A 62,247-nucleotide genomic window follows, 5' to 3' on the forward strand; every position below is an offset into this window, starting at 1 on the left:
TTTTCCTCCTCTATCGAAACCTTTTAAAACAAATGCTGTGGGTGTGGCTATTGTGTACAATACGCCAAAGTTCCTCCTCCATAACAACAATAGGGCCAATTCACTAAAGGTCGATAAAGCTTATCGCATGCTTTTTTGCGTTAAAAAGCATGTGATAATTAAGTCCCGATTCATCAAAGTCATTGTGCATGCGTTAAGACGCATATCGCGTGCGCAAAAAAAAGGCACTATCGCAATGCGTTATTTACCTCGCATTGCAGTAATTCTCGCATAGAAATAATACTAACTCATGATTCACAAACACATATGAAGCGTTAAACGCGCTACATATCGCATTAGTCTGTGCGAATATTAACCCCTACTTGGGGCAGGCGGTAATTATAGAAAAGTACAGGTCGTGAGCTTTTGGCAACACAATATGGACTTTGCAGTGGGATTTATTCAAGTCTGTGTTGGCCCCAGAGTGATGCAGCCGCCAGTTTGCAGGGAAATGGGCATTTTCAGAACAGTAGTTTTCCGAAAGTAATGGTTACGTGCGAAAATTACGCATTAATAACCACACGGGAAATAACGCACGACAGGAAATAACGCAAGAAAAAAATTCATCGCGAGTTAAATAACGCAAAGAACATCTCTTCTTAATTATGACGCCTAAGTCGCAAAAAAGAAGCAATAAAATTTTTAATGCATGCTATAAATAGCGCTCGTTTTATCGACCTTTAGTGAATTAGCCCCAATGTCGGGAAAAAATGTCAATAGGATAATTTGGCTTAAGTCTGTATAATAAGTCTGCACATAATGATCATTTTTTTCTGTGTATACAACACTTTTTAACATTTGGCAGCATTACGATAAATCCATAAAACTAGTGTCTTTGTCTGTATGATTTGCACCCCGGCCTAATGGAATCAAATTTAGTGGTAAACACAACTTTTGCATTTTTGCTATAGTTTATAAAGGAGCAGTCGCCAGCTATGTTCTTCATGTGCTTGAGGGTAATTCTATCACAAATTTCTTGGGGGGCAGTGAGGACCCACCAATTAAATTTTGCACCATTGGTACCTTAAAGAGATACTGACACCAGGAATTAAATCTTTTGTTTACATCTATAATAAGATTCTATTTGCATGCTATTTATAATTTTGCCATAAAAGTATTTGCCCAATGCTTTTACATTCCCTATCTGATCCCCCATGTCCCTCTATGAGGGGGCGGCCATATTGGTGCAGCAGGAGGCCGTTAGCATTAGAAGCTGTAACTGACAGGCTGAGAAGGGACAGTCAGGTTGGCAAACAATCAGGTTTAGGGACTCCAAGTAACAATTACTTACAAAAGCAGCCCTATCAGTGAGAAACCATCAACATGACCTATAGGGAACTTTTAATGTACATTAATATTTTGTAGAGTAGTTTTTTAATGTCAGTATCACTTTAAAGCAGCCTTGGATGGGACTTGCTTGGATGACCAGGTTACAGCCTGTGCTGCTATCTGAATAAATCCGGTATGCAGCGATTTAAATGCAGATTTGAATGAAAACCCTCTTTAGTAAAATGATTTTTCATGTGGGCAGCCAAGCACAGTAAGTATATTGTTATATGAAGCACCCCTAAAGGCCTTTTGGCCCTGGTTTTTGTTGCTAGGCCTAGTGATCCCTTGTGACATCACTAGAAATATGAAATACACAAATGTATCCACTTCAGTCATTTCCATGACCATAGAGCTGGTTGTGAGTTGCAGAAAGTGTCACAGATATATGACATTGCTTATGTCTGTCTGTCTGTCTAACATCCCTTGTTTTCCATATAGTGACGTGTTCACCGTTTGGCTCACATTAACACAATGAACCAGTCTGTAAATATTTTGAGAGAATCAGCCTATAGACACCTCCGACTGAGAACATTTGGATTTGTCTGTTTTATTCCATTTCCTGGAAATGTGTGTCAGGGTTCTGTTTCATCACTGTTTTACTTCATCTGCACTTTGTTCCTGTCCTGAATTTGGAGTACATCCCAGATTTGGCTCCCATTTGGCCTTATTTATTTTACCTTCCACATAAACAATTAAACCTGTTTCCCAGGAGCTTCTACAGGTATGGGGCCAGTTATCCAGAAAGCCTGGGACCTAGAATATTCCAGATAAGGGGTCTTTCCGTAATACTATGTCTTCTAAAGAATCATTTAAATATGAAATAAACCCAATAGGATTGTTTTGCCTCCAATAAGGATTAATTATATCTTAGTTGGGATCAAGTACAGCAGGGGGCTCAAACTCAATTTACCTGGGGGCCGCAGGAGTCAAAGTCAGGATGAGGCTGGGCCGCATAAGGGATTTCACAAAAAATTGGCTTTCAAGGGATAATGCAAGGCATGGCGGGCGGGAGCTGCTGATTGCGGAAATGACGTAATGCCCTCATAACAGTTATTATGGGAAGACGTTCTGTGTGCACAATTAGCTCCTTAGCAGCTAATTGTGCACACAGATAGTCTTCCCATAATAACTGTTATGATGGCATAACGACATTTCCGCAATCAGCAGCTCCCGCCCGCCGTGCCTTGCATTATCCCTTGAATCGCAATAAAAATCGCGATCCATTCATTGCTTTTGAGAAGGCGTTGGTGCGGGCCACAAAATATTGTACCGAGGGCCGCAAATGGCCCGCGGGCCGCGAGTTTGAGACCCCTGAAGTACAGGTACTGTTTTATTATTACAGAGAAAAGGGAATCATTTAACCATTAAATAAACCCAATAGGACTGTTCTGCCCCCAATAAGGGGTAATTATATCTTAGTTGGGATCAAGTACAGGTACTGTTTTATTATTACAGAGAAAAGGGAATCATTTAACCATTAAATAAACCCAATAGGACTGTTCTGCCCCCAATAAGGGGTAATTATATCTTAGTTGGGATCAAGTACAGGTACTGTTTTATTATTACAGAGAAAAGGGAATCATTTAACCATTAAATAAACCCAATAGGGCTGTTCTGCCCCAATAAGGGGTAATTAAATCTTAGTTGGGATCAAGTACAGGTACTGTTTTATTATTACAGAGAAAAGGGAATCATTTAAACATGAAATAAACCCAACAGGGTTGTTCTGCCCCCAATAAGGGGTAATTATATCTTACTTGGGATCAAGTACAGGTACTGTTTTATTATTACAGAGAAAAGGGAATCATTTAAACATGAAATAAACCCAATAGGGCTGTTCTGCCCCCAATAAGGGGTAATTATATCTTAGTTGGGATCAAGTACAGGTACTGTTTTATTATTACAGAGAAAAGGGAATCATTTAACCATGAAATAAACCCAATAGGGCTGTTCTGCCCCAATAAGGGGTAATTATATCTTAGTTGGGATCAAGTACAGGTACTGTTTTATTATTACAGAGAAAAGGGAATCATTTAACCATTAAATAAACCCAATAGGGCTGTTCTGCCCCCAATAAGGGGTAATTATATCTTAGTTGGGATCAAGTACAAGGTACAGTTTTATTATTAAAGAGAAAAAGAAAATAATTTTGAAAAATTTGAATTAGGTGATTAAAATGGAATCTGTGGGAGATGGTCTTGCTGTAATTTGGAGCTTTCTGGATAACAGATCCTAAACCTGTACTTTCCATGAGTGATAGAGAAATTAGAAGACAAGCAAGTCATAACATATATGACTACATTTACTGAGCATTTCAACACCATCTACTGTAGTTTTACTAGACGCTACTGCCCCCCAACCACCATAATAACAATACCATTATTTAAGCCTTCTGCCAACACTGTTGTCTGGGAAAGAACCTGTCCCAAACAACTGACCAGGTTATATGTACTTATGTACTTATGTACTTATGTACGCAGCGCTGTACAGTAGAATACATTAATACAAACAGGGGTATTAAAATAGATAAATACAAAGTATTACATAAGCACAAATAAATACAAGATACAGTTGCAATAAGTTAAGAGTCAAAGACACAAGAGGATGGAGGTCCCTGCCCCATAGAGCTTACAATCTATGGTGAGACTTATCAGCAGGGCTGTTTGGGAGAACTGTTGTAGGCCAGTGAGGCCAGGCTCCACCTTGGATAATTTACATGGAATCCTTTATATGTCCCTAGTAACTGATACAGGTAGAGGAAGATGTATTATGAAATGTAATAATGCACTCTTTATATGGAAGCACCTATATTGCACAAAAAGCTGGTATGTCCAGTGTATGTAAGAACCCCAGAGCAGAATAACCTTCTGCAAACCCCTTCCCCAATAAAATCTATAAAGCCTGGCAATGATTGATTTGCAGAAAGACACATTCTTGTCAACTGCTTAAAAGAGAGAGGGCCCATTTACCTGGTAGGTTACAGTATGAAGAATGCTTTCCCCGGCCGTCTCTCATTAATAAAATAGTCTTAAAAGCATCATAATGTAAATCTCAGTATCTCTTCTTAAAATAAGTATTATGTTTAGCAGCTTTCCCGACATCATAAAGGCAGTTTATCATATTTATTCTGTTCACAACAGGAGAGACATTTACTATTTTCAAGATTATGTTTGTGAATTACTGGCGAAAGAAGTCCCCTGGGTACAAATTATATCTGCTTGCGTTGTTGGCAATTCCTTGAAGACCACTTTCCTTTTTAGTAGAAAATTGGGTCTCTTAAGAAAATATTAGACAAAAAAAAAATATCAAATGAAATCCCTTAGGATAGGCTGGTGAAGGCATTTCAGGCAGTGTAGTATAGGCAGACACATCGCCTGCAATAAAAGGAAAAATACATCCAGTACTTGAGGAATACAGAAAGACCAAAAGTGTTGAAAATACAAGAAAAGACATTTTAAATAACACTAATTAATAAAAGGGAAATAAATCTTCAAATATTTACACAGGTCTCCTGATGAGTCAGTTTGCTAGACTATCGTTGGCCATATTCGGGCACGGTCCTTCAGACCGATTCGACAGCTTCTGTGTATAGGGCTCCCCGATAAAACTAACTGACCGATATCTGACCGAAAATCATCAGGCAGGTTTGGTTTTCACATTGTATTGAGGACCACATTGGCTCATTGATGTGTTACTTGTTTCTATGGCTCGTTTCCTGTCGTTGTAATCCAAGGGCCAAATGATCTGATTATTCCAATATTTTATTTCTGGGATTTAATAAATGAGGTCTATAGAGGCCTATTTTCTATTTGAATGTTGCAGACCTACACTGTCTATAGTATAGAGAGTACTGCTGGGAAGCCTTAGTCTGTTTTCTACCTGCAATGGAAATGTACATTATCCCTTCAAGGAACATGGCTTCTGGGGCCAGAGTACTCTCTGGCATGGATAGTGTTGAGTGTATGGTGGTTGTATGTAGTAGGCACTAGCAGTTGGGTAACTGTACAACAGCAAAGGTTCCATACACACAAGGTGATGCTCTACCATGCCCTGGTTATTGTGCTACCACTCAAGCTCCCTGCAGTGCTGCTAAACCCCCCGCTACCTAGTAGTACATTCTAGTTAACAGAACCTGTAGTTTTTGTTTTGCCAAATGTGTGACCCACTCAGTTGTCTCTATATCTTAATATAAAGGCTCCACTTATTACGCACCATCAGCTTAACTGTGTGACATGGTCGGTGACTGATAGATAGGGTTGCAACCACTTTCTGTGACTAATTCCAGCCTTTGGGTTTGGGGTATGGCATTATTTGGGTTTATGGGCAGGGAATGGGCAGCTGGGCAAGGGAAAGGTGGATGGGGCCTGGAAATGGGCAGGTATAGGCGGAGCAGAGGTGGGCCCCTAGTTATAAAGGGTGATTGGCAGCAGGGAGGGTTAGGAAAGGGAGGGATTTATAGGCCAATCTTGGAAACCCCAACAACCACACCTACAAATTTACCTGCAAGTACAATGCCTCTGAGAGATACCAGCGAAGTATCCCCTTGCTGTACTGTATAACCCAGTTAAAATATTATGTACTACAAACCAAGTGGGAACATAGGCTACATTATTTTTACCTTATGTGCATAACAGTATGTGAACGATTTTCCCAGAACTAAATGGTTTTACAAATGTAACTGCTAACGATTCCCTATGTGAGTGAGCTGCTATTGGATATTTCTAGCACCAGTCGTTTCAGTCTCCGGCTTTAGGATAATTTGAGAGAAACAAATTCATATGAGGTTTAAATATTTACTACTTTTACCCCAGGGACCCCTGTGGCTCTTGCCGCACTACATAAAGACTGCCTCTCGGAAAGGCCCCCACTGCCTTGATTAAAGCCCTGGGATACATCAAACAGTGAGCAGCATGCTTACTAACAAATAATAGGAGCCACAAGCTCTTATAAATAAACCGAATCCTCTGTTGGAGACCAGCAACAAAGGAATATATAAATATTTAATACATTATAAATATTTACATTCTCTTAGATACCAGCCGACGGAATATAGACACAGCACAGAGCGCAGTGATATTACAATTGCTAGTTGAGTTTTACCAAAACTTAAATATTTAATAATAAAAAGCAAATTACAGGAGGGACCGGCGCTGCCCTGAAGATATGGCACATTTATCATGCACTGGTAGATGTTGGTTTCAGGAAAAGTGGTAATAGGAGATGGTTACTATGGCACTGTTGCATAGCAAGGAGAACTCTACTGGGCACTTTGCCACCATAATGGCCGCTTTGCACATTTTTCAGCAGTTTCGTGAATTTTTCACATTCAGACATTACTAGCAAAGATGTTTCTGGAATCCCAGCCTGAGTACAGTATTATCCATTATACATTGTACTGTGGCCCATGTGATCTTGTAGGATGGGCACATGAAGGAGAAGGAAATCACTGGGGGGGGGGGGGGTATGTATAATTCTACATCAGACATAGAAAAAATGCTGCAAAAATATTCTGCATGGTTGAGTTCTCTTTAAATACCTGTCTGGCTAACCAAGAAAGTCATGGAAACATTCTAAAGGCAGCCCTGTATCCTCCAGGAAAGGGATTAAAAGCTCATGTATAAGCAAACATTTAACACCAGGGTTGGACTATTGCAAATAATGGATGGCACCAGCAGGATCTGCCTAATAAGGTAATTCTGTCAGAATTATCTATGCATGTACTGTTCCATCTGAGCTTCTGTGAATAGCCACAAACGATGCTGTGTTGGGGTTTGCTAGGTTGGAAACCACTGCCTTGTAGAGGCGTGTGTGTGTAGATTTTACTGTACAGAAAGTGAATGGCTTTAAAAATCTTAGCTCCAGGCTTAATGTTGCCAAGATGATTGAAATTCAAACATGGTGCTCTCTCTCAGCTTGTGGGCACTGGCACACCAGGGAACCCAACAGAGAACTTGGTGTCCATGGCCCATGTTCACAGCAATTAAGGTTGTAAGCACCAAATGATATACTTGTTATAGAGGTCATTGGAGCAAATAAGAAAGGGCTGATGGAAACTTTCCCCACCTGATAATCGGATACTTTGTCAGTTGGTCCCTGTGCTCTTTGTAGATCATTCTCATTGGCACCAGCTTATCACTCACATCTGCAAAGATTGGCATTTTAAATACACAGAGACCTAAACATTCCCCCACCAGCTCAATAAATAGTGCCAAAACCCTCAGATTGCCAGTCTGGGCCTGGATCCTGGCATTCCAAGTACACAGAGGCCCAAACAGCCCCCCCAGCCCAATGAATAGTGAGTGACTATGGCATCTTACAGCAGCCCCTCTGGCATTTGCCAAAACCCACAGATTGCCAGTCTGGGCCTGGATCCTGGCATTCCAAGTACACAGAGGCCCAAACAGCCCCCCCAGCCCAATAAATAGTGAGTGACTATGGCATCTTACAGCAGCCCCTCTGGCATTTGCCAGAACCCACAGATTGCCTGTCCGGGCCTGTTTCAAATGCCATAGAATTCAGTGGCCGCCTCTCTTCTGGAACCTAAACCAGATGAACCCAGGAACATAAAGAAGGAATGCTGGAAGCCCAAGTTGTGTAGTTAGTCTTGTTTCATATACAAAGGCATGATACGCACAGTGATGGAACACAATAGACAAAAATACTGTATATTACACAATGTAATGTTTCTAAACCTCAACTATTGTTTCAAAGATGGATTATCAGGTACTAGAAAGTATTATGCAATGTAATATTCCTAATATTACCTTTTTTACAACACAATCATCACGAGGTTGTGGGCTGAGTCTCACCGCACCTACGGACTTTCCCTATGTATGTAAATAGGATTCTTTCCATTAGTATGAATGGAAGCAAGAGTTGCTGGCACACAAGGAGGTTAGCCACTTCATGATTAATCTTCTTTAGCGGCTTTAACTAATCTGCTCTGAATGCACTCCAGACTGCAATAATGTACATGCACCACTCATCCAAGTCGCTTGAAGTTTCCTTGCAAAGCAACTTTGGGCGACTACCTTGTGTCTCAGGGCCCTTGTCTCTAGGTGACAAGCCAGGATATAATGCCTTTGCTGCCATTTGCTATGATTTCCTATAATACCAGGGCTGCCTTAAAGCACCAGTGGATCCAGGGCAACGGTCTAATAGGTTCAATAGCTTGAGCCCAACCAACCCCTCATATTGTATGTTGTATCTAATTCAAAACACAACTCAGTAATATCCGGCTAATTTATCTGTTGGTAGGATGGTAGACTACCTTGGTTTGGTGGCCTTGGGCATATACATATACCCTGTACATATATAGGAGCACACTTTAAATAATTTGTGTCACTGTGTGGATATTATCTTACAAACAGATGTGTGTTTGGTGGAGTTTCATGAGCTCCTAGTGTTTGACGCAAAAAACCTGCAGAGACAGAGAGGAGTATTATTACCCATTTATAATGGGGTTTAGAAGGCCCAACAGGATTTGGGGGTATTATGCCTACAGACTGAGGCAGGGAGCAGAAAGCTGTGAATGGCTGTGATAGTATTAGGGCAAAACATTCCACTTTATTTCATTTTGGAAATGGATCTCTTAGGAAAATAGTCCAACAATTTGCTCCTACTGCTTGTGTTCAGTGGATTCTGTACCTCACTAAAGGAAATTCTGATCAGAACATATAGTGAGGGGCATTCACAGAGGTGATTCCTCTGCTCCATGGAATTCAAACACTCAAAGCAGCCCCATGTTTGTATTATTTGGAGATTACCCAGGGCAACACTTATTGCAAGTCATAATTTATTTTCAGTAAGCGGCAGGGGTGGTAAAGTGTTTACGTTCTAGGGGGGCCTATTTAAGAGTTTCTGGTGATATTCCTGCTCAAAAGGTCCCCCACCTTGCTTCAGCCTTGGGCAATAGCTGTGATCCTTATGGTCTCATGGTGGTCAAAACCCATTCTGAGCTGACAATAAAAGTGTAAAGACCATAGGTTATAATAATACAGGAGAACTCTACATCCATGTCCTGTGTGCTTCCCATTCTACTGAAACAGGGGCAGATTAAGGGTAGGCTCCAATCCAATCATTTAAATAACTTCAGACACAGTTATATGGTGGTACAAGGCTGTTTATTATATATTGTTTGCTGTTTCCCTAAAAGAATCAGTGGGTTAATTTTAAATATGCCCCTCTGTCTCCCAGCAATGATGCATATCAGCTGTCTCCTTATAACCCCTGCCCTGAACTGAAGCAGATTTTGACCGTAGAGAGTGAGCTTATTCCATCTAAAATAGATACATGCATAATGTGTATCAAGAGAATGCTAAGAGCAAAAAATAAAAACAATAGGGGGGTTTTGGAGCCAAAGGGGATCCGATCTGAGTGGACACCTTCCAGTAACCCTGTATTCAGGCGAAACGTTATCGCTTTTCCATTGTTTATAAAGCTCTTCAGATCTGATAGAATGCATTGATATAACCTTGGCTCAAGGCATGTTTAAAATAAGTGCGACTGGGTCACGGGGCTTTCCATTTCACAATTCATCACCCTTTAAAATGAGGGTATGGAAACAATAGCTTAGGATTATCTTGTACAAATAAAGGAAGGAAAGTTCAGCAGAAAGGAGTCAGCGCTTGATCAATGGCAAGGAGTGGGGCACAGGCAGGAAAGCCCATTGTAATGGCCGGGAGCCGGCTGACTATTCCGTGCCGGATTCTAAGAGTCAGCAATGCAAACTATTTTGGTCAGATCACAACCCACCACCTCCATATTTTTTTTTACTTGGTTTCGCATGGTTTGTCCTCAGCCATTCACATAAATCTAAAAGGATGAGGAAAGTCTCCATTCCAAGCCCCTGTAATATATAGTTCTGTAAATGGTAGTGGTCTAGAACAAATGGAAGTGCCCAGGACATATCTAAAAATATCCAGCCCTGGTTTATAACTATCCGAGACCACTGTGTTTTTAGTTTATTACTATATTTTCTGCAAGCTGAACAGGTAACAAGCCGTAAACTGGGGAGCTGCTAAAAAAAAGGTAAATAATAATACAAAATGAAAGCCAATTGTAAATTGTCTCAGAATATCCCTCTCTGCATCATGCTAAAAGTTAATTTAAAGGTGTTTAGCCCCCTTAAACTGTATAACCAAAGCCCAGGGATTAGGGACCTCTGCTGGCTTGTTTCTCCGGGCAAGGGGTGGGGCGGTCACGTCACAGAGGGTGGGGGAGTGGCCAGTGATGTCACAGGGGGCGGGGAAGGGACAAGTCAGTGATGTCACCTGGCGATCGGCGATTGCCTCGTTGCCATGTAAACCTCAGTGAGTCCTGTCTAGTTTTTCTGATTTGGAAAACCAAACAGGCAGTTTTGACCCAGACAGCCCTTTGAAAACCAGGCTGTCTGGGTCTAAACCAGACAGGTGTATGTATATATGTATGTATGTATATCTTTATTTATAAAGCGCTACTTATGTACGCAGCGCTGTACAGTAGAATACATTAATACAAACAGGGGGTTATTAAGATAATAATAGATAAATACAAAGTATAACAATAAATACAAATAAATACAGATAAATACAAGATAAATACAGTTGCAATAAGTGTGTCAACCCTACCAGGCACCAGGGCACAGCACTTTCAGTTGCCTGTTGATCACACCTTGCACCCATCTGTCCTCAGTGGTACTTTTAGGAAGGAGTCACAAGGAAGGCAGTTAGACATTAAATACAGGGAACTTGCTACCCCTGGTACTTATTCCTTTGCATACAGGGACAGGGGCAATTTCCATTTTGAATCTTTCCCTCCTGTGAAAAATAATCCCTCAAATCTTTCTCTCATTTTCTACTCATTAGCAATGAACTTGCCATGGTGCTGGGATGACTGACAATGAGGACGGTGGAACACAGGTCAGAATGTGAACATCGGCTCCCAGGCTGTCATTGTTATTGGTGACAGATTCCAGCAGTAAAACACACGCTACTACGGCGAATTCCTGAGTGACAGCGCTGGGAGACGAGCTCTATCGGCACAACTAGGACTGCAAAACTGCGGGTCCCATGGAACTGTGTGTGGGGCAATCAAACTCATATAAAGCTACATTATTTAACAAAAATAAATGCTGAAGACACATTGGAAATATGCTTTATTTCTTACATTATTCCATACACTATAACAATATAAAGTGTTTTAAAAGGGAGGTATGCATTTATGGGGGTTGCAAGAAACTATAAATAGAATAGAAATATAGATCAGCCCCAGTCTTTCATTATACTAGCTTAAGCTGGCCATACAAGGGTCGAAAATGACTGCCGACTCGCCCCCCCCAGGCTAAGGGGTATATTTATCATGCTGTGTAAAAAGTGGAGTGAAGCATTACTGGTGATGTTGCCCAGGGCAACCAATCAGCATTTAGATTTCAACCAAAGCAAAGCATCTGATTGGCTGCTATGAGTAACATCACCGGTAATGTTTTACTCCACTTTTTACACAGCATGATAAATATACCCCTAAGACTGCAACTTATGAGGCACTTGGGTCTGCCTGTCTGACTTATATCTTACCTAAAGGCAGACCTATATCTATTTGGCAGGTTTGAAAATCCTGTCAAGTAAGCAGAGGTTTCAGCATGTTGATGTTTTTGCCCAGTAGGACCCCTTTGGTATAATCTGATTAATGGCCCCTTGCCCTTTGACTGAATCTGCCCATTTTGACCCAGAGCTTAGGTGGGGATATTGGCAAAGATCCACTCAATTGGTGACCTAGCCAAACAGGCAGACCTCCATGTGTATGATCAGCTTACGCTCACCCTGTCCTAAACATGGGGCTACTCAGTAAAATTTTATAAGGGGTCAACATCACCAGTTGGAGCTGCCCAAAGCCTCATTGCCGCCATCAGTAATCACAGGTTCCATACTAAGTTAGCATGGACCTGCCCCCAGGACACCCCCATTATTAGCCCACTAATTACCTGGGCCCCCCGAGCGGTTCTACAAACAAGTAAAATAGCATTCCTATGAAAAATATAATTCCCCCTGCGTGTGTGGCCACACCCCTGATCCACCCTGGCCACTCCCAAATTATGCCAAACTCAGCCCATGATACCCTGAAACCAGAGTGGCTCTCAGAGTGGCTCCATTTAGGTACATGGGTGATATGTCAGCTACATGAAGGCTGTATTTAGGTGCAATGCCACCCTATGTGCCCCCCAATTGATGGAATGGCTTCCGGTCACATGTGATGTCACTTGCGCATGTTGTGGCTACGTCCCTCCTCACCCCCCGAACTCCGTCACTGGATTCAACCAGGAATTCTCCAGTGGCAGCTGGGGGAGGGGGGGTTAATAAAATAAAATAAAACCAATTATATAGGGATCTGAGGGCTGTCCCCCAAGAGCTGCTGCCCAAGGCACAGGCCCTCAGGTGCCTATATATAAATACACCCTGCTCATGTGGGCAACAAAACTCCCAAAAATATCTTTGTATCTAAGGGAATTGAAATCAGCTTGTGCTACTCAGGTGAATCATGCGAAAATGCTGCCTCCTGTACAACCCGACTGGCTAGGAACAAGTCATTTCCATTCTGATCCATGTGCTTTGAAAACCATTATGACACTTAAGCACTGTAAATGTCCAAATTTCTAATCCAGACGTCATCATTAATGTACTGCAGAGGCAGGCCAAGCCGACCAGGGCCCTAGGCAACCCGGCCAGCCACCTGATGCACCCCCCCCCCCCGCGCACGTGTGTGTGTGCAGGCACAATGCCGTCGCAGCCTAGGGGGTGCAGACTAGGGGGAGGCAGGAGATGTATCTGACTGGCGCCCCCCATCATTGTGCCCTAGGGCAGCTGCCTCTTCTGCCTACTCCTGGTTCCAGCCCTGATATGACAAACCAGACTCACATACCGTACACAAACTCCTATAGCGCTCCCACACAAGATACAAGCAGCTTATGGTAACCGCACACGATATGTGATCAGTGGCACAAACACCCAGATAGACGCGGCACACTTACACACCCACAGCAATCACAGCAACCCACAGCATTGCCGATATGCACAGATAATAACAAAACTATTACTTCCATGGTCGGACTGGGCCGCCGGGACACCGGGAAAAATCCCGGCAGCCTAGACCCGACCCTTGCTGGTGCTCCCCCTCCCGACTGCTCTTCCCCTGATGCGTCAAATTTACATGCTTGGAGGAGGACATTGGGAGGGGGGCCCTGCGAGGGGGGTTAGGGGGGCCCCTGCGGGTTGGGGGTTAGGGGACGCGCCTGGCTGGGGGCACCTGCAGGGCCCCTGGGACAGGAGTCCCGGTGGGCCCTTCACCCCCCAGTCCGACTCTGATTACTTCTGACACTCAAGTGCAACCCACATTCAGAGGGAGGTATCTGTGGATAAGCCAGGTTCCATGCTAATGGGTATAGGGTGCCCAGTGAGGGACCTAATTAATGTACAGGTGTAATATAAGCTTCTGTAGAACAACTTGTCCAGCCAGTCAGACTGAAGTTTCTGGGCCCACCGGTAAGCTCATTGCAAGGCCCCCCACTTCTGCCGCCTAGGCTTGCCCCCACCTATCCGCTTCCAAGGTTCCACACACCCCCTCGCCAACCTGCTTCCAAGGCCCCCAACCCCTGAAAGCTGTATAACAACTGAAAGGCTTTCTAATACTTTCTCTTCCATTACTGCTTCGAGTCCTGTTATGTGTGGGGCCTAGGCAGTCGCCCCTGTTTGTACCCCCTTAGACATCTGGAAAGGTGAGTCAGTGCCGAGAGCACAGAAGTGCTGGAGATGTTTTCAGCATGTTATAATGCGCTCTAAATAGTTCTGTGACATAAGAGAAGAGCTATCTGAAGGAACAGGAGTTGGCCTGCTTTGTGCTCAGAGAGCTAACCTATATCCCTAACAATGGCCTGGCCAAGATCAGTGCCACTCTGTTGTTTATCACACAAATAGCAAAAATGTAACTGTTAAGAGACAAAGGAAATCATGGAAAATTCTCTCTGTCATCGGATCTCATATAAAGTTCATTAACATTGACCCCAGCGCTGCTGTCGTCTCAAAATACCAGGATTCCCCTAAATAATATCTCTTCTTGAAAGATAAAAACTTATCCCTGAGGCAGGCAGGCACATATCTCCATTACAGGACATGGATGTGTAATATAAAGAAACATCTAAAATCTAACTGCTAGCCGCTTTGGAGGAAGGAAAAGACTTGTTTTGGAAAAAAATAATTCACTTGGCAGTGAAAACATCTGGCAGAAAACATCAGCTGTCATATGCCCCTGTCCACCCCACACCACTCATAATCAGAGAACCATTTGTACCAAGCACCCCATTTGCTTGCAACCACCTCCTACTGTTAACATTAGAAAGAATGGAGATGCACGGGGGACTCAGCGTGGCCCCATCCTTTATACTAGTGGTAGGCAAGTTCCATGATGCAGCCCATGGGTGGCTTCCTGCCTCTACAAGCTTGTTGCTCTAGGCCGGACCCTATGTGGCCTTCCACAGATTTGGACCTGCTCATAATGTTAGTAGCTGGATTGCAGCAGAGGTCAAAATGCCCTGTGTGCCATCAGCCTGTCACGGTCGGCACCCTAAACCAGAACTGATGCCAAGTTCCCTGGTCTCGGCTCGGCTTCACCAGTATTGTTACCGCCTTTGGCTTCGGGAGGAGCCCTCAGCTACTCGGATGCCACCTGGACTTAACGAGGGGAACAAGGCAGGAGTTCTGGCAAGCAAAGGGGCACGACTGTAGATAAAGTCAGTTAGGCCGAAGATCACGGTACAAATAGGGTTAAGCAAGTTCGTAGTCAGGCAGGCTGGGTCGAGGCAGGCAGAAAACAGGGATCGTCAGACAGGCAAGGGTCAACCAGATAATCAAGCAGCGGGGTTAGGCAAAATCGGAGTCAAAAGTACAAGCCGGAGTCAGGTTACGGATTGCAGAATAGTCAGGAGCAGGCCGGGTCAAAACAGGAGAATTACTAACAGGAATACAGGAACAGGAACGCGCAAGGCTCAGGAAGGCACCAGGAATCAAATCCTATCACGGGCACTGAATGTAAACAAAAGTCCCTTTAAATAGTTTGAATTTCGCGCCATTGCGCGCTGAAGTCATGACGCCAGCATGCATGCGCCTTTAAATTGCAGAAGTGCACGCGCACTTAGGAAGTAGCCGGCGCAGAGGGAGAACGGCGCGGCGGCGTCCCCGCCAATGGCAGCGCAGCGGGCCCCCGCCGCGCTGGTAAGTGTTTTTTTATTACACAGCCTTAAACTTTCAAAAAGTTTACAATGGAGTCTATGGGAGACGGCCTTCCAGTGATTCAGAACTTTTTGGATAACAGATCCCATGCCTGTAGTATCAATTTAAAATGCTTTAACTCAGAGTTACCTCTATTAATATTCTGTGAAAATTTTATTTAATGTAGAGAAAGTGTTCATGAAAGCCATACATCCATATTGCATCCATATTACTCCATCCTCTTCCCACCCTCCCCAATGCGTACCGGCGCTAGTGCAGATAAGTATTGTGCAACCCATTTTGGCCCCTTAGTGCTCCCCCTCGCAGCCTGCTGGTGTGCTCAGACCAGTGGAGCCCAACAGGACCAGGGCCCACCAGGTTTCTCCCAGTACAACAGTGGGACAGTCTGATGCTGGGATCACTAATATTCTGGCAAATCTTTCCAGGTCTGAACAAGTCGAGCAGAACATCCCAGGCATATGAGCAAGTGAAATCGGCTTAGCGCCAGTAAAGAATTCTTCTTGGATGCATCTTCTGTGATGCATTGGCATTAGCCTTATATCAACAGCTGATGCTATTATTAAGTAATTCAGATGCAGGTGTTTTCTATGTAGCCATGTTATGTGAATCTGAAAAGTGATACTGACACAAAAAAAAAGACTTTTCAAATCATGAATCTACATAAAAAGTTCCCTATAGGTCATGTTGATCATTTTTCACTGTTAGCTCTGGTTTTGTATGTAATTGTTACTTGAATTTCCTAAACCTGACTGTCCCTTCTCAGCCTGTCAGTTACAGCTTCTAATGCTAACGGCCTCCTGCTGCACAAATATGGCCGCCCCCTCATAGGGGAACATGGGGATCAGATAGGGAATGGAAAAGCATCAGGAAATACTTTTATGGTAAAATTATAAAGCTCATGCAAAGACGACTTTATGATAGATGTAAAAAAGGTTTCATTTCTGGTGTCAGTATCTCTTTATTTACTAATTAGCCTTGTATTGTAAATGTTGTATTGAATATATAGAGTACACTGTGAGTGGTTCCCTAAGCTCAGGTAATGAACAGCAGCCCAGAGCCTGTGCAGTGGATTAACTATAAGTAAATGCAGAGCTAATTGGGGCAACTTTGGGGGCACAGATCTTCACTACTAAAGGGCTTGGTGGCCTTGGGCTGGTACAGAAACCCAAAACACAAGGCGAAGAATATCTAGGCTAATTCTTGTTGCACTAGTTCTCCTTTAAAGGGGCGGTTCACCTTTAGGTTAACTTTTAATATGTTATATATGCTATTCTTAGCAACTTTTCAGTTTATTATTTTTTAGTATTTTCCAGTTTTCAAATGGGGGTCACTGACCCTGGCAGCCAGAAAAGACTGTTCCCATGTGAGGCTATTATTCATATACCTCTCTTTCAAACCACTGCCTAGTTTCTAGTTTAAACTGGTCCCTAGCAACCAGCTGCTGCAATTCCATACTGGAGAGATACTGAACAAATGCTTAATAATTAAAAAAACGCAATTATAAAAAATTAAGACCAATTGCAAATTGGTCTGAATAGCACTCCCTACATCATAATAATGGTTAATTTAAAGGTGAACAACCCCTTGGCTGAATGCCCTTATCAAGGTCATGGAATTCGGAGGCAGTGTATTTTAGTTCTGGGTTACTTTGCACAGTTATAGAATTTAGTATTAATATGCTTACGTTACAATTTACTGCTGTTGGTTATTTATAAGAAATATCTTTTATCCTGCTTGATCCTTCTACCAAATGGCTATCACTCATAGTAAAAAAGAGTAGTCCCTTTCTCAGCTCTGAATATTCATTGCAAAGTATTCACTGTAAATGGGCCATTTATCTGATATATTTTTACATGAGTAGAAACCTGCCCCTAACCGAATAGAGCTTGTTAGTTTGCCACTGTGTTTGTAAATGTCAGCTTGGCTCCAGCGGATATGTGTGTCAGAACTTTCATAATCATAAGTCAGATATGTTAAACTTTTCAGAACAGGTGGCAGATATACAAGATTTTTATGAACAGCTGGCAGCTATAGTATGGTAGAGTCACCCTCGTGCCCCTAGTAAAGTATGTCGCCTTTATCTAGCATTGTGTCCTGCACCTGTTCTGCTAAAGTCCCCGATGAAAGGGAACTATTTTAAGGTTACAACTGTACAACCTTTCCATTACCGTGCCCCAAAATCTCACTCTTCTCCTTGTATGATTCCATTATAATGTATGAAGCAAATTAATAATAGTTCAGCTTAGTAACCACTTTATTTTCTGCCTCAGTGTTGTCTCAATAGCATCCAGCGGGCCTTCAAAAACAGGTTTGTGTATGTGCTCTGTCCCAAGGATGTCACCGCTGCAACCGGAACTGGAGCAGATACAATACAGTTTAAATATACTGTGGAGTCAAGTTCCTGAACCTTTGGTCAGACCCTCTGATAGATTGTAAATATAGCCAAAAAGAGGACAAACCTATTCAGTGAACCCCAAAGTGAACAAACATGGCCTGCTGCGGGGTGGTAGTCCACATTAGGGTCAGACTGGGCCAATGGGACACCAGCAAAAAAACCAGTGGGCCCTGGTCTTTGTAGGCCTCGCCAACCCAGGCCCAGAAGTGGATTGAAGAAAAGAAAAATTAAAGCCATGAAGCCATTCAAACAATAAGTTCCTGTAAAATTATGGGAAAAAGTAGATAATAATTGTATGGGCCACAGGAGGGAATGCAACAGATGGCACAAAAGATCTGCTTGTTTGGCCAACTTGATAAGCAAGAAGATCTTATCTAAACTGGACATCAAAATCAGACAAGACCACATCACATGGAGAACTGCTGAGAACTGATTCAACCAAGCAGTGTGGTTCAAAGTTGATATGATGCCCACATGATGCCCTTCATGCCCAGTCAACATCTGAAAGAGCCACAATGAGGTATCAATAGGACAGGGGAGCCTGCCCGCCCACTCAGTCAAGAGAGTATGAGTCAACATCCATTGTCTGCTCATACTGTATATGAGCATCTAAACATCTATATCCCTGTTAATAAATCAATACGACAATAAAACCTATTGGATAACTGTACAGTATTGGTGGCTTCCTGCAAACTCCAATGGTTATTCAGAATACATTCTCTAATGGCAGAAATGAGTTAATGGTGGGCATTTATTACATTCAATTCATTTTATATGCAGGTGTTAATGAAGTGTCTGTTATAGCAAGCCTTTTCCTTTGCTAAACCCCGTCTTATTCCCACACACAGCCTCTTCTCCCCAATTCCATTGCAATAGCCTGCAGCAGCTGATGGTGCTGTGTGATGTAACCCAAGCTGACAGAGCTGAATATAGAGTTTGTGCTGCCCCGGGCTGTATCACAAGATTACATCTCCTCAACATGCACTTCTTTTTTTCTTCCCCTCTTTCTTCCCATGAACATAAATATTTTTGTATTAATATGTACAATATTGACCGAACTCTCAGAATGCCGTTCAAAAGCATCAGATACAGTATATTATATTGTATTACAGGTATGGGATCCCTTATTTTGAAACCCATTATCCTGAATGCTCCAATATGCCCACCACGGGTGATATTGTACTAACGCAATCGTTACCAATTCATTAAAATGAAGGGGATATGAAAATTCAGAGAGAGGGCCATATCAATGAGGTGATGTGGTCCTCAATCCAACAGATAAATCAAGCCTGCCCAATCGACATCTGGCCAATTTTTGCCCAGATATTGATCAGGGAGGCCTGTCAGAGGGCCCCATACACAACTGGATAAACCGCTGAATTGGTCTGAATAGGCATCTAAAATCTGCCCGTGTATGGCCACCTTTAAGGTATGGTAATCCAAAAAACAGAAAGATATTTGGAAAACCTCAGATCTCAAGCATTCTGAATAATAGATCCTATGCCTGCACTATATAACCCAAAAACTTTCCTCCCTTGGGACTACATATTCACAGCCAATATGCAGGGCCGCCATCAGAAATCACGGGGCCCCTCATAATAAAGTTTTCTGGGCCCCCCCCCTCCTCCCACACCCCAATGGCCACTCCCCAAGTGACCCCTCCCATCAATACAAAGGACATAAAACTTTGGTAGCCAGGGCCCCCTAAAACATTGGTGTCCAGGAGTTACATTTTGCATTGGTGCCAGGGCAGGTAACCCCTAAATCATTGCTAGCCAGCCCAGGGCCCCCTAAAACTTTGGTAGCCAGTGCCCCCCTAAAAAGCCCCCCCTAAAGCATCCTCCAGCTTCCCCCCCAAAGCATCCTCCAGCTTCCCCCAGGCCCCCCCAAAGCATCCTCCAGCTTCCCCCAGGCCTCCCCACAAGGCATTCTCTAGCTTCCCCCAGGGCCCCCCCACAAAGCATTCTCTAGCTTCCCCCAGGGCCCCCCCACAAAGCATTCTCCAGCTTCCCCCAGGGTCCCCCCACAAAGCATTCTCCAGCTTCCCCTAGGCCCCCACCCCAAAGCATTCTCCAGCTTCCAACAGGGCCCCCCCACAAAGCATTCTCCAACTTCTCCTAGGCCCCCACCCCAAAGCATTCTCCAGCTTCCAACAGGGCCCCCCCACAATGCATTCTCCAACTTCTCCTAGGCCCCCACCCCAAAGCATTCTCCAGCTTCCCCCAGGGCCTGCCTGCTGCCATGGTGTCCTCCGATATGTGCCGTGGCTCCCAGCTACTTCGGCGCTTTTTTAAGGTTGCGCCCCGTGCGTGTGACGTCAGTGCGCACGGGCGCAACCTTATAAAAGCGCCGAAGTATCGGCACATAGCGGAGGACACCGCCAGAGCCGAGGAAGCGAGGGCCCAGACTTGATTAAAGGGGGCCCGAGCTAAGATAACTTTAGCGCGGCCGGGCCCCCTTTAAAGCTAAAAACGTCCGGGCCGGGGACGATTGTACCCTCTGTGCCCCCCTGATGGCGGCCCTGCCAATATGCCTTGGAAATCTAACAATGCCCACAATTGACTCTATATAAGTGCATCAGACAGCCTAGAGTGCCCACAAGGTGCAAACATAGTCCAAAAATAACTCAAATTATATTAAATATCACTCGAGACAAACTAAAGGAGGAAAGCTGAAGAATTTGGGTAAAGTCACCACAAGGACTAATCTGCTTCCTGATTTCAGAGTGTTGCTAATTCCTGCAACCATTTAGGATTTACATTTCAAATGTAAGAATCAGAATCGTATGGCAAATATAATATTTACAAAGATCAGTCTAAGGTAACTGTGCCCTTGGTAATCTATTACCAGTGAGAAGTCTCGATCAGAGGCCGCACGTGAGGAGCTTTTGCAATAAGATAACAAGCAAGCAATTTCCTGGAATAGACAACAAAGTACAATGTCACGGCCCAGATTGGAGCAGTTGTATCTCATATTCCTGCCATAATAAAAAAAACAGAGATTGTGTTCATACAATAGCAATGTGGTTTTCGAAACCCTGCCTATACTTAAGAGAATGAATCTGAAGGAATTCCACTGAAATAAAAGAACATCACACAAATGTCTGGCATTCTAAATTATTAGAGAGGGAAGAATTCTCCATCATTTTACTCCGTGGTGTTTCCATGGTGATGATTCTCTAGTTATATAGGGTAATCGGTTACATGGAGCAGCGCAGGTACTCAAGCAACTGTCAGACCGGGTGGTGCAGAAGAATCGACACTCAACCGTTATTGTGTTCTGGAATTGCATAAAATAAACAGTAGAGATTTTAGTTGGGAGCTGTAGTACAAACACAACCTTGGGGGAAGGTGACCTATGTTAGTTGCAAAAGTCCAGTAATAATATCCATTTGCTGATTGCCAAGGCTATACCCCTAGGTCTTATATTGCCCTTGGGGGAAACTGAAGTCCAGAATACAGAGAGGAGATGGGGAGATAACAGGATTATCAGCACAATTTTGTCATAGGCTACCAACGTGATGCCATTCATGGAAGTGAATTCCAAGAGGTCAAAGGTACTAAAACTAAAAGTCCTATGTTGATTATAGATTTACATGTCGTAGCAGCTAATGGTCAGTTGCTTGTCTGTTGTATAACAGCTGTGGCACTTGTAAGCAACTCTCCCATCCATCTCTCCTGCGCTCAAGGCAAGTGCCTCACTAGCTAACCACTAGTTCTGGCTCTGCAACCTCTTGCAGCAATATACTGTTATATCTAGTGCGTTAATCTAATGCTTGGAAAATATACTCTCTGCAGTAATCTTAATGCCATCGTCAGAGGTAATAAAATACTCATTATCCATTTTCTGCAATTATGCCACTGTCATGTCTTCAGTTTACGGTCTGAACACATTATCTGCATTGATATTATTTGCATGTTGGGGCTAATGATGTTCTTTCTGCAGTGATCAAACTGGCATTTGTGGGATTAATACAATGCTCTGAATCCATTTCTGTAGTCATTTTACAGGCATATCTGAGGTTAATGCAACACTCTAGATCAATTTAGGATCTCACTGCCATGTCCATGGTAATAAAGGGGTGGAGTAATAAATTTACATTTTTGTGGCCCAAGGTCTGACATCTGCTTTAGCCCCTCGTTTGTTGAGATGGTCCTGCCCAGGTCTGTGTACATCGCACAGTAACATACCATTCAATATTTTACATTTAAAGAGTGGATCATTTCATTTCCACTTATGTACAATCTATCTAACGACATAAGGGTGAATCCCAGTGCCACATGGTCCCTATACTGCACCCTCCTTAGGATGTATATAGTATGGTATACTATAGTATGTTTCATTTTTTGATTTATTTTTAGTAATTAATTAGAACCATTAAATGTTTGCTAACTTGTTGTGTATTGTATGTATTTATATTCAGGACCTTAGCGGTGAAGTATAAGCACTAGATTGTGTGTCTCTCTCTCTGTTGTCTTGTGGTGTGCAATCTGCCTGCCTACTTTTCAGCTGACCAATACCTTTTGGGGTCTACAGTTCTGGAAAAGGGGGATTGTATAGTAAGCAGTTCACAGTTTGGTTGTTATAGGCGTATAATCTATTATTCAGAATGCTTGGGATCTGAGGGTTTCCAGATAAAAGTGTTTTATCAATATGAAGCACCGTACCTCAAGGCTACTCAGAAAAAATGAAAACCCAACAGATTTATTTTCCCATCAGTGCTGTCACTGTAAATACAAAAAAAGGAAATTTGTGAAAAGGTAAGAACGGTTTGCCTGAACAGTAGAATGGGAAATGACTAATGTTTTTGAGTTTTCTTATGGCACATTTGTTTTACATATAAAGTATGTTTGTTCTAGGAAGGTTTCACTGTAGCTTAGTACTAAATACAGTCCAGCCTTTGCATACAGGTGAAATTACAGACATATTTCCGGTGATAGCTAACAGACAGAAGAACAGAGGTTTGGGTAGCAGAGTTGTTGGGCATACGAGAATGAACTGATTAATGCACATTCCTTGGTCCATGTATTATTAGTAATTCATTCCATGTAAGTGCATACTTGTTTATGCTCATATAAACTGTGGGCCGACTATACCATGTAAAGTCAAACCCAACATGTTGGCCCTATTTTCCTCCAGTCATAGGCTGAAACCTTCCTGTTTGGTTGTATTTCTTGGGTAAAGTGACTCCTGACCAAGACATTGATCATGAAGACTGATCTCCAAGAAGCAGCAGCCATTTTTAATGGCATTCTGTTTATGAGATAGTTGGGTTAATACAACCAATGTGCCTTCCTACAGAATAACGCTACTAATATTAGGGATGCCTAGAAACCTGGTTTCAGTTTCGGAATCTGCCAAATCCAAGTTTTTTTAATACTCAGCCTAGTCCTTAGTTCTTGACGAACAAAACACAAACCCCAAGGGGGCCATTTACTAACCGTCGGATTTCCCCCCCCCCCCAATTTGGATTTCTAGTGCTAAAAGTCACGGAAAAAACATTGAGACTTTTTCGAGATTTACTATGTGTCCAAATGGCTAAAAAATCTGATAATGTGGCAGCTAAAACTTGCTGAGATCATGTAGATGTCAATGGCAGATACCGTTTCCCTTCCCCAAAGGATCCTTCTTTCCTTCAGAGGTTTTTGACACTGCTTTTGTGTGAAATTCAGGGACTTTTTCAGTTTAGACTTTATGATACATGTAACACCTTTGTGGAAACAAGTTTATTCGAATTTTCAAATTTAAAAAAATTAAAAATGTCAAGAGTTTTAGTAATTCTGCCCCTAAATGTCACATGCTTTTAGGCCAAGTGACAACTGAAAGAGATGATTATTTTTTACATGCTTCTATATTTTTACTTTGGTTTTGTTAATATGCAAGGTAGAGTTTGGATTAGGTTCAGGTTTTGATCAAATTGTTTGTAGTATGATTGGTATTTGTCCGAATCCTAAAATGCTGGGTTTGGTGCATCCCTAACTTAAATACATACAAACAGAGGGTGCTGCGGGAGAACTGCAAGACCAATCATAGTAAACATTCAGTACACAATAGAAGTGTGACTGATCTAGACAAATTTACTTCAGACATATAAAAATGGGATTGCTGAATGCACATTCAGTGTGAGAGTATGTGCACTGATCTTAAGGTGGCCACACACGTGGCGATTTGCGATCTTTACAATCAGCCACACACTGTTCAGGGCTGAAACGGCTGATAAGGAGGTAGAAACAATAGGATTTCTACCTCCTTCTGCCGATTCAGCTCTGAAGGCAGATTTTGGTCAGGCGCCTTCTATGGCGCCCGATCAAAATCTTTTAACCGGCCCGATCGGCGAGTTGACCGATATCAGCAGCTTCCTGCGATATCGGTCGACTTGCCGACTTGCCATACATGCACTGAATATCGTACGAAACGAGGTTTCGTACGATATTATCGGTGCGTGTATGGCCAGCTTTAGAAACAGATGGGGATGGGTCTGTTGCACTTATATTGTATAATTAGTCTTGTTTTAGTACAGTCTTTGTTGTTGTCCATCCAGTTGCGCAATGACTAGGGGGCACGGGGCACGGGGCACAGTGAGAGAGGATCATTCAGAATTCCTTTAGAATACTGCAATTTCAGTTGTTTGCATAAGAAGAGAAGTCATCAATTGCCATTAAGGGGCTGACAGGTAATTAGGTGGGTTATGCAAAAGTTGCTTTGAAGGTACAACCTTAAGGTGTCTTAAATACTGTTCTAAATTCCAATAATTTGCAAAAACACCTTTGTTACTATGACTACAATGATGCTTTCATTTTAACAAATGTCTTATTTCTTAGTCATTTTCAGTTCAAAACAACAACCCAATTGATCTTCAAAATACCCCTTTCCATTGCTTCCCCCCCTCCATTCCCAGATTGGGCTGCTCCACTGTCTGGGGACAGTGGGATGGTATGTCTCAGGTGGGCTGGTATATTTGCAGTACCCCTGTGTCGGAGGCTAGCACGTGAAGCTCTAGTGAGAAAGTGAGCCGCGTGCCAACAGCCCTGACTGAATCATTGGCACCACCTAGTGGTGCTTTGTATCTCAGTCACACCATTAAGAGAGAGTTTTAAAATGTTTTACATTACTGTAGAACCCCCATTTTACATGTTTTTCAGGTGACCAGAAAAGAAAATGGTGTAAAATCAAGAAAAAATTTAAAATTAAAGAAATGTATTGTGTATTATAAACTGTTGGGCCCAAAGAAAATGGTGTTAATGCAGGAAAACTTAACATCAGAGGATGTAAAATTAAGGTGTTGCTGCATACACCTGCACCAAGAATAACTGCCTATTTAATAGCATCTAACTCAGTAAACTAAATTGTTGCCTGTATAGGTATGGGATCCGTAAACTCGAAATCTGATATCCAGAAAGCTCCAAATTATGGGAAGGCCATCTCCCATAGAATAATTCTAATTTTTAAAAATAATGTCCTTTTTCTCTGTAATAATAAAACAGTACCTGTACTTGATCCCAACTAAGATATAATTACCCCTTATTGGGGCAGAACAGCCCTATTGGGTTTACTTAATGGTTAAATGATTCCCTTTTCTCTGTAATAAAAAAACAGTACCTGTACTTGATCCCAACTAAGATATAATTACCCCTTATTGGGGGCAGAACAGCCCTATTGGGTTTATTTCATGGTTAAATGATTCCCTTTTCTCTGTAATAATAAAACAGTACCTGTACTTGATCCCAACTAAGATATAATTACCCCTTATTGGGGCAGAATAATCCTATTGGGTTTATTTCATGTTTAAATGATTCCCCTTTCTCTGTAATAATAAAACAGTACCTGTACTTGATCCCAACTAAGATATAATTACCCCTTATTGGGGGCAGAACAGCCCTATTGGGTTTATTTAATGGTTAAATGATTCCCTTTTCTCTGTAATAATAAAACAGTACCTGTACTTGATCCCAAATATAATTACCCCTTATTGGGGCAGAATAATCCTATTGGGTTTATTTCATGTTTAAATGATTCCCTTTTCTCTGTAATAATAAAACAGTACCTGTACTTGATCCCAACTAAGATATAATTACCCCTTATTGGGGGCAGAACAGCCCTATTGGGTTTATTTAATGGTTAAATGATTCCCTTTTCTCTGTAATAATAAAACAGTACCTGTACTTGATCCCAACTAAGATATAATTACCCCTTATTGGGGGCAGAACAGCCCTATTGGGTTTATTTAATGGTTAAATGATTCCCTTTTCTCTGTAATAATAAAACAGTACCTGTACTTGATCCCAACTAAGATATAATTACCCCTTATTGGGGCAGAATAATCCTATTGGGTTTATTTCATGTTTAAATGATTCCCTTTTCTCTGTAATAATAAAACAGTACCTGTACTTGATCCCAACTAAGATATAATTACCCCTTATTGGGGCAGAATAATCCTATTGGGTTTATTTCATGTTTAAATGATTCCCTTTTCTCTGTAATAATAAAACAGTACATGTACTTGATCCCAACTAAGATATAATTACCCCTTATTGGGGGCAGAACAGCCCTATTGGGTTTATTTAATGGTTAAATGATTCCCTTTTCTCTGTAATAATAAAACAGTACCTGTACTTGATCCCAACTAAGATATAATTACCCCTTATTGGGGCAGAATAATCCTATTGGGTTTATTTCATGTTTAAATGATTCCCTTTTCTCTGTAATAATAAAACAGTACATGTACTTGATCCCAACTAAGATATAATTACCCCTTATTGGGGGCAGAACAGCCCTATTGGGTTTATTTAATGGTTAAATGATTCCCTTTTCTCTGTAATAATAAAACAGTACCTGTACTTGATCCCAACTAAGATATAATTACCCCTTATTGGGGCAGAACAGCCCTATTGGGTTTATTTAATGGTTAAATGATTCCCTTTTCTCTGTAATAATAAAACAGTACCTGTACTTGATCCCAACTAAGATATAATTACCCCTTATTGGGGCAGAACAGCCCTATTGGGTTTATTTAATGGTTAAATGATTCCCTTTTCTCTGTAATAATAAAACAGTACCTGTACTTGATCCCAACTAAGATATAATTACCCCTTATTGGGGCAGAACAGCCCTATTGGGTTTATTTAAAATAATAATTTGTTAACAGACGCATGGGGGTATGTAATAAATGGCACTAAGTTTGCCCAGGAGCAGTGACCTATAGCAGCCAATCAGCAGGTAGGATTTACCTTAGGTATAGAGGCGGGGCAGACAATAACTTTAACTTTCCATTCAGAATCCTCATCATCTGATTGTGTAACCATTCTATCACAAAAAGATTTTGGGGTGATACAAAGCTTGCTTTGATAACAGTGCCCACAAAATGGCACCTGCCTGTTTGCTGTGATTGTAAATTCCAGGACTGAAGGAAACAAAATTTATATTTTTATATAGTGTAAGTGAAGTTTATTTTGTTCAACTAACATGACAGAAATAAATTTGGAATTATTTCTTAGGGCGACAAGTCCCCTTTAAAAGAGTAGTTCACCTTAAAATGAACCTTTAGTAGGACGTAGAGAGTGATATTCTTAGATAATTTGCACATGGTTTTTATTTTTATTATTTGTGGTTTTTGAATGATTTCGCTTTTTGTGCAGCAGCCCTCCAGTTTAGAATTTCAGCAGCTATCTAGTTACTAGGGTCAATATAACCTAGCAACCAGGCAGTGGTTAAAGGAGAGACAGGAAATCGAAGGAGGGCCTAAATAGAAAGATAAAAGTAGCACTAACTATAAATCTGTATTCACAGAGCAAAAGATTTTTGACTGCTGGGGTAAGTGACCCCCCCATTTTAAAACTGGAAAGAATCAGAAGAGAAAGGCAAATAATTACAAAACAATAAAAAATGAAGACAAAATGAAAAGTTGCCAAGAATAAGCCATTTTATAATCTTTTTATATGAATTTTGGGATCACTGGGATGTCATTGGTGGTTATTACTGATTAACTAATGCTTGCGGTTGAACCCAACAGGATTGCACAGTACACACAGACTAATCCTAATTCTACAAATTAACTTTTTATCTATTTAGTTTATACAAATTCTGTAGAACAAAACAGGCCTAAGAGTGTTCTATGTGCCCCGCCTGTATAGCTGTGCATGTGCTGTTATACACCAGCTCTGAGCAGTATGGGAATATGTGCCGATTCTATAACTAACAGCTGGGATTCCAGATAAGCCAAGGCCCAAACATACTGGCGAATCTGTTTCATGTCATATGGAAAATAACAGGTGATTATATTATTTCCTTGTCAACTGTTTGTACTTGGATGCCATTCACTGAAACCGTGACGTTAGGGATGCCCTTCTTCCTGTAATTTAAGCTGGCGCATACATATTATTAATGTCAGTGCAGGACAGGGATAATAAGCAGGATACAAATGTTCTGAGATTTGGCAGTAAGTATCTGATTCATAAATTGCCAAGCATGGCTTCCTGTGTCGGTTTTGTCTCATTCTGCTCCTAGTGAGTGTCAGAGTTGCCTTTAGGGGGTCAAACTAGTGGGCCAGCCCTATGCCCCATCAAACAGCAGCTGTAGGAAAGGAAAAGTGAAGCAGAGTAGGTATAGCAGAGCAATATGGTGGATGTTGAAGTAAGAATTGCTGAAAGTTCATACAACCCTTCTTTCTATAAAGAATAGGGCCTGGAAGTTTTTTTTTGTAAAATCTGGATTCTGACAAGGCTAAGGATGGCCCGACAGAGTCCAGTAGAACTGATGTCATCAGACATTAAACAAAAACTTACAAATTGTCTTTATATAAAACAAATAACCAAGACCAAAAGCTCTAGATATTTGGCACTCAGACCATTTTGAATAGACAGGATAACTTCCTAAAGCACTAAAGCCGGACAAAAACATACCAATAAAACGAGTGGTCAGATCCTGTAGGGTCAGCCAGTAATTGGATGTCTTTAGTGACTTATCAAGTTTAAATTACTATGATAAGCGAAGGATAATGAGCTAGGGCATTAATCCAATTTAAAGAACTAAAGCCCAACTAAAGAAGTAGTAGAAATAGTGTTCCTCTGTACCAGCCCAAGGCATCCACAGCCCTTTAGCAGGGAAGATCTGTGCCCCCAAAGATGCCCCAGTAGCCCCCCATCTTCTTTCTGCTGATTCACTGCACACACTCTGTGCTGCTGTCACTTACCTGAGCTTAAGGGCCCACTCACAATAAATATATATATATATATATATATATACTGGTATATAGAATATAAATGTCACAGTAGTAATTAATACAGGTACAGGATCCGTTATCAGGAAACCCATTATCCAATTGTGAATTAAGGGAAGGTCATCTCCCATAGACTCCATTATAAGCAAATAATTCTGTTTTTAAGTGATTTTCTTTTTCTCTTTAACAGAACAGTACCTTGTACTTGATCCTCACTAAGCTGTATGAATGCATATTGGTGGCAAAACATCCCTGTTGGGTTTATTTAATGTTTAAACGGTTTTTAGCAGATCTAAGGTTTGCTGATCCAAATTACAGAAAGATCCCTTATCTGGAAAACCTCAGGTCCTGCTCAGAGTACACTGAGCATGTGAATGTCACAGACACTTTCCAAGATGGGGAGCTCCTGTAACAAGTCTGAAGTCATAGCCATATTCATTTTTAGGGTTTAGTTTTTAAGATACTTCCCAGTTATGTCTCCACAAATGTACGGGTATTATTAACAAAAAACATGTTTGTGTCCCAAAGATGAAAGAATATCCAGAGAAGCATCTATACTCATTTCAGTCCACACAATGTTGTGCCATTTCTCTTTAGGCCAATCACTGTGTTATTTGGCAAATTGTAACCTCTTCAGTCTTTTTTTTCAACAATGGGACTATGCAGGGGCTTGGCTTCACATAGGCGTCTTCTAATTGTAACCGTACTCACAGGTAACTTTAGACCTTCTTTAATCTTCCTGAAGCTGATTATTGAGTCTTTGACATTTTGGCTATTCTTCTATCCCTTTGAATTGTAGTTTTCTGTCTTCTTCCATGTCTTTCAGGTTTTGGTTGCCAATTTAAAGCATTTGACATCATTTTAGCTGAGCGGCCCATGATTTTTTGCACTTCTTTATATGTTTTCCCCTCTCTAATCAACTGTTTGATAAAAGTACACTGTTCTGAACAATGTCTGGAACGACCCATTTTACTTAGGATTCTAGGCCTGGGTGTCCTTTAAAGCACAGTGTGTACGCATGTGAGTGTCAAAAAGCATGGAGGTTGGCATTGTGGCACTGTGAGCGTCAATAGAAGTGCATGCTAGCATCAACCCGAATGCATCTTGCGTTGCTAGAGAGAAGGGATGCGCCAAGAATTGCACTTGGAGGCAAATACATTACAGTTATCTCAAATGTTTCTCAATTATGAGGACCCCAACACACTTCTTTTTAGTATATAAGTAGCATTTATATAACTGATGCCAGGTCACAACATATTTGCACTGGATATTGTTGATATTATTGTGCCAGGTGTAGAAATGCCTCCTTAGTGGAATAGTACTGTACATTTGCTGCAACATCTACGGGTAATGTGACATTCTGTGTAGCTCAGGCCCTATCCATCTCCAACTGGTGAAGCTTGTGTCAAGTCAGAGGATAGCTGCATGGCATGGCCATCTAGTGTAGGTGATTGGCACTGCTATGACACCTTGTTGACACCTATAGTAATAATAAAAATCTGTTTATGGCGTTGTTCATTAGTTCTGTGTTTTCCTTCAGCGTATCTATAGACAAAACAATATAAAGAGAAAAAAAGAATAGTTGCACCTTCCACACTGAAGTGTTAATCTCAAGTAAATTTCAACACTATTCTACAAAAGAGATATGTAAATGGGGATAAAATCCTCCAAGTAACGTGCAAATGAAGTATAATTTAATTGGCATTTTCTTTTTTCCATGAGCATTATTTTTTGGGGTTTTATCTAAATTAAATAAAGGTTAAATTTTAATTCTGATTTTTCCAACACTCTTTGTAAACCAATTGACCTAATAATCTAATTAAGTAACTGTGCATGTAATTGAAGTCTAGGAGGGAACACTTGTTTGGGTGTTTCCTAATTTGTGTATTGTATTTTCCCTGGCTATCCATGTCAGCATTCACTCATGGGTGGAGTAAACCCATGAGTGAATGCTGCCATGGATAGCCAGGAAATGAAAATTCCAGTAAGTTGGTATTGAATTTTCCATTATCTATAGACAAACACTTGTGACTACTTTGTTATTGCTATTGTTACTATATGTCTATGAAGATTTTCATTCATCCAGGTCATGGTATATCTAGTATAAATAAATTTAAAGCAACTGGACTTGTTTGGTAATCATTGAAGACGTTTCACTACTCATCCGAGCAGCTTCTTCAGTTCAACTGACTGGTATGGGAAGTCCTCAGCATATATACTCTTCCACTAATCCAATCACAATGGCACTATGTAACTCTTCAGAAAGGTGACATCTGATTGGATTAGTGGAAGAGTATATATGCTGAGGACTTCCCATACCAGTCAGTTGAACTGAAGAAGCTGCTCGGATGAGTAGTGAAACGTCTTCAATGATTACCAAACAAGTCCAGTTGCTTTAAATTTATTGATACTAGATATTGTTACTATAAATACTCCCTCTGTTCAGAGTCTATCCTTGCCGATCTGTTCCTTAAATGATTCCTCTGCAGCTAGGGCTAGTGCCCCTAACAACCAGTAACTGTGCAAACTTGATTGCTGCAAATAAAAAAAATATATATATTTAGTAAAATATAAATAACCAAGTTAAGAGCATTTCAGTTTAATACTGTGGCAGTAAAATGCAGCCCCCCAGGATACCATATGTAAATACGTGTGGCGACATTAGAGAGATTCCCGCCATGGCTGCCATCAGGTATACAAGGGGTTCCCCAGTCAGGGGGCCCAATGGCAGCGCATTAGGAGACACACAGATAACTATAGTGGGTTGCAAGTAGGGTCACCACCGGCCCCGTAAAAATGATGTTTGATGCCAATGATGTTAATAGGGGAATAAACAGAAAACTGGAAACTTTTTTCCCCAGAAAAGATGGCAACCCCGGTTGTAAGGGGCAGCGGCTTCCCAGGGAGTGGGTAGGGATTGTGTGGGTCATGGTGAAGTTTTTGTATAATAAGGCACAGACAAGGCAGCTCAGTGGAATGGCCATTAATGCCCAGGGCATTTGCTTTCTATGGGGGTCTGCCAACTAAGTAGTAGGGCACCAGCCATCTTACAATTACTGAGTAAGTAAGCCCTGGGTCCCCCACCCACCAATAACATCCCATTAGTTACTAGGCCCCACGGCCAAACGCCCCTCCCATAACCACTGAGACTGCTGGTTTGCCAATCAGTCTTGCCAGCCCCAAGAATACACAGCAGGTTCTGCTGCCTTTATTCTCTCGCTTCCCCTCAGGAAGAAGTTTGGGCGGAATTCTACCGTAGTTTCTATGATATGAGATCAGAGTGCTGAGTCCTCCACCTGTAGAGGTCGCTGTGGCGCCCTTGCTTTCCTTATGGGCGAACCATGGAGCAGTCCATCCTGCGTTCCCCTTTCTTCCCACAGATTCTCCCTTTAGCAGTGTGACGTGCGGTGACTGTCAGCTGACACAATCACGTGATGGGGTCTGCGTGATAGAGGATGGCGGAGGTCTGCTGAGCCCACTGGATACGGAATACCGAGCCATTCATCGTTACCGAGCGGGGGAACGGGAAGGGAGGTACAAGCCTGTCACTGTGTATGTGTTTAGGGGCGGCTAGCAGAAATATCGGTATTAAATCCAGCTTTGTTTTTTTATTTGGGGGGGTTGCTGTGACCTCTGATTTAGTAATCCAGGTTAGCTATCCCTACACTGGGGTGCAAATCTGTAACCTGCTGCTCGATGGTATCAATGGGAGCATGGTGGGAGTTGGGTTTAATGGGTATTGTATTATATTGCACATTCCTTACTAATCCTATATTAACCCTAACCTTATATTAATCCGAATAAATATCCTAATCTTCCATTGGGAATCATTTTATTTACCTGGTTCTTATATTGCACACCCCCTATAGGGTTAAATGCCCCCACTCCAACCTTTACCTCATTCAGTAAACAAACCTAATACTCTGACCCTAATCTTCCAGGGGAGAATGATTTTATTCACATTATATAATGCAATTCTTGTTGGGAGTAATGCCCACCCTAAGGGTGAAGACACACAGAGCTACTTAGTAACAGCTACTTGTCTTGACTACTAAATGCCAGAAAATACCCTGCCATAGACAATACTGAGAATTGCCTCTACTAAAACACATGTAGATCATCAGTAAATGATCAGCATTGTCTATTTTAGTAGCTGTGACAAGTAGCTGCTACTAGTAGCTCCATGTGTCTTCACCCTTACTGTTGTAACCTGAACTTCCATAGGGAGATAAATACATGAGGCTGGGTCCCTATGGGGTGTATAGCCTCATACTTGAGACACTCTCTAAATAAAAGCGCAGAAATCCACAGTTTAATTTATAGCTGAGAGTTTAACGTTTGATCTCAACTTAAACTTTAACCAGAATCTTTGTATTTGAGTTGTTTATGCTGAATCATAATTGCGGAATCCTCAGAAACTTGTAAGCAACTTTATTTTACAATCTCCTTGAAAATTTCCTGCCATCATTTTGGCTAAAATGAATTCTATTGGCATGCTAGTAAATAGCTTTCATTGACATTCTAAGCATAATTCATTTTTTCTTGCATTAGTTGTGCTCCTTACATTGTATCCACACTCCGGCTGTGCCCCATGGCTAGGATGGATGTTCGTTTGTCACATATGGGCTGCTTGATCGCTGGCCTTCCAGCTGTGGTTTAACTGTACGCTCCATGGTTTCCAAACACTTGAAGATGGTGGGAGGGGCATCTGGTTGGACACACCCCATAATTATGCAGTTGGGGGTTTGGGCATTTACTAGAGGGCTGCAGTCTGGACAGTCTCACTTTCTTAACACACTTAAGTGTGTGTTCACACTTGGAATATAGAAAGCTTAAGTGGGAATACACACAGAGCTACTAGTAGCAGCTACTTGTTGTGGCTACTAAAAAAGACAATGCTGATCATTTACTGATAATTTACTGATAATTGTCTCTATGTGTGTTTTAGCAGAGGCAACTCTCAGTATTGTCTATGGCAGGGGATTTTCTGGAATTTAGTAGTCATGTTAAGTAGCCCAGTGTGTCTTCACCCTTAGTTGTCCTGACTATGTTTACTGTGTCTAAATGTATGCTAACTTAATATTTACACTAGAACGCTAGAAACAGTGTTTGGGTTAGGTTGCCACTATCCTAAATTAAGTTTTTTTCTTTTCCTTGGGCAAATACCAAGGAGCACCATTCCCCATTTGTGTCATTGGGCTAGTTGTACAGGGGTTGTCTGGTCCTATCACAGAGCATGGATAGCATTGAGCAGCGCTGGCATGAATCCAACCTGTCTTTATTTACACATAGGGCATGCATGTAAATAAGAGATTTGTTTAGTGCCTACTCTACTTAGAATGATTAAGTGCGTGTTCCACTGTGGGACATGCACTGGGTATAAAACTGAAGAAACTGTGCCGACTGCTACTCCAGAATGGTCATATCCCACAGACACCTAGAAGAGCAATCCACACTCACACTGGTGTGTTATTCTGACATATCCACACTAGCAGTGGTCTCCACTTAGGTGAGAAGAACTCATTTAATGCGTTAACCATTTTAGTCCCCTTATTCTTAGGTTTAGCCCTGCAGGCAGGTTTTGCACATAGTCTGGGGGATATGGAAGCCTTTGATTATGGCTTTTTAAACATTTTATGCAAGGATTTAGTGTGCTACTTCTCTTCAAAGACCACGTGAAGTGCTTTAAAAGTAGTTGCTCTGTGCCTGACTTTTAATCCGAGATTTCGCCACCTCTGGGAGGAAGTTGACTAATTCCCAACTCCTGATCTGTTGAGGGGAAGTAGATATTTGATTTTAGGAACTGAACTTGCTTTGTCTTATTTTAAATGCAATTCAGAACCTTCTGTAAGTATTAGTCTAGAACAGTGCTGTCCAATGGAAGACAGTTTTGACCACTCCCCTTTTTTAAACTGCATCCACTTCAACCACTGACATGTTGTCACAAGAGCTTGTAAGTCCATACCCACAGTAATGGTGGTAGCGCAGCAAAACCCAAATGGTTGGTGCTCACTGCAGGGATATCCCCCTTCATTCATATGTGAAAGAAGTTCATTATGTCATATTAAGACCTACTCTTAAATATTGTGCTGTTTGTCTTAAAAACCTGATATTGGAAATGCTAACTGGGTACAAATGTATTTTTTTTTTTTTTTTTTAGGACTTCTCCTATTCATCTTCCTGTCTGCTGCTTAAACCACTACCACTGCTAGGGTAAGTGCACCCTAGCAACCAGAATCCAAAGCTGCAGAACAAAAGACTTAATTATGTCCTCATTCAACTGAGTGAATGACATTGAAATAACCTTATCTGGATGCACGCTTTGCTCTTGCCCTCCCTCATCCATCCCCTTTTTTTTAATAAGCTAATGCGGTGTTCCGATGTGGAAAGTTTGATGCAAACTTATTTTCAGATGTGACCACTTATCAGAAGACTAGTTTTGTAGCACACATCGCACAGATTTCCTCTGAAGTGCAAGCTTCATTACAAGGCAGCCTGCGTTCTATAGATGACACTAAACATTTAATGAATTTTAAGCTAAAAATAAGGGAACTATATTGTAACTACAGGTATAACCCATATTGGTGCAGAGACTTTTTAACAGAAATAATCTGTAAATCAACATTTTTTAAAGTTTGCCTTATTTAAACCAATGAAACTAAAATGCTCACAATCAAACAACTCAAGCTTCATTTTCACGCTAAGTGCAAAATTTGGAAGTAAATTCCCCTCAAATTACAATAATTGTGGCTGTAGTGTCTGCCATACATTAACACTTAATTTCCATTAAAACACATATTGCATAGCATGGGTTCAGTTTGGGGATGGCTGTGAGTTTGGTGCACTACATTAATAACAACATTAACATTGATTCACTTGACTCTGGTGACTGGCATCAGGGGGTTCACTACAGGCCCAGAGGGGCTGCTGTAAGATGCCATAGACAGTCACTATTTATTGTGCTGGGGGGGGCTGTTTTGGCCTCTTTGTACTTGAAATGCCAGGGCCTATTTCAAATTTCAGGCTTCCATTCATGCAGTTGCTCTTATGTACATGAGCAGGTTATTAGTGTTTGTTGGACATTGCTAGGAGCTTATGTGGGAACAATTACCTTTGTGAATAATGCCAAAGTGCTCTCAACGATGGGTGCTTTTGTTCATATATGAGCCCCACTGTCTATTTTGGAAAAGAGTTTTTAAAATGTTTGTGGGGTAAATGATTTGCAGTGTTTAGTAGGAAGGTTCAGACAGTTAAGGTGGCCATACATGTGTAGATTTAAGCTGCTGATGGCAGCCTTTTGCCAGTGTATGGGGTCCTGTGATGGGCCTATCTGACCAAAAATCAATGACAATTTGGCAGTTTTGATTTGCCTCTCAGTTCGAGAACTACATTGACTCATTGATATGGCCCTCACCCGGATGGCGGTGTTGCAGTCATTGTGATCCAATCATTTGGCTCTCATTATGTATCTTATTATATATGGCCAGCTTTAGCTATGCCATGTGCCTCGTCTTGGAAACCTCAGTCTGATACATGGATCGTAGTCACTATTTTGGTGCCTTGCATATCCCCCCTGATGCCTCACATAGCAAATTAGTTGAGTGCAATAGATTTTTGCTGTCGTGGTAATCTAACCGTTCTGAAATGCCTTTCCACCACCAACATTAGGAGACAACGGTGGAAAAGCCTTTTTGTCGCAACAAGTTTCCTCCGGCAGGCAACTTCTTTCAACCGAAGGTGAAGGCCATTCCACCAGCGACACCTGTTGTTGCTGGAGGAAAGGCATTTCGGGGCAGTTTAATGTGTACAATATGTGTCATTAGCACTGTTGACCAAAGCTTTAGCAGCCCAAATACTGAATAATATCGCTTGAACTGTTGTATGTAAAGATTCTCATTCATCCAGGTCATAGTATATCACTAGTAATAAGTCAAATCAACTGAACTTGCTGTGTATTTCTTGAAGAAATTTCATACTGGCTTTCTCAGTTCAGAATGACTTGTACAAAGATCTTGGACAAGAAGGACAACTGGTCAAAACAAGTGTTACAGAAGCCATATATGGAAAAATGAAAAAACCAAGCCGGAATGGGGGGGGGGGGGGTATGACATCTAAGTATCTAAGTCCTGTTGATTTGACTTATTACTGCAGATATAGCTTGAATTGTTTTTGCATAACTTGTTGCTTATTGTTTCTAATGGTTTTTTCTTTCTTTCTTTTGTGTGTTTTTGCAGTTCTTCTTTTGTAAAGAGCACTGAAGATCTGCAGCCATGACTGAGTTCTGGTTAATCTCTGCTCCTGGAGAGAAAACATGCCAACAGACCTGGGAAAAGCTGATGGCTGCCACCACCAAGAATAACAATCTGTCTACAAATGCCAAGTTTAACATACCAGACCTGAAGGTAAGGGACTTGCACTCGATTAGGCTGTGATATCCAAAAACAAGAAGTGAGAAGAGCCATTGGGGTGAATATCATTATACTATATGGATCATAGTAATTCTTTTATTTATGAAAATAAATATATTTTGTAGTTGATCTTGAGTGCTGATATCGACAGCTGCATGATGTAAGTGCATTTGCCATAATGGATTTATATATATATATATATATATATATATATATTATAATATAATATGCCTCATTGAGTTTCCTTATAGAAGGATTTTTTACAAAAAAAGTGAAGCAGTTAAATAACCTAAGTTCAAACTGTATTGTAACTGGCAATGCATTATCTCTATATTATCTTTGCCTTCCACAGTAGGTCAGACTTGCTCAGCAGCTTAAGAAACCTCTTAGGCCAATAATAATCTGTATTTCCTTCCATTTGTTCAGGTGGGCACTCTGGATGTGCTGGTCGGACTCTCTGACGAACTGGCTAAACTGGACGCGTTTGTTGAAGGGTGAATATTCTGATTAGCATTTTTTTTTTTGCATTTCTTGAACTTAACTCAATAAACATGATGTTAGAGGGCTCTATGATATTAAAATGGTGATGTCAGGAGCCCAATAGCATTTTTGTGAGTAATTGTGGTGGGTGAGTCCTAACCGTAGCTTCCAAATTTTGGACCCTTGGTGAGTCTGTGATGAATGCATTACAGTTTTTTTAGTGGGATGAAACAATCCTGGGAACAATTATCTGTATATATCTGTGGTTAAGCTGCTGGGATTTCCTTTCTGTCTTTTGAGGGAGGACTTTACCACAAGCTCGTTGAGCACAATTCTCTTCTGGTGTATATGTTTAAACTGCTGGTTTTCCAAGGGGGTACATTATAATTTATTAAATTAAGCTACGGGACCATATTTTCACACAGCTCGAACTCTACAAAGGAGAACTTTATGTTCTGAGAGTAAACTTAAAGGAAACCTATCCCCCCAAACAATGTAGGTCTGTATAAAAATATATTGCATAAACAAGCTCACATGTAAAACCCTGCTTCATCTAAATAAACCATTTTCATAAAAATTTACTTTTTAGTAATATGTGCTATTGGGTAATCCTAAATAGAAAACTGCCATTTCGAAAATTAAGGGATCATAGGATTCCCAGTGCACACAAACAAGCCAAGGCACACATACATGCTAGGCCCCATCAGCCAATGAATGGGCAGAGTTCTGCCTTTTGCTCCCACACTACTTCCTGTTACAGTTAGAGCTGCATTATTTCCTGTCAGCTGATCTCTGAGGGAGCACACAGCCCATCACTAAATGGCGGCTCAAGGGAAAGGATGTAAAAGGGCAATATTTACTGTTATATATATTCCAGTTTGGTGAGATTCTTTAACAGGTCACTTAGGGCCGTGGCATACAGGGAGATTAGTCGCCACAACAAATCTCCCCGAAATGCCATCCCACCTGCGAGAATGTAAATCGCCGGTGGGATGGCATAGGCGGCAATTTGCCGAAATCGCCGAAGTTGCCTCCTTAACATAATATAAACTATCTGTTAAGTTTTCATTGTGGGGGTATAGTTTTCAGGTGCATGCCAATACGAGCCAATAGAACAGCTGTTAGAATGTAAATGGCAGTGCCATAATGATACATACTATGAGAAACATATTTGTCATGACAAGGCTTGATGGGCTTTATGTGATGTATTTATATAAAGACCTGCACTGTTCATAGGTATAGATTGCCTTTATAGTTACTGTGATAAGATAAGTCATTTGTGCTGGCTGAGACAAAGGGAAGCTTTACTGAATGCAGAAGTGGCACCTATGATCTAGATAAGGTACGGGCAGGGAACACTGGCAACTTGTTCTTTTCATACAGGGTGCTGACTGTTTCTCCGAGAGGGGATATTTTAATGGTGACAGACAGATGGCATGTGGGATATGCCGGGATGAATGGGAACACAGAAAACTGGGTTTGGCTACAGAAAAGGACTGAGAATAGGAGCTAGGTTTTTTGTTTTGTTTTTTACTGTTGCCAAACACTTTATAAAAACTGTAATCTCTAAAAAGCAACAAGATTACATTTTTGTTTTTTGTGAAATTTTTCTATTTGCATATTCAGATTTCAACAAATTTGCATAATCTGCATACAAAAAAAGTTGTTCTCGATCAGCTTTAAAGGGTTTTTTTTACTGTTGAGTTAATTGAGTATGACGTAGAGAGTAATATTATAAGACAGTTTGCAATTGGTCTTCATTTCTTTATTTGTGTGTGTGTTTTTTTGTTTTTTTTTTTTTAAATACTTCACTTTTTGTTTAGCAACTGGAATTTCAGCAGTTATATGGTTTCTAAAGTTCAAATTACCTTAGCAGAGTTTTAAATGAGAGATTGGTGTATACATAGGAGATGACCAAAATGGAAAAATAAGTAATAAAAAGTAACAACTAGAATAAAATTGTAGCCTCACAGAGCATTAGTATTTTGGCTGCCAGGGTCAGTGACCCCCATTTGAAAGTTGGAATAAAGAAGAGTCGGAAAGAAGAGTCGGAAAGAAGAGTCGGAAAGAAGAGTCGGAAAGAAGAGTCGGAAAGAAGAGTCGGAAAACTAATAAAAACTATAAGAAAAAAAAAAAACAAATAGTTAAGATCCACTGAAAAGTTGCTTAGAACTGGCCATTCTATAACTAAATATATACTAAAAGTTAATTTAAAGGGGAACCACCCTTTTACCTTATTAAACTGAACTAGTTCAGTGAGCGCCTAGGATTTGGCGCACATTTAATTAAGGTATTAAATGAATGGATCTTTTATTTTGAGTGGCAGTTGGGCCATGGATCTTGGCTGAAACATGGAGTGGTGGAAAACTAATAATTAAAGTGCCTCCAAAATCTCCCCTCCTCCCAGAATGGAACAGCCTGTTACACATGTGACAGTAGGCTGAGGCACATGGTATATCTGTCATTTCTGAGAGCATCTCTTCCAACCGACTGTGGCTGCTATGCCAAGCTGCAGAAATTCATATTGGTTGCAAAACAATCCTGTTCACAGTTTTAAGAAATGGTGATTTATATTACAGGAAAAAGCCAGGTCCCAAACATTCTGCATAATAGATCCCATAAATATACTCTGTGTGTCTTAGCAGAGGCAATTCTCAGTATTGTATTTTCTGGTGTTTAGTAGCAAGTAGCTGCTACTAAGTAGCTCTCTGTGTCTTTGCCCTAAAAGCAGTCGTTTGCCTGTCATAGTTTACCATTTCACAACATGACATTAGCAGTTCTTATGCCAGAGTGCCTTGAGGTTGACTCTTTTCTATAGTAAGCATGGGGTATAGCTTAGGCCACAGTCACACGTGGCATACAGGGCTGTATTTAGGGACCTCAATGCGCCCCCTATGTTGCATTCCATAGGCGTGAAGTCATGCATCACGGCACAAACCCCTCACCCCCGCAGCTCTATTGGCAGATTTACTCAACTCTGCAGAGGAGGCTGGGGTGGATTTTATTTTATTTAATTTAAAAAGAAAAAAAAAGGTATAGGTACCCAAGGGCCACTCCATGTAGCTGCCCTCAGGCCGACGCTGTGCCTGTCAGTGCTGCTACACGGAGCTGCTACACGGAGCTGCTTTTGGGGATGGATCCGCTTCTCTCCGCCTGCCCACAAAAAGCAGGCAGAGAGAAGCAGCCAGTACACCACGTGTCACTGTGGCCCTGTTATTGTGGGAGCCTTGACTGATATCGGGCAGCACAGTAATTTCTACTCCCTATCCTCCACCCCCACAACAGGAATAATGGACATGGATTGGTCTTTATTTATTCTTTACTTGTTATGCAAGAACTGCTTGAATAATGCATCCCCACGTCCACTGAAAATGTTCTATTGCTTTCTAGAACAGTGAAGAAGGTAGCACAGTATATGGCTGATGTTTTGGAGGACAGCCGAGATAAAGTTCAAGAAAACCTTTTGGCCAATGGAGGTAAGTATTGGCAAATAACTGTTGAACCCGGAAAGTGATAAATCATTGAACATAAAACCTACTGCTGCATATATAATTCTATAGAGCAGGGAATGTGAGTCAGATATATCTATGCTGGAGTTAAACCTGAAGTCAGACCTGACTGCCCAGTGCTTTCAAACTAGATACCAACTGATTATTTATTTAACTCTCTTTTGTTTGATAAGTACAAGGAACCATTTATCTTAAAGGGGAATGACACGTGCTGTTTGTAGGGCTAGCAGGCAATTTTTAGGTCCTCTTAATTCCTTTCTAAACTATTGACTTTTTACCAGTTTTTTAAACATTATTTTTGCATGTTTTTAACTAAATTCCAGCAATTTTTTTTAACACATATGTACATTCTCTTTCAGTGGATTTGGTGACATACATAACCAGGTTCCAATGGGATATGGCAAAGTACCCGATTAAACAGTCGCTAAAGAATATTTCGGAAATAATCGCAAAAGTAAGATCCAGATTAATTTGACGTTGAATTGTCCAATTATTGCTTCTGTTTCTTTAGATTATTTGTAGTCATGGCATGAACACTTGCCAGTCTCGCCCTCTGTATAGCATCCCATAGGGCCAAACAATCTATTCTGATGCATAAGCATTATTAAACATTACTTACAAACACTGTTGGTATCTGGCTTTTGGCTCAGAAGTTCTGCGAGCAGCTGCAGGGTTAACTGAATATGGGAATGACTTCTCCAATGAGACACTGCTCTGCATATTTTTATGATTGGCTGACATGTTTTTTAAATGTTCTGTTTGACAGGGTGTAACACAGATCGACAATGATCTCAAAGCAAGAGCTTCTGCATACAATAACCTGAAAGGAAATCTACAGAATCTGGAGAGAAAAAATGCGTAAGCTTTAATTCCTACAGAATGTCTCTTTTTGGATCTGTTTAGCAAAAGGCACGAAAGTAACAATATTATCAAGTTAATTTTTTTAATGTTAGGAAACAACATTTAACATTTAATAAAAGTAGAAGTGGAAACGTTATAGGGTTAAGATTTCCTGTCCTATCTGTCCCAGAGTGGCCGCTCTGTTCTGCTATATGGCTAAGATTCGAGCTGTCTTTGTAACTGGACATTCAGCCCACAGTGGTCTAAAAATTGATTTTCCTCACTGCAGGGACATAAGGCTTTAACACAAATGATTACAATAAAGGAAAAGGAAAGAATGAGAAGGAAAGACATTTTGGCATTGGTATTTTGGCCAATAGATTAGCCACAGTATTTATTCTGCAGAAAGCTTTACCATATCTAAGTAAACAGCCCCAGAAGACCCTCTGTTTGTTTAAAATAGCAGCTGCCAATTTAGCTTGGTCTCCGGATCGGCTTGTCCTCGTTCCGACGGCCGATATACCCGCTGTTTTTATTTCATCGTCTGGCCCTACGCCCTTATTGAAGGCAAAATAATCCTATTGAGTTTATTTAATGTTTAAATTATTTTTTAGTAGACTTAAGGTATGGAGGTTCAAATTACAGAAAGATGCCTTATCCAGAAAACCCTGAATCTGGGGTTTACTGGGATCTTTCTGTAATTTGGATTTGAGGTTTAGCTGGATCCTAAAATAGTGGATTTGGTGCATCACTAATAAGGATTATTATGTCTTAGAACCTTGTACCTGATATGTTTAATCACAGAGATAAAGGAAATCATTTTTTAAAAATGTAATTATTTAATTAAAATGGAGTCTGTAGGAGATTGCCTTCCTGTAGTTTGGAACTTTCTGGGTAATTGGTTTCCAGATAACAACATATCACATACCAGTATTGGAAAATAATGCATTGTCACTGAATGCATATCCATGTACTGATGATTTACAGTGGCTTGCAAAAGTATTCGGCCCCCTTGAACTTTTCCACATTTTGTCACATTACAGCCACAAACATGAATCAATTTTATTGGAATTCCACGTGAAAGACCAATACAAAGTGATGTACACGTGAGAAGTGGAACGAAAATCATACATGATTCCAAACATTTTTTTACAAATAAATAACTGCAAAGTGGGGTGTGCGTAATTATTCAGCCCCCTGAGTCAATACTTTGTAGAACCACCTTTTGCTGCAATTACAGCTGCCAGGCTTTGCACATCTAGAGACTGAAATCCTACCAGCTTTGCACATCTAGAGACTGAAATCCTTGCCCATTCTTCTTTGCAAAACAGCTCCAGCTCAGTCAGATTAGATGGACAGCGTTTGTGAACAGCAGTTTTCAGATCTTGCCACAGATTCTCGATTGGATTTAGATCTGGACTGTGACTGGGCCATTCTAACACATGGATATGTTTTGTTTTAAACCATTCCATTGTTGCCCTGGCTTTATGTTTAGGGTCGTTGTCCTGCTGGAAGGTGAACCTCTGCCCCAGTCTCAAGTCTTTTGCAGACTCCAAGAGGTTTTCTTCCAAGATTGCCCTGTATTTGGCTCCATCCATCTTCCCATCAACTCTGACCAGCTTCCCTGTCCCTGCTGAAGAGAAGCCCCCCCAGAGCATGATGCTGCCACCACCATATTTGACAGTTGGGGATGGTGTGTTCAGAGGGATGTGCAGTGTGCAGTTTTCCGCCACACATAGCGTTTTGCATTTTTGCCAAAAAGTTCCATTTTGGTCTCATCTGACCAGAGCACCTTCTTCCACATGTTTGCTGTGTCCCCCACATGGCTTGTGGCAAACTGCAAACGGGACTTCTTATGGCTTTCTTCTTGCCACTCTTCCATAAAGGCCAACGTTGTGCAGTGCACGACTAATAGTTGTCCTATGGACAGATTCCCCCACCTGAGCTGTAGATCTCTGCAGCTCCCCCAGAGTCACCATGGGCCTCTTGGCTGCATTTCTGATCAGCGCTCTCCTTGTTCGGCCTGTGAGTTTAGGTGGACGGCCTTGTCTTGGTAGGTTTACAGTTGTGCCATACTCCATCCATTTCTGAATGATCGCTTGAACAGTGCTCCGTGGGATGTTCAAGGCTGAATAATTACGCATGTTTGGAATCATGTATGATTTTTGTTCCACTTCTCACGTGTACACCACTTTGTATTGGTCTTTCACGTGGAATTCCAATAAAATTGATTCATGTTTGTGGCTGTAATGTAACAAAATGTGGAAAAGTTCAAGGGGGCCGAATACTTTTGCAAGCCACTGTATATATAGTAGTTTTGTATTGCAAACCAGAGTACATGCATGGAGGTGCTGCATTGTCAGTGTTTTTCTAAAACGTGAAATATAATTACATTCAATTCTCTCATTTAAGTTAATGGTGAAATCCTCCTGGCCAAGTTTGCATGGGGTTGGAGTCATACCTTTTCACAATGTCCTGGTCTGTAACAATTGCAGTTCTTTTGGATAGTGTGACAAGGGAGAAAGTGACTAGTTTTGTTATACACCACTCAAGTTCCAAATGCCTTTTCTTTTGTTTATAGTGTTGAGGCACTCAGTTTCTAAGCTCCATATAATTCAGTTACTCTAATATTGACTTTCAACAAAGATCCATATTATTAGCACAGGTCTTTGACACTGGCCACTATTGTTCTTTTTGATGGACTGATGACTAGGGACAGTGACACATGGGGAGATTTGTCACCTGTGATAAATTGCTACTGCTAACAAGTCCCCACCCTACCCCATGAAAATGCCTTGCCCTTTGCTAACATTGGAATTGCAGTGAGTACTGTAATTTACTTATTTATTCCAATGTTAGTGAAGGGCAAAGCATTTTTTGGGGAGATTGGTCACCCAAGGTAGTGATTTGACACGGGCAACAAATCTCCCCATGGCATTGCCCTTTGCTAACATTGGAATCGCTGCAATTACATTACTCTCTGCAATTCGGCTTAATCGCAGGAGAGAGCAAAAGCAGACCTTTCCCCACGATTATGTTGAATCGTCGCAAGCAATTTAATTTACTTGTTCGAATTCCAATGTTAGAGAAGGGCAGTGCATTTTCAGGGAGATTTGTCGCCCGTGCTAGCAATTTCTCTGCTGTCTCCGGGGGACACGGGAGATCGGGCTGTTGAATACCATTAATTAACTGTTCTTTATAACTTATCTCCATTTCTTTGTTCCCATGCAGAGGAAGTTTAATTACAAGAAGTCTGGCTGAAATTGTGAAGAAAGACGACTTTGTGCTGGATTCAGAATATCTGATTACACTTTTGGTAGTAGTTCCAAAGTAAGTAATGTCATCCATTTTTAAATGGCGTTATGTGTGGAAAAATATTTTACTAGCATAGTGAATCAACAATTACAGTCCTTGTAGCATTACATTTAATTGAGGAAGTTCAGTTGAAAGGTGTACACTAAATTGTCTCTGCAGAGCTGTGCTTGGTAGGGGAAAGCCAGTGATTAAATGAGAACTAAAGTTGAAATCACTGGGGGCTGCCTAAATGTTGGGCACCCCCAGTGATTAAAGTCGTTTTTCTGTTACCCCAGGCCTGTGCTTCTGTGCTAAAATCTGGGTTTTTCTGCAGAAGAATCTCTGCCCCATCTTCGGAGTCTTCAGTCTTCTTTTTGTTCCAATTTGGGCAGGTGTGTGCGCAGTAGAGTGAAAACTGAATTGGAAACAAAAAAAGCTGGATTTTTCACTCTAGTGTGCATGCCTGTGCCCTGGGGAAAAGTAGAGAGAAGGGGAAGGAAGATTGCTTGAAAGAACTTCTGCAGAAATATCATCCCAGGAGGGCTGGGGGTGGGGGAGGGCAGGAGTTTGTGGTCAGCCAGCCTAAAACTTTGCTACTGGATTTTGAACAGTTATTTGGAGCAACATGTGCATTCCATTCCTTAAGGGCACAAAATGCGTAAAGCTTACCTTTCGAGATGTTTTCTTTTTAAATAAACTTATTTTTAACAGCGTTACGTCTGCTTTGATGGTCCTGTTCTGTGCCAGCCTGCTATTCTCTGAAGAAATTTACAGGCACTCTATACTCACGATACCATTAGTGCTATTTAGTGTGTAAGGGGAAGCTTGCCCAACAGGAGGTTACTGTTGTTTCACTTGCCTGTTCAAACCATTCTGCTGCTGACTAGCACAGTGCAGTTAAGCCTTTCATGTGTATGGCCAAATTATTATTATTATTATTATTATTTATATAGCGCCATCAATTTACGCAGCGTTTTACAGAATAGAGGGGCATAGGCGGAGGATGACTTTTTTTTTTGTTTGGGGAGGCTAAAGATGGCCCATACACAGACTGACCTACAGCTAATGTGACACTTAGTGGATTCACTGCTGGTGTAAAAAATTAACCTCCCAACTACCTCTGGCAGTTCCCACTGACTCCCAGGGATACTGTGCAAAAGTGCGGGTGGGGGGGATTTTTTTAACCCTAAAATGCTTAGGATGTAAAAGCATTCATACGTGCACTTCTGTTAGGGGTTCTCTATACATTTGTGTTCAGTTAGGTTAAAGGGGTAGTTCACCTTTAAATTAACTTTTAATATGATGTAGACACTGATATTCTGAGACAATTTGCAATTGGTCCTCTTTTATTTTTAATGGTTTTTCGGTTATTTAGCTTTTTGTTCAGCAGCTCTCCATTTGGTATTTCTCACACAATAGCTTGGGGGACACAGGGACAGTGGGTATAGCTCCACCTGCAGAAGGCAGGACACTAGGTAGGAATTATTAAGAAGAATGCTCCTCCCCCTAGCTATACCCCACAGCACAGCCCACAGAGGCTCAGTTTTTTCTCCTAGTGTTAGGAGGTAGGACCAGGCTTAGTCTGCCTGCACCTAGGGAAAGTCCAGGACTAGCCTGGACACTTGGGGGCTGTTCTAAGACCTTAAGAAATAGGTCCCTCTTTAGATTCCCCCCACCGTTGGATTCCCCTTGGGGCCAATAAGTCGCTGCGGCTCGGGCCACCTAGCAGCATTCCTACCCTGGTACAGGGATAGACGGCTAGCCAAGGGAGCGCTCAGCCTTGATCCGGGCTGCACGGGTAAGTAAGCGCCTCTTCTCCGGAGCGGCGCTGGCGGGACTTCCAGTCTCTTACTCAGCCGGCCATCCGGGTTCTGCTAACCCGAAGCGCCGGGGGCCCCACTTCCGCATTTGAAAAGGGCGCGCTCAAACCCTGCCCTCCCATTGGCCCATACTTCCTGCTTCGCGCCCTCCGTCATTGCCGCCCGCCCATCAGCGCCTTTCTTCGCGCCACTCTCTGTGCTGTAGCTCCGCGGCGCAGCTCCTGGGGAGATCTTGCGTCGCAAGTGCAGCGATTCTGCAGGGATCAGCCAGCGGGTATTGCTCTACCTGTAGGTAGGCCAACCTTTTTCTCCCTCTCCCACTTGGCACAACCCTGCAGCGCAGCCCCCCTTAGCTTCACATTTCTTGGGGGCACTATTGGGGGCAAATATGGCGGAGGGCAGCAAACAGCAGCTATTCCCCCGGGGCTCTGCCTCTTCGGCCAATATTAAATTCCTGGCCTGTGCCAGATGCAAAAAGCGCTTGCCCTCTGGGCACAAAGAACCCATTTGTGAGTTATGCAGGCCTTCTGAGTCTGCCCCAGCAGCTTCTCAGCCCAAGGCCTTAGACACTGCTGAGCCCTCAGGTTCTGGTGCCTCTCAGCCACCAGACCAGGCTCCACCAGTGGCCCCTGCCCCTAACCAGCTTGCTCCTGAATGGGATAACCCTGAGAGGCGATCCCAGGCCAACAAACGCTTCCAACGCCTCTACCCCTTTCCGCAGGAAACCGTGGACACCTGGTCTTCTCCTCCGGTCGTCGATGCTCCGGTGTCGCGCCTCTCCAAAAACACAGCCCTTCCGGTCCCTGATGCGTCCTCCTTTAAGGACGCGATGGACAAAAAATTGGAGGGGTTCTTGCGCTCAGCCTTCTCTGCCTCTGGTACAGCCTTGCGCCCTACCTTCGCAGTCGCTTGGGTTAGCAGGGCAATCCAGTCCTGGTCCCAAACCCTTCTGGACAGCATCCTCTCGGGAGTTCCTAGACAGGAACTGGTCCCCATGGTGTCTCAGATCAAAGAGGCTAACTCCTTCATCTGCGAAGCTTCCCTTGATGCGGCCCAACTAACCTGCAGGGCCTCTGCCCTCACAGTGGCCGCTCGTAGATCTCTTTGGCTTAAACTTTGGTCTGCGGACCTTTCCTCCAAAAAATCCCTAACTTCCCTTCCCTTTAAGGGTAAGTTGCTCTTCGGTCCAGAATTGGACAAGATTATTTGGACAAGTCCCGGCCTTCCTTTCGCGGGGGGAGATTTTTTCGTGGCTCCGGATACAGATCCTCCAAGCCTTCCGATTCCTCTCAACCCTCTTCCTCTCGCGGCAAATTCAACAACAAACCCGGAGGAGCATTCCGCTCCACCTGGCAGCCCCGGAAACCCACACACAAACAGACGGACAAGTCCACTTCTGCATGACTGTCCGTCCGTCTCCTTGCAGCAGGCTCCAGTAGGAGGAAGATTGCAGCTCTTCCGTGCTCAGTGGCAGATCCACGCCCAAGACTCCTGGGTCTGCGAGGTTATAACGCGAGGCTACCACCTCGAGTTCATAGCCCCCCCTCCTCACCGCTTTTTCATGTCCAGAACTCCCGGGGACCCTCGCCTTCTCCAGGCTTTCCAGACGGCTATACAAGACCTGCTATCTGCCGCAGTAATCTCCCCAGTGCCTCAGTCCGAGAGGTTTCAGGGATATTACTCCAATCTGTTTCTCGTCCCCAAATAGGACGGGTCCTTCCGACCGATTCTCGACCTCAAGGGCATAAACAAATTTATCCGCTACACCAAATTCAAGATGGAATCCCTGCGTTCGGTCATTGCGGCCATGGGTCCACAGGAATTCCTCACCGCCCTGGACGTGAAGGATGCTTATCTTCACGTCCCCATCTCCCCTCGCCATCAGAGATACTTGCGCTTTGCCTACCGCAATCTCCATTTCCAGTTCACGGCTCTACCGTTCGGCATCTCTTCAGCTCCTCGTGTCTTCACGAAGATCATGGCGGTTACGGCGGCAGTCATCAGGTCCAGGGGGGTTTCCATCACCCCATACTTGGACGACCTGCTGATAAAAGTCCATTGGCAGACTCTCCTCAACGGCCAGTCGATCCGCATTCAAACGGACAACGTCACTGCAGTGGCCTATATCAACCACCAGGGTGGGACGAGGAGCCACCAAGCCTTCACAGAGACCTGTCACATCCTCAGGTGGGCGGAACGTCACCACACCCTTCTCTCGGCCATTTACATCCCCGGGGTAGAAAACTGGGAGGCCGACTATCTCAGCCGGCAAACCATGGACCCCGGGGAATGGTCTCTCAAGACCAGTGTCTTCCAGTCACTCACGCAGAGGTGGGGTACACCAGAGGTGGACCTGATGGCTTCTCGAACAAACCACAAGCTACCACGATACCTGGCACGATCAAGGGACCCCCTGGCCGAGGCAACAGACGCCATGACGACACAATAGTCCTTCCACCTGGCATACATCTTTCCCCCACTACCAATGCTCCCTCGAGTTCTCAAAAAGATCAAGCGGGAAAAGGTGAGGACCATCCTTGTTGCCCCCTACTGGCCACGCCGGACTTGGTTCTCAGACCTCCTGTCTCTGTCTCAAGAAGAACCGTGGCATCTGCCTCGGGATCCGGACATCCTGTCCCAGGGTCCCTTCCTCCATCCAAATCCAGGGTCTCTGCGTTTGACGGCGTGGCTACTGAATCCCTGATCCTCCGGAGAAAAGGGTTCTCAGAACCAGTGATCAAAACTCTCCTCGCGGCACGTAAGCCTGTATCCTCTCAGGCCTACCACAGGGTCTGGAGAATCTACCGGGACTGGTGTTCCCAGGAACATCTCTCCTTCCAGACCCTCTCAGTACCCACCATATTGAACTTCCTTCAGGCTGGCCTAGACAAGGGCTTAGTACTGCGCACCGTACCGTCCTTCCTCCCCAAGGTGGTGACCAAGTTTCACATCAACCAGGAACTGATCCTCCCCTCCTTCTGCCCCAATCCCAAATCGCCGAAGGAAGTCGCTCTCCATTCATTAGATGCAGTACGTGCTCTCAAATTCTACATCCACCGTACGGAGGAATTCCGCAAGTCTGATGCCCTCCTGGTCAGTCCCACGGGCACCCGTCTAGGGCAACCTGTCTCTAAGTCCACCATTTCCCGGTGGCTCAGAGAGACTATTCGTAGAGCCTATATATCCAAGGGAAAACAGGCCCCTCAATTGATCAAGGCCCATTCCACCAGATCTGTCAGTACCTCTTGGGCGTTCAGAAACCAGGCCTCAGCTGAGCAGCTGTGCAAGGCTGCCACGTGGACCTCCATACACTCATTCGTTAAGTTCTACAAATTTGACGCCTTTGCTGCATCCTGACGCACGCTTTGGACGCAAGGTGCTGCAAGCAGCGGCAGTCTAGCTCCGACTCCGCTTCCTGCCCACCGCTCATTATGCTCAGGGGACTGCTTTGGTATGTCCCCACTGTCCCTGTGTCCCCCAAGCTATTGTGTGAGAAAAGGAGATTTTGTGATACTCACCGTTAAATCTCTTTCTCCTCAATGGCTTGGGGGACACAGGGCTTCCCTCCCCCGGAAGCAGAATCCTTTTTGCGCCATCTGCCATGTTATGTTACATTGTTATAACGGTTTTTATATGGTTATTCTAGTTACCTCTTTGTTAGACAAAACTGAGCCTCTGTGGGCTGTGCTGTGGGGTATAGCTAGGGGGTGGAGCATTCTTCTTAATAATTCCTACCTAGTGTCCTGCCACCTGCAGGTGGAGCTATACCCACTGTCCCTGTGTCCCCCAAGCCATTGAGGAGAAAGAGATTTAACGGTGAGTATCACAAAATCTCCTTTTCAGCAGCTATCTGGTTGCTAGGGTCTTATATACCAGGTAGTGGTTTAAACAAGAGATGGGAATATGAATAGTTAAGGGGCCTGCATGGAAAAATAAAACTGTAGCTTCACAGAGCAATACTTTTTGGTCAGTGACCCTCATTTGAAAGCTGGAAAGAGGCAGAAGCAAAAGGCAAATTATTCAGAAACTATATAAAATTAACTAGGAAGACCAATTGCAAAGTTGCTAGGAATAGGCCATTCTATAACATACTACAAGTTAACTTAAAAGTGAACCTCCCCATTAGATGTGTTTAAGTTAGCTTTATAGAAAGTGAGGCAGCAGGTACTGACATCCCAGGCACGTTATATACAGCGAGACGCAGACTTTATATACAAAACCAGCACATTATATGCCATGAGGAGCAGTGGGTACAGATGGCAGATATTCAGGCCCTGGCACTATAACACTGGCACTGATACACAGCATTGGCCCCACTGTAACTTAAATGAAAAAAACAATGACAAAAGTAAAAAAAAAATAGAATGTGCAAAAAACCATAACAAATATATAAAAGCACAATGAGCTTTGTCAGGGGGAAAAATTAACTTACCCTCCATCTGTTAGGGTAGGGGATATTATAAATGTCAGATGACAAAAATCAATTTAATTCCAGCTAGTGGGTCAGCCTTTAGAACATATACAGTATAGTACCTGTGGGATGAAAACTGCAGCAAAGTTCAAAGCTGGTTCATGGGTAAACTTACAGTCTGCTTTTTTTTTTTCTTCTTTTTTAAGTCTTCATTTCTGCCTGTCTCCAGTTTGCAAAATTTCCCGATCCCTGTCTGCATCTGTGTCTTGATTGGTCAATTTTACTGTCTGTCAAGAAAGCTGTGCTCTGATTGGAGAATATACAAGAAGAAAGATCCAATCAGAGCACAGCTGATTAGAGCAGAACCCGGAGCTTGCAGGACAGGAGAAGATTTGCAGGACAGCGCAGAAACAGAGCCAGGTTTTTTTATTTTATTTTTAGGGTGCCAGAGCAGGTTTGGGGAGGCTTAGTCTCCCCTAGCCTTATTGAAAATCCGCCTATGCAGAGGGGTACAAAAGACATAACAAATTATAAGATATCAAATTAATAAAGAAAAATTCCGGCTGGACTAGTTAAGGGGGGTATGGTCACCCATTAGTATATAGGGCCCAGGTGCTCAAACCTCAAAAACCTTCAGCCAACAGGAAAAAACTTCAAACCAAAGTATCTCAAAAATGAGAGAATAAGGCTGGCACTAGAAAAGACTGGTCCAATTAGCAAAAAAGTTGTGTAATTAAAACATGTTTGTTTTTTATTCAAAGAAAAAACATCTGAAACATGGACAGCCTGACGCGTTTCGCACCAAAAAGCCAAAGCTCAGAATTACATAAGGGGCATCTCCCATAGACTACAAATTAATAATATAATTCAAACTTTTAAAACATTTCCCATTCCTCTGTAATAATAAAACGGTACCTTCTACATTACCACAACTAAGATATAATCAACCTTTATTGGAGGCAGAGCAATCCTATTGGGTTTATTTAATGGTTAAAGGATTCCCTTTTCTCTGTAATAATAAAACAGTACCTGTACTTGATCCCAACTAAGATATAATTACCCCTTATTGGGGGCAGAACAGCCCTATTGGGTTTATTTAATGGTTAAATGATTCCCTTTTCTCTGTAATAATAAAACAGTACCTGTACTTGATCCCAACTAAGATATAATTACCCCTTATTGGGGGCAGAACAGCCCTATTGGGTTTATTTAATGGTTAAATGATTCCCTTTTCTCTGTAATAATAAAACAGTACCTGTACTTGATCCCAACTAAGATATAATTACCCCTTATTGGGGGCAGAACAGCCCTATTGGGTTTATTTAATGGTTAAATGATTCCCTTTTCTCTGTAATAATAAAACAGTACCTGTACTTGATCCCAACTAAGATATAATCTTTATTGGAGGCAGAACAATCCTATTGGGTTTATTTCATGGTTAAATGATTCCTTTTTCTCTGTAATAATAAAACAGTACCTGTACTTGATCCCAACTAAGATATAATCTTTATTGGAGGCAGAGCAATCCTATTGGGTTTAATTAATGTTTACATTATTTTTTAGTAAAATTAAAGTATGAAGATCCAAATTGTGGAAAGAACCCTATATCTGGAAAACCCTAGGTCCCTTCTGGATAACGGGTTTCAGTTCAGAAATGTTTTGTACCTTTAGCCCTGGCCAAATTAAAATTTTCTTCTTGTGCAGTAATAATTTGATTTCTTTACAGAAATAACTATAACGACTGGGTCAAGCAATATGAAACCCTCGCTGAGATGGTTGTTCCTCGATCCAGCAAGTAAGTACAATCTGTCCTTCCATATACTTATTGCTTATTTTGCTTTTAAAGGTAAACTTGTAATGCTAATATGTTTGTAATAACACAGTTATGCTCAGTTGGAATAGGCATGGTGTAAGCTCTAGGGGTGGGATAGGTAACTTGCTGCTCTTTTTATTTTATCAAAGTAGAAGATGAGTTATTTTTTTGCAGTTTTTTTTATGATGAATGCTGCTACAGATAGTATCTTGATTACATGTTTAGAGGAATTGTACCTATGAACATGCTATAGACATGGCTCAGTGTAACACAGTAAAAGTTGTTTTCAGGTTGATCAGTTATAAAGATTGAGGGCAATTTAAAGGAGACATATAGCATATCTGACAATCCCCCTAATCTTGTAAGCAATGATGAATAATATATGGTGCTAGTTTCACTCTGGGCTAAAAGTGTTCGTTATCTTTAAAAATTGCAAGTTCTAATGGTCCCTGCCAGAAGCACAGTAGGAGGAGGATAGCCAATCACAGCCCTGCAGTCTCACAAGCAAAGACAGGCTTCAGTTACCTATCAGGTCAGGCTAGCTGCTGATTGGTTCCCATCCTACAGTGCCACCACCGCCACCCCCCCTGCACAGCCTGGGAAAAGAGTCAGCAGGAAGTGGAATAAATGGGCGGGACTAGTAGGGTTTTTGGAAAATTTTTCAATAAATCAGCCTAAACACTTTAAGCACATTCCTTCTATATTTAATAGTATAATGCACTGGCACATTCTTGTTTTTATAAAGTATGTCCCCTTTAAACAGGGCAATTCCAAGCATTTATTTTCCTACGCAGTTAGAAGCTCAGTGGGCAACTGCAGGCACAGGTGGACTCGCTTGTCAGGCAGTTGGCACTTGGAAACTGAGTATCAATGGCCTGACAAGCCAGTGTGTCCGTGCTTGCAGCTAAATACCAGTAAGTGCCTGGTTGTCTTTGAGAGTTTATTCCCTGGCCAAGGAGCATTTAATCAGTGCCGTAATCACCCCATGTACCAATGCCCTAAATAGCCACTGTATCTTTTTTTTTTTTTTCACGGAAAGACAAATTTTAATAAAGGAGAACTAAAGCCTAACTAAAGAAGTAGGGTAGAAATGTTGCACATTATGTTTTGGGTTTCTGTACCAGCCCAAGGCAACCCCAGCCCTTTAGCAGGGAAGATCTGTGCCCCCAAAGATGCCCCAGTAGCCCCCCATCTTCTTTTCTGCTGATTTACTGCTCTGTGCTTAGGGGCCCACTCACATTATACTGTATATACAGAATATATAACAGTATAAGGCTGATTAGTCATTCATTCAGATTTACATAATATGGCAGCTCTTAAACCAGTGCAATTACCATCAGAATTTAATAATCAGCCCTGTAGCGCCATTTTATATGACAGGCCAACTTCATTTTCTGCTTAATAATTTTGGATGACCCATAAGTTCAGCTTGTGCACTGTCCCGGACAGCTCTAACAGAAGATGGGGAGCTCCTGTGACAACTGTAAATACCTATATCATTACTGCTATATAGAGATGCTGAAACTTTAAGCTAGTGCAGTCCGTTTAGTGTATAAAATATGGCATTTCTAGCCATATTCATTTTTTTTAAATTTTGTTTTTTTTTTTTTTTGCTGCTGTTTTTTTATTCCTTGAAAGCTTTTTTCATATCATATAGATAAAAATCCAGCAGGGGGCATTGTTTGATAGCAATATGGATGGCCATGGAAAAACACATATCTGCCAGGAAAAAAACAGTTTTTGTCTCACTGTGTATAGGGAGATACTATTAAAAAAAAAAACAATTGGGGCAATGTAATTTAGGTTGCCAATGGGAAAAATATTAGCAATGCAATTAAATATTCACATAGCGAACAATTTTACTTTTTATAACCCTTTGGCCCTCGTGACAGTAGGACAGAAACTGTAAATGTTTAAGCTTGCGCCATTGCACAGTATATCTAATAAAACTTCATAATGAAAGTTATTATTTTTGTGCTTACAATTACGCCATCTTCAAGCTCATCTTAAACATTCACAATGCACAGTAAAAATTGTCAATGCAATAACAGTCCCGTGAAAAATACACATTGCAAAATGCGAATTGTGTGTGTGTATTGCAACCTTCTCATGGTTTCTCTGTGTTTCTGCAGTGTTCTTTCAGAAGACCAGGACAGTTACCTCTGTAATGTCACTCTGTTCAGGAAAGCTGTGGATGACTTCAGGCACAAAGCAAGAGAAAATAAGTAGGAGCTCTGATTATTTGTCACATTGACAGCTCTCATGGTATTGGGTTTTGGGTTGATTTAACCTTTTAACGTCACACTACAGGTTTGTTGTCCGTGACTTCCAGTACAACGAAGAGGAAATGAAAGCGGATAAGGAAGAAATGAACAGACTTTCCACAGATAAGAAGAAACAGTTTGTAAGAATTTTTTTTTTTTATTGAGAAACTGAGCTCAAACATCTAAATAATTTTGGTGCCTTTTCAGTACACTATGGGGTAGATTTATCAAAATGTGAGATTAGAACTCACTACAGAAAAATTCACCCACTTTCTATTCATTCCTATGGGATTTGGAGAACTGTATTTAACAACAGCTGACTGGGTGAAGACACATGGAGCTACTAGTAGCAGCTACTTGTCGTGGCTACTAAAATAGACAATGCTGATCATTTACTTATAATTTTCTCTACGTGTGTCTTGGCAGAGGAGATTCTCAGTATTGTCTATGGCGGAGGATTTTCTGGGGCTTAGTAGCCATGACAAGTAGCTGCTACCATGTAGTTCCGTGTGTCTTCGCCCTTTGTGTAAGGCTGATGCCACCCCTATCTGTACTACCTGGCTGCATTTGGTTGATATGTTGAAGTGTATTATAAATGTTTTTCTGAGTAATTTGCATGGTACAGTGTTGTAAGAAAGCAGCTATGTGTGGCACCATGGTCCCGTTTAGCCAGGCTTCTCCCCTGAAAATGCCTTTAGACTTATGCACATGGAGCATTTGACACTTGCTGTGTTTTTGAGAAAAACAGCTGCGGTGAAAACTCCACTATATCTGTCACCAGTACCCATAAAAATGTCTATGTGGTACTTCCTAAGCCCAACATAGTTGTGCCAGGTGGAGCTGGGGTATCGTTTTTGGCACAATGCTCTGTATAACAGAAAAATATATATGGACACCAGTGCACAAAGTAGGAAAATCAGCAATATGAAACAGTGGTCCAGAGAGTGGACAAGCCTTTTGAAAAAAAAAAAATGAACCACAAATAGGCCAATAAAAAGTCAAAAAAATTCATCTCACAAGCCTTACACGGTTCATGTTCAAAAGACATTTAATCATACTCTTGAAAACAAAGAGTGGTTCCTCTTGGTGCCCAACGCCTGTTTTGTCCATTTACAGCACTCTGTATGCCAAAGACATATACCCAGCAAGCTAAAGGCTGCATAACCTCTTTCCATTTATTATATTCTCCTCACAGGAGCACATCAGATGGAACCACACCGGTTCCAAACCACCAATGTGCCTGTAGTTTACCTTGCTTGGGCATGCAGACAAATCTATTATTTAAGCAAATACCCAGCTAAGATTACATTAGATCTCAATGCATTTTTTATTGCACTGGTCCTATACTGTACTGATATATATTAATAATTATATATTACCATTTTAATATTAACCAACCCATTATCTCTGTTCCCACCAGGGACCTCTGGTACGATGGCTTAAAGTCAATTTCAGTGAAGCTTTTATTGCCTGGATTCATGTGAAAGCCCTGAGAGTCTTCGTTGAGTCTGTGTTACGGTAATTAGTAACTCCCAGTAACCAAATGAGCCTTCCCAAATCTTTCGCTTTTAAATTGTACACGAGTCACCATATTGTTTATTTCCTGCATCCTCCCAATCCCACAATTCCCTGCCCATGTGATGTCAATAAGGAAAGTAACATCACAGTTCAATGAATTGTGGGTTATATAGTTCTTGCATACTGTCTGTAAACTGTGGAGAAGTCTCTAACATCAGTGTTCTAGTCCCTCCTCCCCTGCCAGGTTTTTTTAATGATGCAGAAAGCGAAGAACTGTTTTGCAGCTGGATTTCAGCATATAAAAATGGTATACAGGTATGGGACCTGTTATCCAGAATGCTCAGGACCTGCGGTTTTCCGAATAAGGGATCTTTCCATAATTTGGATCTCCATAACTTAAGTCTGCTAAAAATCATTTAAATATTAAATAAACCCAATAGGGCTGTTCTGCCCCCAATAAGGGGTAATTATATCTTAGTTGGGATCAAGTACAGGTACTGTTTTATTATTACAGAGAAAAGGGAATCATTTAACCATTAAATAAACCCAATAGGGCTGTTCTGTCCCCAATAAGGGGTAATTATATCTTAGTTGGGATCAAGTACAGGTACTGTTTTATTATTACAGAGAAAAGGGAATCATTTAAACATGAAATAAACCCAATAGGGCTGTTCTGCCCCCAATAAGGGGTAATTATATCTTAGTTGGGATCAAGTACAGATACTGTTTTATTATTACAGAGAAAAGGGAATCATTTAAACATGAAATAAACCCAATAGGGCTGTTCTGCCCCCAATAAAGGGTAATTATATCTTAGTTGGGATCAAGTACAGATACTGTTTTATTATTACAGAGAAAAGGGAATCATTTAAACATGAAATAAACCCAATAGGGCTGTTCTGCCCCCAATAAGGGGTAATTATATCTTAGTTGGGATCAAGTACAGATACTGTTTTATTATTACAGAGAAAAGGGAATCATTTAAACATGAAATAAACCCAATAGGGCTGTTCTGCCCCAATAAGGGGTAATTATATCTTAGTTGGGATCAAGTACAGGTACTGTTTTATTATTACAGAGAAAAGGGAATCATTTAACCATTAAATAAACCCAATAGGGCTGTTCTGCCCCCAATAAGGGGTAATTCTATCTTAGTTGGAATCAAGTACAATGTACTGTTTCATTATTACAGAGAAAAAGGAAATCATTTTTAAAAACTGTACTTATATGCGTATAATGGAGTCTATGGGAGATGGCCTTTCTGTAATTCGGAACTATCTAGATAATGGGTTTCTAGATAAGGGATCCCATACCTGTATATTAATACTTTTTGAAGGAACCAATTACTGTGATAGGTACATTAGGGGTTTCTGTTTTGTGTGGGGCTCTTTAACAAATTTTGGTTTGGAAGCCGGAGTTCCCCTTTCATGTTTGGATGTATGTGCAAAGATGAACGTGGCCTTTAAAAATAACACACACAACAATGACCAGATAAAATCTAGTTCGATTAGGTCCATATAAAATATTCAAAAAATGATATAATGTAATACACGCCCATTAAGCAGGGGATACATCTGACATATTTGTTTGGTTTTAGGTATGGCTTGCCAGTTAACTTCCAAGCCATGCTGCTTCAGCCCAACAAGAAGACCATGAAGAAACTAAGGGAAGTTCTGTATGATTTGTACAAACATCTGGACAGCAGTGCTGCCTCCATAATAGATGTGAGTACACAGCATTGTGCTTTTATTGTGCCGATATTAAATAAGCTAATCGCTGTGACCAGGATGCCCAACTGTGTATTAATTATGCTTGGTTTTTCAGGCTCCTATGGATATCCCTGGACTAAACCTCAGCCAGCAAGAATACTACCCCTATGTGTACTACAAGATTGACTGCAACTTGTTGGAATTTAAGTAAAAACAAACCTGTTATCCTGTTGTCAGAGCTGAAATGAGTTTAAAGTACAGAGAGAGACAGTTTACCAGCTAACCCTGTGCTTGCTTCTCATTCCTCTTAGCCCGGTGTTATCCGCATAGTTCCTGTCATTCACCCCAAAACTTTTTCTTTTAAAGAATGTTCTATAGATATTGTTGCTTTTAATCAATGAGGTATTTAAATGTCCACTGAACAAATAAGAGTCTATTTATAAAGAGATTTATTTAACTCCTGCAGTGCGAGAGCAGTCAGTGTGGCATGTCGGAAACTCCCTAACCCAAAGGTTCTCCCTCCTCCCATTCCTCATTCGTATGGTGTTAAATATTCATTTTGTAATGTCGCTGCCCATATAGATCTTGTTTACAAGGGGCCATGGTGTAATTGTTTTATACCATTCCATTCACTGTATTTAGTCCATAAAGCTGTTCAGATGTGGCGTTGTGATGTCAAGTGCAATGTAATTCTATTTAATATATACGTGCTTTCTGAATGTTTGATGAAGATCTGGGAGCACTGTCTGTATTCACAGGAGGAATAAAACATACCTGTGCAAATATTTTGGATGGCTTTTGACTTTGTATGGGATGTTTGACACAAGTACAGCTTTTTAAATGTATGTTTTGATTGGGTGAAAGCTAAAAATCCAGTAATTGAGGTAGATTTCCCAAGAGGGCGGAATGTCCGGCTTTCCAAAGAGGGCGGAACGTCCGGCTTTCCAAAGAGGGCGGAACGTCCGGCTTTCCAAAGAGGGCGGAACGTCCGGCTTTCCAAAGAGGGCGGAACGTCCGGGCCTTCCAAAGAGGGCGGAACGTCCGGGCCTTCCAAAGAGGGCGGAACGTCCGGGCCTTCCAAAGAGGGCGGAACGTCCGGGCCTTCCAAAGAGGGCGGAACGTCCGGGCCTTCCAAAGAGGGCGGAACGTCCGGGCCTTCCAAAGAGAACTCCCAGAATTTTCACACCAGTTCATGGGCCCATAAACTGCAGATGCTGTTAGGAGCAACAGAGTCAAGAGCCAGTATCATCCTCAGTATCCAGAGTTCCATGTAATGCTGGCTCAAATAATCCAACTGGTCAGCCTATTAGCCTCCTCAGAAACCCACACACACACCTTCCTTCATGCCCCCTTAGGTATGTTCCCCTCTATCAATTAGACCTTGTTTTGGTTCCGGAATCTGCCAGCTCCTTGACCCTTTTTAAGAAGCCTCCACTCGATGATCATCTATTGCCATAGCAACAGGGTGCTTTGGAACCAATTAAGCAAAAACCTCTCTTGCAAGGTCTTCTTCAATGTCACTTTAATCTGCCCTACCTGTTGGCACTGTTACTGCCATGGCGACAGCGACAGAGCTTTGTTGCCTTTCATGGGGTCCCAATAGTATCCTCATTGTGCCACGCAGCTCCTCGCTGCTAGGAAAACTCCATTTTATAATGAGCCTGCCAAGGGATGTAAGGGTATCAGCACATCAAAATGGAATGTGTTAACAGGTGTAGATCCTGGAATATTGCCCAGATCTTTCAAGGCGTTTGCCAAATCCAGTGCCAGGGTCCTAGCTAATGCTAATACACCAATAGGAAAAGGGTTCTTTTAGGATACTGAATTGTGTCGTTTGATTTGCTATTTTCCAGGGGTCTCAGGTTCAGTTCAATTAGAATGTTCCCAGCTTGGTTATGTTTTGTAGAGAACAATAAGGTACTTATCCTACAAGCTGCGGGGAATAGGTGAGCACTGTGTGGGCTGCAGAATGGAGTATAGAGTTATTCACGCGCTGTTTGTACGGCTCCATTCCGCTCTCCAGTCAGGGTGCAGAGCTGTGGGCTGCTGAACAATTCATGTTCATTCTGCTTGGAATAATGGGGACATGGAACTCAGGAGGGTGATTGTGGCCATTCCGTTGGCTGCGTAATAGCAATCGTGTCCTTTTCTTCATTGGCTGTGTGACGCGCAGCCGAGTCTGCTGAACCTGATTCTCTCTAACAGACCTGTGAACTCTCTAATGGGGTTTTTTAACTGTTCCTCGTTTTGTGCTCACTACCAATTAGCTAAATATATCCAGATGTTGTAAACACATTTATTTTTATGCTATTTCAGAGCTGGTTAATCCTGTCTTGCATAGCTCTCTCTAGCTCAGTTAAAGGGGTAGTTCAGCTTTAACAAGTTAGTATAGTTAGTTAGTATATTATAGAATGTCCTACTCTTAGCTTTTCAATTGGTCTTCATTTTTTTATTTTTTATAGGTTCTGAATTCTGTGCTGCCTGTTTCTGCATCTTTCCAGCTATCACATGGGGGTCACTGATCCCCTGCAGCCAAAAAAAACAACTATTGCTGTGTGAGGCTATAATTTGTATTAATATTGCTACTTTTTCTTATTTTTCTATTAAAACCCTCTACTATTTGTGTTCCAGTCTCTCATTAAAGCCTGGCTGATAGGGTAATTTGGACCCTAGCAACCAGAGAGATGCTAAACAAAAGCTAAATAGATAAAATGAAGACCAATTGCAGATTGTTTCAGCATATCACTGTCTATATCATAGTAAAATAAAGTTAAACTACCCTTTAATGTCTGTGTTAATCCTTTATAGAACATGCAGCCTTAAATGAATGCAAGCTATGTTACTTGTAAGAACCCATCCGCCTTAGGCTCACAGTGTCACAATCCTTCCATCACTGTGTTCCTTAACGTGATGGATTCTGGGATTTAAAGTCCTTCGGCTTTCCA

General features: G+C 41.9%; 1 protein-coding gene across 6 annotated transcripts; it reads left to right on the top strand.

The window, feature by feature from the left end:
• The first annotated feature begins 32,588 nt into the window (after positions 1-32,588).
• On the top strand, positions 32,589-60,087 carry atp6v1c1 (ATPase, H+ transporting, lysosomal 42kDa, V1 subunit C1). 6 transcript variants are annotated; one of them, XM_012964430.3, is made up of 14 exons: positions 32,589-32,770; positions 35,397-35,449; positions 37,463-37,638; positions 38,071-38,138; positions 41,515-41,600; positions 41,993-42,087; positions 42,400-42,491; positions 45,705-45,803; positions 53,725-53,793; positions 55,944-56,036; positions 56,122-56,215; positions 57,496-57,593; positions 59,191-59,317; positions 59,418-60,087. In XM_012964430.3, exons 3-14 carry the CDS (start codon positions 37,507-37,509, stop codon positions 59,511-59,513), a joined length of 1,149 nt encoding a protein of 382 aa, XP_012819884.1. In that variant the 5' UTR covers positions 32,589-32,770; positions 35,397-35,449; positions 37,463-37,506; the 3' UTR covers positions 59,514-60,087.
• Positions 60,088-62,247: the final 2,160 nt, after the last annotated feature.

Source organism: Xenopus tropicalis, chromosome 6 (assembly GCF_000004195.4).
Source record: "Xenopus tropicalis strain Nigerian chromosome 6, UCB_Xtro_10.0, whole genome shotgun sequence".
Classification (NCBI taxonomy): Eukaryota; Metazoa; Chordata; class Amphibia; order Anura; family Pipidae; genus Xenopus; species Xenopus tropicalis.

Excerpts from the sequence above, each read along its gene's own strand:
- atp6v1c1 (XM_031903290.1), top strand. The coding sequence starts at position 37,507 with ATGACTGAGTTCTGGTTAATCTCTGCTCCTGGAGAGAAAACATGCCAA. Across the intron at positions 42,492-45,704 it reads AATCTGGAGAGAAAAAATGC|AGGAAGTTTAATTACAAGAA; the intron begins GTAAGCTTTAAT and ends GTTCCCATGCAG. Across the intron at positions 57,594-59,190 it reads TTCGTTGAGTCTGTGTTACG|GTATGGCTTGCCAGTTAACT; the intron begins GTAATTAGTAAC and ends GTTTGGTTTTAG.